Source organism: Cervus elaphus, chromosome 4 (assembly GCF_910594005.1).
Source record: "Cervus elaphus chromosome 4, mCerEla1.1, whole genome shotgun sequence".
Classification (NCBI taxonomy): Eukaryota; Metazoa; Chordata; class Mammalia; order Artiodactyla; family Cervidae; genus Cervus; species Cervus elaphus.
Window position 1 is genome coordinate 52071837 of NC_057818.1, and position 66697 is coordinate 52138533.

Sequence of the window (66697 nt, forward strand, 5' to 3'; positions counted from 1 at the left end):
ACCTCTCTGGGCCTAGTTTCCTCATCTTATAAAAAGCAGATGATTACCACTTAATTCATTAATATTTAATTCAAACAGCAGAGACATCAGTTTGCCAACGAAGGTCCACATAGTCAAAGCTATGATTTTTCCAGCAGTCATGTACAGATGTGAGAGTTGAACCATAAAGAAGGTTGAGCACCAATGAAACCAATGCTTTCAAATTGTGCTGCTGGAGAAGACCCTTGAGAGCCCCTTGGACTGCAAGGAGATCAAACCAGTCAATCCTAAAGGAAATCAACCCTGAATATTCATTGGAAGGACTGATGTTGAAGCTGAAGCTCCAATACTTTGTCCACCTGATGTGAAGAGCCGACTCATTGGAAAAGGCCATGATGCTAGGGAAGACTGAAGGTAGGAGGAGAAGGGGATGACAGAGGATGAGATGGTTAGATGGTGTCACTGGCTCAATGGACATGAGTTTGAGCAAGCACCGGGAGACGGTGAGGGACAGGGAAGCCTGGTATGCTGCAATCCATGGGTTCACAAAGAGTTGGACATGACTTATCAACTGAACGACAATACTTAATTCACAGGATGGTTGGTTAGATTAAATATGTTAATCCAAGTACAGCCCTTAAACCACTACCTGGGACATAATAAATATATGACTTGCTGTGGTTTAAATTACTTTGCCGTTCCTAGCCTGCATTTCCCGAAATCATGCCATCTAAGAAGTATATGGAAAATTAAATGAGAAGATGGATGCCCACAACCTTAGCCCAAGACTGGCATCTGGTAAGACTCTTTTAAAGGACCAATATTCCCGTAACTATAGTTACCATTACTGATACTTGTATTATTTGTTGCTCAGGCTCTTATTCCCTATTTTGTTACAATAATCACTATTTACTATTTTTATTAACTCACATACTCCCTATTGTGAATGGTAATATCAGCAATATTACTTTTTCTTTTTCTTTTAGCCGCCCCAAACTGCTTTTGGGATCTTAGTTCCCCCACCAGGGATTGAACTCCGGCCCTCTGCAGTGAAAGCACAGAATCCTTAGGTCTTCCCTGGTGGTCCAGTGATTAAGACTCTGCACTCTCAATGAGAGGGCACAGGTTCAATCCCCGGTTGGGGAACTAAGAATCACATGCCATGCGGTGCAGTCAAAAAAAGAAAGAAAGCACGGAGTCCTAACCACAGGACTGCCAGCGAATTCCCAGTATTACTATCTCACTATTCCGTACATCCGGTCCCCCTCCGTCAGGCAGTCCGGAAGCCTGCCAGGGTTTCTCCTTCCCAAGCCAGGCTTTTCCTCGCTGGCCCCCCAACCCTTCATCTGATTGGCGAAGGCAGTGGTGAGACTCAGGCCCCAAGCTCCCAACAGGAAGCAAAGGCTGACAGCAGCACTTGCCAGCCCATCGGACAGGTGGGATGCCTGACCAAGCACTGAATGATTCCTTTTTTCTTTTCATCATGAAGCGAGACTATTTTTTCCTATATAATTTTTAAAGGTTACTTTCCATTTACAGTTATTTAAAAAATTGCCTATATTCCCCATGTTATACAATGATTCTTAAGAAACCAGATAGCAAGGTAAGTAAACCCATGGTAAAAAGGTAGTTTTACCCAGGTAAAACTCCTCTCTGCTCCCAAGCATTGCTCACAGTCCCATTCACTCCTCTACACTGCTCAGTGGTCTTACCCGGTCTCCTTCTCACCGGGTGGGCCAGCCTATGTGCACTGCTCAACTCAGGAGGTGAAAGGTGTTCAAACGCGACTTCCCCCAGGAGCTATAACTCTGGATCTCAGTTTCTCTATCTTGGTCTTGGCATTCCCACCCTAGCTCAACTTCCCACGAGTCTGGTGTCAGCAGTGAACTAGGAATAACTCCTATAAGACACTACACAGGACTTCCCTGGTGGTCCAGGGGCTAAAACTCCGCACGCTTAGACTCCTTCAAGGCAGAGGGCCCAGGTTTGACCCTTGGTCAGGAAACTAGACCACATGTGCTGAAACTCAAAGATCCCTCACAACTAAGACCAGGCACAGTCAAATAAAGAAATAAATATTTTTTTTAAATTTTAAAACAAATAAAACACTATACAAAGTAATCAAACTTTTATTGAAGCCTTTATGTGCCAGACATCAACTAGACCAAGACATAAGGCACGGGCCCTGCTCTTGAGGAGCTCACAGTCTAGAAAAGAGAAGATGCCAAAAAAATGATTCCCACAAAGATGGATGGGCATGGGGGGCATGCAGAGTCATGACCCCCCCACCTCTCCTATTCCAGGTTGGCTGGAACAGAGAGCAGAGAGCTTATCACCGTCTCTCCCTCCTTCCCTGGGACGGCTCTGACTTCCCACCGTCCTAAGCATCAGGACACCAGGGAGAGACAAAGATGCGGGGGATACAACTGCTGCCCTCAAAAAGCTAGAACATCCCGGCAGGATATATATATATATACAACGGTAACTTTGTGTCCCAAAGCCGCAAACCAGTGCAGCAAAAGCTGGGGAGAACAGGGGCTGGGCCAGCCCAGTCCAGGGAGTGGGAAAAGAAGTAACGGAAAGGGAGGTATCCAGGGCCCAGGAAGTAGGGCAAGAGGTGGAGAAGCTCATAGTAGGGCACCAGCAGCCGCAGCCAACAGAAGAGTCACCCATCCCGCCCAAGGAGCCGCAGAGCCTTTACTATGGGGCACGTCTTTTATGGGGTGCTGCCCCATATTTCTGCGGTCCTGGTGGCCACTAGCACCTCCAGCCAAGCTATCTTCCTGTTCCCGGAAGGTCTCATGTCCCACCTCTTGTGGAGAAGTCTGGTTGGTCCGAGCTGGGGCAATGGGTTCAGTGGTGGAACGGGTGGTGGTAGAGACTGGGGTAGCTTTGGTGGTGACGGTGGAGGATGGGGCAGAGGTGGAAGTACTGACAGACTTGGTCGGGGCCAGGGTGGTGGACCGAGGTGGGGGCAGCAAGACAAGAGGTGGGAATTGAGGGGAGAAGTAGGTCTTGTTGCGGAGGTCCGAGTTACAGCGGGACCCCTGGCAGCAGGAGCCGCTGAGCATGAACCCTGGGCCTGTTGCCGAATCCCGGGTGCAGAACTCGTCCTGGACGCAGCCCCGGACAGGCAAGGACACGGTCACATTAGCTGCAGGAGAGAGACACGGGTAGGTCCATGGTGGGGGGGAGGGGGTAGGCACAGCCAGAACGAAACTTAGGGGCAACACGAGATCAAGAACATCCAAAACAGGTGATGGAAGGGCTCTGCATCCATTAATCCCCGTGTCTCCATTTGGGCCCCACTTTGAGAAACACTGTTCCACTGTCTTTTGTATTCGGTAGACCACATTTCCCATAGGACTTAAGAGGAAAAATGTGTAGAATGAACTACAAGTCCCACAGTGCTTTGGAAGAAAGGTTTGAACTGGGATACAACACCTCTCAACAGGAGGAAAGAGAAGAGCATTGCCTCCCTCTTCCTCCCCTGACTCCACCCTTGCCAAAATTCAGTCTTAGAGTCAGAACTCAGTTCAGTTCAGTAGCTCAGTAGTGTCTGACTCTGCAACCCCATGGACTGCAGCATGCCAGGCCTCCCTGTCCATCACCAACTCCCTGAGTCCAACCAAACCCATGTCCATTGAGTTGGTGATGCCATCTAACCATCTCATCCTCTGTCATCCCCTTCTCCTCCCACCTTCAATCTTTCCCAGCATCAGGGTCTTCATCTCCCATAATACACCTCGCAGAGGATGGGATTTGAAGAATTCACATGGTTCCCTGAGGCAGAGACTTGGAGGCTGAACCACATCTCTCCTAATACTTCGGGGTGGGACAAAGTATTAGGAGACACTAACCTTTGAGTTTTAAGGACTAGATTCCCCATGAAGCCTGGGCAGAAGCTTGGAGACTTAAATACATTTCCCATTGCACATCCTCCCATTCTGCACCTGGCAAGCCTCTGTGAAAACATATTTCCTCCAAAACTCTGGGATAAAAGCATTCCTATTCCCGTGATATCCTGGGAATAGGACTGCATTTCTCATGATGCTCTAGGACAAGCCACCAACTTAGGCCTACGGTTCCCAGAAGGCGCTTGAAGGTGGGGGAACCCTTTGGGTAAAGGGGTGCTATTACCTACCACCCATGAGGCCTCAGAAAAGGCTACCACGACCCGTGCAGGCCAGGTGCTTTGGAGCTCCGCTCACCTGCTGTCAAGGTGACATTGCCGTCGAAACAGCCCTTGTAGAAATGGTCGCTGGCGTTGTAGCAGCTCACGACGGGCGGCGCCCTGCCCTGGCACTCCTTGCGGCTCAGCCCCACGCAGCTGTAACACTCGACGCCGTTGGGCTGGTAGGCACTCTCATTGCCTGCGAGGGGGGCGAGGAGGAAGGAAGCGGTCCAGGGGGTTCAGGAAGCACTGACCTGCTCGGGGTCACTCAAGTCCACGTCTCCGCCCCTCGACGGACACGCAGCTCGGCCTCTAACCCCGCCCCCAGGGCGTGACCCCGCCCCCAGTCCTTGCGGAGTTTTCCCTCCTCCTGCTTGCGGCCGCCCCCAGCTGCTCGGCCCAGGTGTGGCTCCGCCCCCGGGCCTGCGGCTCCGCCCCCACCGACCTGCGGGGTTGAGCGCTCTCGAGGTGAGGTTGAGTTTCGCGTTGCAGCGGTCCTGGGGACACTGCTGCAGCTGGATGAAGGCCAGAATCCCGTAAAGGTCCAGTCCGCGGTCATTCTTGCCGGGGAGTCCCGAACCGCAGCCCCGCACTGCCACCGAGAATTGCCCGTGGACTGCGAAGAGGGGAGGGGGCGGGGGTCAGAGGGGCGGGGCCTGTGGGCGGGGCCTGAAATAGATCCGCCCCAGAAGATAGGTAGGCCAGGGCGGGAGCACAGGGGAGTGGGGGTTCAGAAAGAGCAGATCCGAGGGGAAAGAACAACGGACTTGAGAGCTCTGAGTATGAGGGGACAGAAAAGCTGACAGATGCTGTACACAAAAGCTGGGATGGGGTAAGAGTGGAGATAAGAAGGGGCACGACCACAGGGAGTCTCACCCGGAAAGCAACATCAGAAGGAACCTGAAACTGACAAAAAAGGCACAGGATCAGAGACAGATGGAGCCTCCTAGGAGCTGCGACCTCAGACAAGGGAGGGTCAGAGGGACCCGGAACCTCAGCCTTGGGACCCTGGGAGAGTATCTCCAGGGTGGGTCTCCATCACAAGGGCCCCATTGGATGGGGGAGGCTTGGTCGGGGTGGAGAGGATTTTGGAAGGGCCAGAAGGCGATAGCGAGATCTCAGTGAGCCAGACTGTGCCCTTGAAGGAGATGAGGTCCCATATCTGGATTCTCCCAGGTCACCTCACCCCTGCGCAACGCTCAGTCCTCACCTCTCTAAGCCCTAAAGGCGTGGGTGTGTTGAAAGGCCCAGGCCCTTGCAGACTGAAAGGGAAGAATGGGCATGCGTTCGAGTGGGTGTGGCCAAAGTTAGAAGGCGGGGCCCGGATGGAGGCCCTGGTAGCGGGTACGCAAGGACGAGGAGGTCCCACTCACTAGTCTCCACAGCCCCCACAGCCTCTGTGCAGACTTCCACGCCTGGTGCACACTTCACCGTCTTCATCTTCTGCGGCGAGCACCCGTCATCTGCGTTCTGCACGCAGCTGTAACACTCCAGGGCCTTCGCTCCTGGGGGTGCAGAGGCAAATAGAACTGAGCCTCCCCAACTGAAGTCGCCTCCCCAGAGAAGAAATAGTCCTTCCCACTCCGCCCCTGTGCAACTGTACAGCACATCATTTTCCAGGGCAGGGATAAGGAAATGCGTGCGTGCTAAGTCGCTTCAGTCGTGTCCAACTCTTTGCTACCCTTTGGACTGTAGCCCACCAGGCTCCTCTGTCCAAGGGATTCTCCAAGCAAGAATACTGGAGTGGATTTCATGCCCTCCTCGGGGATAAGGAAAACCTAGCCGGAAATCTGAGACCAGGAGATACATTGTGTCCTTTTCATGCCTACAGGGGGAGTATCTTTTTCTCAGCCCCTTATGCCCAAGGTGGGGGATCCCTGACTTAAATGGGGGGACTCCTTCCTTCAGTTCTCCACTTAGGACGGGAGAATTTTACCCACAGTCAAGTCATTCGGTGAGACATCCCTCCCCATCCAACCCCCGACGTCTACTCAGGATGGAAGAAAGTTTCCACAGTCCCTTCTATCCCCGGTAGCAAATCCTTCCTAGAGCACCCCCTCCCCCACCGAGGCAGGTGATCTTTCCCACAATCCCCCTGTTTCAGGTGGAAGAATTTCCCCCACAGCTCCCTCTGCTCAGGACAGGAGATTTTTCCCGCAGCCCTCTCCATTGAGGGGTGAGGTGGAGGGGAGACTCTTCCTTAGAGCTCCCACTGTGCCCCCTCCGCCCCCTTCTGGCAACAGACTCACCTTCTGGAAGCAGCAGCGACAGCAGGAGCAGCCAGCCAGTAGTCCAGATCACTGCCCAGGAACCTGCTCTCCTGGCGGGGTCCATGGTTCCGTCTTGCTCTCTCGGCTTCCCCCCTAGGTGTGCCGCCTCCCAACCCAGGTCCTCTTACCTGAGCCCGGGATGAGTAACCTCCCCCCAGGCAACCCTAGCCTTGCCCAACCGGGCCAAATCAGCGTCCGCTGTGGGGCGTGACCCCCGCCCCTGGGCGCGTCGTCACCCACAGCTGCCAAGGAGGGAACGGGCGGGAGTCATGGTTCCCTGGCAGTTCCCAGGAGAAAGTCTGTGTGTTTGGGGTCTGAGGCGGGGGAGAGAGGGGAGGACTGAGGCTCACAGAAGGGGTCTACTCAACACTCAGCATCCAGTAAATATTGAATGAGTGCAGGTTTGGGGTTGGGTGATGCTGGAGACTAAACAGAACCAGTGCTGGTCCTCCCAGAGGTCACTTTCTGATGGGGGAGAAAGATATGAATTAAATAATCATCCAAATTGTTATTTCCAGCCAAGGCAATGAAGTGGAGGCAATGAAGCCAAGGCCAAGGCAATGAAGTGGAGGGAGCTAAAAGGAGGTGTGGCGTCTACAATTAGGGGGCTGATCAGTGAAGCATCCCTGGAGATGTAAATCACTGAGTTGCCTGATAATCTTAAAGACTTGGAGGTTCAAACAGTGAAGCAGGCCGGGATGGGGGCAGAGCACGTGGCAAAGCAAAGACAGCAGCAAGTGCAAAGCCCTCGGTGGGAAGCAACATGGACCATTCAAACACAGAGAGGAGAGCAGTGCCCCTGGAGTTCAGGAGGTGAGGGGAGGGAGAGGGAAACTGAGGCACAAGAGCCAGGCAGGGGTCAGACTGTTCCAGGCATGCCAAGCCCCGCAGAGAGATCTGAATTAACTTTGAGAAAGCTGGAGAATATTTCTAGGGGTCTATATATGTAGGACACCATCAGATTTGCTTTTTGATCTGTCAGTCTGGCACATGATGCAAAAACTTCTCAAGAAATGAATTCACTAAACCCAAGGAATTACCCAGCAATGAAAATAGGTCAACTACTGGCCTGGGCAGCAACGTGAATCTCGAAAACTTTATGTTGAGCTCAAGAAGTCTTGAACAAATAAAAGATACCATGTGACTCCATTTCTATGGAAGTCCTAGAACAGGCAAGGCTAATCAGTGGTGATAGAAATCGGGGTTATTTTAGGAAGGTATTGCCCAAAAGATTATAGTAAGAAGCCCCTACTGTCTTCATCTGGATGGCAGTTACACATGTAACAACATTTATGTAAAGAATCAACAAACCATATGTTGTATATTTATGCACTTTACTGTGTGTACACTATTCTTACAAAAAGAAAGGGGAGGGTCTTCCTTGACAGTCCAGTGATTAAGACTCTGCCTTCCTATGCAAGGAGTGTGGGTTCGATCCCTGATTGAGGAGCTAAGATCTCACACCTCTCATGGCCAAAACACCAAAACAGAAAACAGAAACAATATTGTAACAAATTTAGTAAAGACTTTAAAATGGTCCACATCCAAAAAAATCTTAAGAAAAAAAAATAACTGTGTTAAAAAAAAGAAAGGGATGAAGGCGGAGTGGAATGCCACTATGGCCTCTGTAAAAAAGACTATAATAGGGGTGAGAAAAGGAGGGCTGGAGACAGGGGAGGGAGCAGGGCAGTCTCCCGGGTGAGAAAGACAGCAACAACCCTGACGACTGGGAGCTGGAGGCCTGTGTGCACCATTCCACCCCTGCCCCAACACAGATGAGGCCCGCACTGCGAGTGTGATGGAGTGAGACACAGTCAGGACCACTGCCTCCCACGTCTGAACACAGAAACAAATAAGAACTCTGGGCAAACCGCAATGTGACTAAACATCCCCATATATAAACTAACGTAAGTGACTATGTATATTATGTCATTTATATTCTATTATTATTTAAAAGCTGCAGCTTTAATCTTACTTTGTTTCTCCTAATAGATGATGAGATTTACCTGTGGCAGGAAAATAGCGGCTGTGTTCATAAAAATTTTATCCGTTCCCTGGACCCCATGGGGTACTTCCCCCCCCACACACACCACCAGCAATGACTAGCACCTCAGTCACCTAGGCTGGGTCACTTGGCATCATGCCGCAGCTCAGAGAGAGAAAGTGAGTGCCTGTGAAGTCATTCAGCGCTACCCCTACCTCCCTGTCTCCCAGCCTTGGAATCTCAGCCCCACTTATGGTTCGCTGTGTGATCCTACCTAAGTGTCTTCACCTCTCTGAGCCTCTGAGGTGTCTTAAAATAAAGAGAGGAGAGTCTTTCGTGGTGGATCGAGGCTGTGGCCAAAATTTCAAGTCTGGAGTCGGACAGACTAAAATTTTACCCCTGCCTCTGCCATCCTCTCGCTCTGTGACCTCCCCCCACACCATCTCCCTCTCCGAATTTCAGCTGCCTCCTTTGCCAAATAGGTCTGAAACCCCCTATCTCCTGAGGGATGGAGTGAGGCAGGGTGACAATACAATTATTATTGTGTGCTCCAGACAGGAGGCCCTGCAGGGCCCAGCTGCGTGGGAGAGTTTCAGGGAGGAACCCCAACTGGCCAGACCAGAAGAGCTGGCGTCTTGGGAGGGAGTGGGACCCAGGGTGGGGAGTCTCCTCTTGCTCAGGCCTGCCCGCATCCTGGGTGCTGACAGCCTGCCCCCTCCCACCCCCTGCAACGTGGCCTGTGACCAGAGAACAGGGGGAGGTTTAAATGCAGGGTCTATACTATGACTCTCCCCAGCTCTCCTCCACAGGGGTCAATGCAAACAGGTTTAGAATCTGTTCCCGAGAGATGAACAGAGGGGTCAGTATGGAGGCACCAGGTTCCCAGCTCCGGAGGTCATGCCAGGGCGTCAGACAAGCCTGGGGCCATCTGCACTCTGGGTTTCCTGTCCCCTGGGGAAGGGTGGGCTCTGGGCCCGGTGATGTTCCCAGCCTCCCTCAGACCCACTCCATCTGGGATGTATCAGAGTAGGGGTGGGGTCAGAGCCAGGGTGGGGTCAGAGCCAGGGCTGGCTACATAATTTGCGGGGCTCAGTGCAAAATGAAAATATGGGGACCTGGTTCAAAGGGCAGGAAAGAGTGTAATGAAAGGTATTAAAGTAGAAATGTTGGGGATTTCCCTGGCAGTCCAGTCCAGACCCTGAGCTTCTACTGCAGGAGGTGTCATGGGTTCCATCCTTGATCTGGGAACTAAGATCCCACATGTCGCATCGCATGGCCAAAGAAAAAAAATTTAAATAAATGCTACTTTCCTTTCTTTCTCCGTCTCTCCCAACCCCATATGTCATGTTCCCTTGGTCTAATGTCTAATGTCATGTTCCCTTGTGCACGGAATACTCATGGGACAAGCACAGACCCTCACAGGTGTCTAGAGACCCTGCCCCACAACTAAAGCATTCTGGTTGCTGGGTTCCCCTTCCACCAGTTGCCCGCTGCTGTGCCCCACCTGAGATGCCAGGAGGCACAAGTGTCTGACTCTCCCGTGGGCTCCCAGGCCCCTGCCGGGGCTGGTGGATGGCAGAGGTCACAGTGCAGGAGTGAGGAGGGGAAGGCAGACAGAACCTGTCCCAGGGAGGCGGGAGATGACAGGTGTGGGGCTTTGTTTGAGCCGAGGCCCCAACCCCCCCCGCCCCGCCCCGGATCAAGCTTCACGTCCCTTCAGACTTCACTTCCAAAATGCAAATTCAAATGCAAAATTAAGAATTTCCAGATGGCAATCGCAGATGATTAAATCCAAGAGAGCTCTTCTGAACGCAGGGAACTGTCAACCCCATGAGTCACACGCCTGGGAAGCCAGCCCCGGTAAGAAGACCCAGTTTGCAGACAGGCTGAGGGATGAAATAATCCAAAGATCCAGATATCTCATACCTGGAGGTAGAGGCCAAGGAACAGCTGGGGTCCCCAAAGGCCTGGGGTTTGGGTTGTTTGTATTCTGGGGCTTCAGGAGGACAACTGGATCCTTAAGGAATCCTGGGACAGGACACCCAGGACTGGAGGCGATGGGAACCAGAGGAATTGAATGCCTAGTTCCAGAGACGTTTAAGGGAGGAAAAGGCCTATTCCACACAGGGACAGCTAAAGGGATCAGGGTTATACCTGGGGAGCCCAAGGGACTGTGGACACCCATCAGGGATCAAGGAGAGCTTCCTGAAGGAGGGGACACCTTGTTGCTGTTGTTGTAGTTGTTTAGTCACTCAGTCGTGTCCGACTCTTTGCGTACCATGGACTGCAGCACACCAGGCTTCCCTGTCCTTCACTACCTCCTGGAGTTTGCTCAGACTCATGTCTATTAACTCTGTGATGCCATCCTGTCACTCCCTCCTCCTCCCGCCCTCAATCTTTCCCAGCATCAGGGTCTTTTCCAAGGGGACACCTTGGGTGAGACCTAAAGGGTGAAAAGTTCTATCTGTCCTGTTGACCACCGCCCCATCCTCAGCATCTCTCTCATCAATTTATTCAACCATCAGACATTCCCTCAACACCTACTTTGCATATGGGCCCTTTGTGTGTCAAGGACTCAGTAGTGATGCAAACAGTCCAACCCCTGCCTCCTGGAGTCCCCGCCCAGCATATGAAACACACTCATCAGCATGGATGACCCAGAGTAGTCAAGGCTCCAGGGGGAAGGTGCAGGCAGAATGATCAGGGCTGGGACAGGAAGCCCTGAGGAAACATCTGACTCAGTCAGAAGAATCAGGGAAGGCTTCCTGGAGAAGGAACCATCTGAGTTATGACCTAAATGATGAGTAGAGTGGAGTGGGGAAAGGTGACTTAGCAAAGGGAGTATTGGGTATATTATTTACCAAGATTGAGAGATGAAAGGATAACTTTTTTTTTCCCCTTTCATGGAATGAAATGTGCCCTATGGTGCTGGGAATACAGCTATGACCAGGACAGCCCTGGCTCTGCCTTCTTGGAGCTCCCAGTCTGTTGGGACATAGAGCCATCACCAGTGATGACCCAGGATGTTCAGGAATGGACCGTGCGTGCGTGCCTGCTAAGTTGCTTCAGTCGTGTCCGACTCTGTGACCCAATGGACTGTAGTCCAGGGGAGCTCAAAGAAGAGGGTGTGTTTGATTCAGGTGGGGAAGTCAGGAAGGGTTTCCTGTAGGAGGTGACAATCCAACCAAGACACTAAGAACAAGGAGACAGCTGGTTAAGGGAAGGGCAGAGGGAATAACATGTGCCAAGGCCTGGAAGGCAGGAGCCTAGGAGTTCCTAGAAACTGCCAATAGCCCAGTCAGGGCCAAAAGGGTGGAAGCAGGCGGACCCACAAACTGAAAAAACAAAATTGCCACGCGCCTCTCTACACCCACCCCCTGTTACCATCCAAGACCATGGGGTTGAAGAAGACCTCCATTCCTTAAGTGTAGAACCAGCTGAGGGATGGTTGGTTGTCTTGGGTACCCGTAACTCAGATGCCTTGCCTAGCGGTCGAGGGGTTCCGTATGTCTGTGCTGGGAACCTCAGAAAAACTGTTTTCTTCCATGTTTAATTCGGTATCACAGAAGCAACAATAAATAGTTCCTTCCCACCCCCGCAATCTTCCTCGAGCCCGGGGCAGAGCCCGAGGGGCTGGCTTCCCGTCCGGAGAAGGCACCTGCAGCCCGGGGAAAGTCGCGGCTCAGACCAGCCAAGCCATCAAACCCACAAAACTCCCCGGAGAGTCACGAATGGGCGGGCCCAGGCTTCCCGGCAGTGGGCGTGGCCTCGAAGCAGTGCGGGGGGCGGGGCTTCACTGAGACTCCCCCCAGAGGGTGTGGTCAATCAGGGGGCGTGGTTCTCATCAGCCGCTGTAACAATGACGTCCATCCAAATGCGCACGGCCTCTGGGCTGGGAGCCACCATGTAGAAAAGGCGTTCGTAGGTTTTGACACAGAACGTTAGGCGAGGGTTCGGGCTCTGGAATAAGTAGCGGAGAGGAGGTGGTTTAACAGAACAGATATGACTCCACCCTAGTTCAAATTCCAGCCTTGCTATTTACAGGCTGTGTAGGGTTGGGTAAGTAATTTAAATTCCCTGAATGTATGCGGATCTGTCCTCCTAAATGATGCTACCTACTTCGTTGAGTTTTGAGGGTTAAATGGATTAACACAGGAAGGCGCTGAGAATTATGGGAACAAGAGGAATTTAAAGAACCCATGTCCCAACCCCCCAGCTCCACTTTCTCCTGTATTAGAAATTGTTGTTCAGTCGCTAAGTCGTGTCCGACTCTTTTGTGATCCCAAGGACTGTAGCCTGTCAGGCTCGGCTCCTCTGTCCAGGGATTTCCCAGGCAAGAATATTGGAGTGGGTTGCCATTTCCTCCTCCAGGGGGTCTTCCCGATCCAGGAATCTGCAGGAGACCCTGGGTCTCCAGCACTGCAGGCAGATCCTTTACCACTGAGGCCCCTGTGCTGCGCTTAGTCTCTGAGTCATGTCCAACTCTTTGTGACCCGTGGACTGTGGCCTGCCAGGCTCCTCTGTCCGTGGGGATTCTCCAGGCAAGAATGCTGGAGCGGGTGGCCATGCCCTCTTCCAGGGGATATTCCCAACCCACAGATCAAACTCAGGTCTCCTGCATTGCAGGCAGATTCTTTACCATCTGAGCCACCAGGGAAGCCCTACTGAGACCCCTAGGAAGTCCATATATTAGAAATACAAGCATTCAAATTTCCTCTCTTCCAAATCTAGGTCTCCCTGGTTTGTAACTGGGAAAAATTTAGTCTACAACCTATTTACTGAGTACCTACTTGCCAACCCCGAATTAAGTAAACCCTTTATGTCCATTATCTGTCTTCAACCTCAACTCTGGAGACATAGGTTGAAGAGTGCCCATTCTGCAGGTGAAAACATTGAGGCTGGAGAATGGAAGTCACATTTCTGATGTCCCACAGCTGGGATTCCAACCTAAGCTCTAAAAAGCCACAGTTACTCTCCAGAGCTCTCTAAACATTGTATCAGTTTCTGGCACTGTGCTTTTATAAACGTTCCAATTCCAGAATTCTCTGGGGAAAAATAAATCTGATATGACACCGTGGGACCCATTCCCATTTGGCAATTGTGAGAAGATGCTAAGAAATGACCCTCTCCTTTCAATGCTGCCAGGCAGCCTCAGTCCTCACCTTGCCCAGTTCAGTCATTCATTCTTGACTTGGCTTCTGAGTTTGCCAAATTTCTGCTCTAACTTTTGTTCCAAGAAAAATAACTGTGGCTGAGAGCCAGAGACTGAGCTCTTAATTTTGGGGCCCTGCAGTGAAATGACCTGCTTGGTTTCCTGTGCTGGATGGAGGACCCTGACAACAGGGGCTGTGGGTGGCCCTTCCCCAGGGGATAAGCTAAGATTTGACTGGTGGGGCTCCAACCATGAGGGCAGGGCAGCACCAAAGAGGGGCTTCACCTTGAAGGCACAGCGTAAGTGGTCGTAGTAGACTTCCTCGATGGCCTGAAAGTAGATGACACCTTTGAGCTTGGTCTCTTCCTTGTCTGATGGAGCGGGGTGAGAGAGAAACAGAGCCAGTGAGAGATGGGTTGTGGGGTGGGGAGGAGGGTACTAAGGGGGAGAGGAGTCTCTGAGCCCAAGTCCAGAGACTGGGGTTGGGGTGAGGAGCATGGTGATAAGAGTCTGAAGGTCCCTAAAGCGCTGTGGTTAGGAGGTGAGTGAATGTCAATGGGAAACTGGTGTGGTGACTGGATAAGGCTGGGAGGTGGGGTCTGGGGAGCTGGAATCCTAGGTCCCCAAGTCCCTTGGCCCCTGAGAAGGGTGGAGACTCAAGGAGAGGTTCAGAAGCATTGATTACCCAAGAGAAGAAGGAGAGGCTTGGAATAGATCTGGGGGCTGGGCACTGATAATGCTTCTCCTGGGTATGGGGAAACCGGGGGCTGGAGAGCTAGAATGGTGCACAGGTGATACCCAGTGAGGACTGGGTGGCGAAAGGAGGAAGTGACTGGGGGGTCCAGACACATAATGGACCTAAGAGAGAAGAGACCTGGGGGTGGGGCGGCTAGGTGTCTGGGGCGAAGGTCTGGAGTGGTCTCTCACAGGAGTGGGGGCCCAGGCACCTAAGGCAGCGGGGCTGGGCTTACCCGCGTAGTAGGCCAGGCGGCGGGCCTGGCGGTCAAAGCAGAACCATCGCTTCCTCCAGGTCTTGATTCGGCCACCCATCTTCACCAGGGGTCCGCGGCAGCAGCCCCCGGAAACCCGTAAGTGCGGGCAGTTTTCCGGATTGTGGCCCCAGCGCTCCAGGTGCTGCCGGAGATCCAAAACCGGAGGGCTAGCAGGGATGGATGGGGGTGTGGGCGGGGCCTGGGGAGGGAAGAGAAGGGGGCTGTGATGTCATAGGGTCAAGGGCTGGGAGGGGGAAGTCTGCACACTGGACCCGGGAGGGGAGCTCGTCAGATTAGCTCAAGTGTAAGGACCAGCTCAAGTGTAAGGACCAGCACAGCCTTTAACTTTGGCAACGACGATTAAGATGGTATTTCTGACAGCTACTCCGGTTGACTGACGCACTGCCCAGGGCTTTACCAGCATCCATTCCTCAACTCCCCATGGCCACTCTTGGGTCAAGGCTACTATGAGTCCCATTCTGCAGATTAGCACACTGAAGTACAGAGAGAAATAATCCACCTGAGGTCACATAGAGCTTCTAAGTGGCAGAGCAGGGATGCGAAGCCAGGTCTTCCTGACCTTAGCGCTCACCTTGAAACACCAGAGATGTGTTAGGGAAGTGATAAACCCCAGTAAGCCCTCATCTATTGTATCTGTAAAACAGTGAGTGATTAATAATGAAAGTGCTGATTCCATTATTATTGTTGTATGTTAGAGAGCATTCTTGCTGTGATGAAATTGGTGATTATTATCTGTGCTAAAAAAAAAAAAACAAAAACTTTATAATCTCTTTGCCCCCCTTCTCCTCAGGAGGTAGGTACATCATTGTCCCCATTTTATAGATGTGGAAACCAAGATTCAGAGAGGTTAAGTCACTAGGCCCAAGTCACACAGCCAGAGCTGACAAGCCAGGACTCCCCAGGCAGAGCGCTCATCTCAGGTGGCCATAATGTGGAGCAGAATGAAGGAAATCAAAGTGTCTACTGTTACAAGGTCTAGCCTGATTAAACCTATCCTTCTCAAATACTTCCTGCCAAGAATGGTATATGATCCCCATGGTCACACTGAGGCCTCAGACTCCAGCATGCAAGCAGACCCCTAAGGGATTTTGTTAAAATGCAGACTGGGATTCAGTTCAGGGATGCTGATGCTGCTCGTCCATGGACCACTCTCTGAGTATTGAGGGTTGAAAACACTGAAGTCAGGCTAAAGCAAGAAAGGATGAGAAATAGAGGGGAGATGAATTGCATGGAGACAAGGGAGAGAAGGGGGGAGGCGGGAGCTGGGGAACACACAGGAGGGGAAGGAGTGGTTAAAAGGGAACCCCTGGGTCATCCTGCCAACTCCACACAGTAACACTAAGTGATCACCATGTACTGAAGGTCTGCTCTGTGGCCAGCACTGTGTCAAATGATCACCTCACTGCTTCTCCAAAACAACCCATTATTGTCCCCATTTCACAGAGGAGGAAACTGAGGCTCTTAAAGAGGAAGTGACTCACCGAGGTCACCCAGGTAGGACATGGGTGGAGCCGGGCCCCAGGCGAGGAGAGCAGGGATGGGCTTGGGACTGGCAACTCCACCTTTGTCCACCCATGTCACCTCCAGGGAACGCCTGCCCAAGTCTTGGCTTTCCTAATCCCAGCACCCTCCTCATGTTTCTTGGATGAACTGGCTGTTGTCACCTGGTGATTCCACCCCTAGGCGCAAACCCCAGGGACAGCCGAGGAAGGCAGCTCGAGGTGTGAGGGGGTGGGGATGGGGGACAATGCAGTCAGCAGGGGACTGATTAATAAATGATGGTGCTACACAGCAAGAGTGTTTCATTTTTAATGAGGCAGAGCTTATATGCCTGACAACCCGGAAGGCTCCACCAGCCTTCCTGCTTTATTTTATTCCCGGCTCTTATCAGCACCTGACATGCTACTTATTTTACTTAATTTTACTTATTGATGCTGCTTTCTGTCTCTCTCCCCTGCTAAATGCCAGCTTCCAAAAGGCAGGGATTGTCACTCTGCTGTCACCAGGGTCTACCACACAGTGCGTGCTCGGTCACTCAGTCACGTCCGACTCTGAGACCCCATGGACTGTAGCCCACCAGGCTCCTCTGTCCCTGGATTCTTCCAGGCAAGAATGCTGCAGTGGGTCGCCGTGCCCTCCTCCAGGGAATCCTCCCCACCCAGTGATGGAACCTGAATCTCCTGCATCTTCTGCATTGACAGGCGGATTCTTTACCACTGAGCCACTTGGGAAGGCCACCATAAATAGGCACTCCATAAATATTGGATTGAAATGAATAAGGAAAGGCCTAATGTTTGAGAGAACCAGAAACGGGTTGGGAATAATGTACTTGTTTGTGAGGAACATAAATCAACCAAATGCAGTTTGATCAGCGTATGTGGGAAAGTATAAACACAGATTCGAAGTCTCCTCCATGACAGAAAACACTTGCGCCTCCAGGTGAGGAGAATTTCACTTCCCCAAATTCTGAAGTGTTTGCTGGAGGGGCTTCCCTGGTGGTCCAGTGGCTGGCATTATGCACTCCCTCTGCAGGGGGCACGGGTTCAGTCCCTGGATGGGGAACTAAAATCCCACATGCCACCCGGGGAGGCCAAAAAAATAAATAAAGTGTATGTTGTAACAAAAAAGTATTCATATTCTTAGTATAGGTAGAAATAAAAGCTTAATGAGGAGCTGTCAGCTAAATTCAGAGTGTGAGAAATTCCACAAGATAAATGACTCTTCCCCCCCAATAAATGGCACTTTTTTTTCTTTAAAGCAGGGAGGGAGGACTCAATCTCAGAGATTTAAGACATTTTTACTAAAGGCACTGTGTGTGTTTTGTTTGGACCCAGATTTGAATAACCAACTATCAAAATATATTTTGGAGACAATTTGGAGACAGTTAGGGATTTTGTTAAAGTGCAGACTGGGATTCAGTTATTCCAGGGTGGGGGTCTGGAGAGGAATGAAGTTCAGGGATGCCGATGCTGCTGGTCCATGGACCACTCTATGAGTATTGAGGGCTGAAAACATTGAAGTAAGGCCAAAGCAAAAAAAGATGAGAAATAGAGGTGAGACAAATTGCATGGAAACAAAGGAGAGTGAGGAGGGGGTGGGGGAAGGGGTTGGGGAACACACAGGAGGGGAAGGGGTGGTTAAAAGGGCACCCACTGGGTCATCCTGCCAACTCCACACAGTAACACTAAGTGATCACCATGTACTGAAGTTCTGCTCTGTGGCCAGCACTGTGCCAAGTGATCATGATCACCTCACTGCCTCTCCAAAACAACCCATTATTGTCCCCATTTCACAGAGGAGGAAACTGAGGCTTCTAGAGAGGAAGTGCTCACCAAATGTTAATATGGACCATGTATTAGAATGTTACAGAATTAGTAATAATTTCATAAGCTATGACAGTGGAACTTACATTAAATATATATATACACACACACACACATATATATATTGTAGGTACATAATGATGTATGGAGGGAATGATAAAATATGTGGAATTGGCTTTAAAATATTCTACTGCAGCATGGGAAGTAGGTGTGGGTCCAGTACAGCAAAGTCAGTAAGTAAAATAAGATTCAATATTGATAATCACTGGAGCGACATGGAGGGCTTCCCTGGTGGCTCAGTGGTAAAGAATCTGCCTGCGAATGCAGGAGTCGCAGGTTCAATCCCTGTGTCGGGAAGATCCCCTGGAGTAGGAAATGGCAACCCACTCCAGTATTCATGCCTGGAGAATCCCATGGACAGAGGAGCCTGGCAAGCTATAGTCCATGGGGTCACGAAAGAGCAGGATGCGACTGACTGACTAAACAATGGTCATGAGCTGCATGGTGGGCACATTGGAGGTTATCAATCTAGTCAACCTTTGAACAATATGCTTGAATATTTCTTAAGTAAAAAGGTTTTTTTAAAGAATCAAACAAATAAAACAAAATTTTAAATACTATTTAAAAGTCCCAGTTTGTGGTTGCCCTCATACCACCACCCACTTACAGAAGAGGAAACCGAGGCACAGAAAATTGAGCATGCCACATACCATGGATTCAGATGACCCTGATGGGAAGAGAAACTAGGTCTTTAGAGTTCCCCTTCCCTTGCCAAGCCCAGGACACTTTTTGGAGGACAGGAGAGGGTGAGATGTCAAAGGGCAGAGGCCAGGGGAAGTGGGGGCAGGGGCGAGACTCACCATGATGGCAGGTACAGGGGGGCCCGAGGAACCTTCCTTGCTTCTTGTCCCTTCCTGTGGGTGCAGAAAGAGTCACCGAGACTGCAAACCAGTAAGAAGTGGGGGAAATATACTGCGTTCCTGGTCCGAGGGAGGAGGGGCTGGGTCTCACCCTGGCCTGGAGCAGCCGCTCCCTCTCCGCCACGGCCTGCTGCAGGAGCTGCTCCATTCGGGCGATGTCTGGGTAGAGGGCCCTGCAGCTGGGAGCAGGGAACAGAGACGGGGCCGGTGAGAGGAGCCCAGTCTCCTCCCCCCATCTCCCCACCTTCTCCCTGACGTCTCACCTGTTCCTGGGGCCGCAGTTCAGCAGCTGATAGAGAGGGTGTCTCCCGGAGTCTCCGGCTTCAGGCGCAAGGGCCGAGGCCTCCAGGGGTCCTGGGGGGAGAAAGGCCAGGGCTAGGGGCTGGGATACTTCCTGGTCTAAGTCTCTCCCTCTCTCCCCCAACAGGGGCATCCAGGTTTCTCCATCCTGTGCGCAGGGAGGGTGGTGATGGGAGAAGAGGGTACGTGGGGTGAAGTTGGTACTCACCAGTACAATGGAGGGACAGAGGCCGGGGGCAGCCTCTCTGACTGGCTCTCTCTCCCCTCTTCCGGGACAGGCTTCCAGTCCTCTGGAGGCCAATGGAGCCCTGAAGACACACAAAGCCCAGGCACACAGGAAAAGATGCTCAGTCTCCACCATTAGATCGGAGAACCACCAAGGAAAACCACCATCTTGAGACATCCCAGGTGGTCCAAGGGTGAAGACTTCGTGCTCCCCATGCAAGGGGCCCAGGTTCAATCCCTGGTCAGGGAACTAGATTCCACATGCCGCAACTAAAAGTTTGCAGGTGGCAACTAAAGATCCTGCATGCCCCAGTGAAGATCGAAGATCCCCGAGCGACCCGGCGCTGCCAAATAAATAAATATTTTTTGTAAAAAAATAAACCACCATCTCATTGGCACGGATCAGAAAGCCAATGTAAACACAATTCTGAGTGAATGCAGTAGTCACAAAGGACCACACAGTGCACTGATCAGAATGGGCAAACCCACAGAGACAGTGGTTGCCGGGGGCTGGGAGGAGAGGGGAATTGAGGGGTGATGGCTAAAGGGTACAGGGCTTCTTTGTGCGTGCGTGCTAACTCACTTCAGTCGTGTCCGACTCTGTGTGACCCCATGGACTGTAGCCTACCAGGCTCCTCTGTCCATGGGGATTCTCCAGGCGAGAACACTGGAGTGGATGGTCATTCCCTCCTGAATATTCTCTAAAATTGCTGATGGTAATGTTTGCACAACTCTTTGACTACACTGAAAACCACTGTTAATGGGTGAATTGTAGGGTAGGTGAATTATAGATCTACATAAAACTGTTTTTCTTTATTCTTTTTTAAAGCCCACTGTATTGGTGGAGATGTGGGAAACCCAGATGTTCTCCCACAAGGCTGAGGGCTGTTTTATTGGAAAAAACTTTATGGACGTCCGTTTGGCTCTTTTTAAAAAATAAAAATGGGAAAAAAGAAGAATAAAATGAATTTAAAAAAAGAAAGGAAATAAAATCAAAATGACTTCCCTGGTGGCTCAGTGGTAAAGAATCCGCCTGCTAATAATGCAGGAGACATGTGTTCCAGCCCTGATCCAGGAAGACCCCACATGCCAGGGAGCAACTAAGCCTGTGTGCCACAATTATTGAGATCTAGAGCCCGGGAGCTGCAACTACTGAGCCCTCCTGCCACAACTACTGAAGCCCATGCGCCCTGGAGCCCATGCTCTGCCACAATAGAAGACACTGCAATGAGAAGACCGCAACTCCAGAGCAACCCCCTCACCACAACTGGAGAAAACCTAGAGCAGCAATGAAGACCCAGCACAGCCAAAATTAAATAATAAAATATATATATATGAATAACATTTGTGGACTTGAATAGTACTGTCTCAATGTTAGCTTCCTGAATGTGATCGGTGTACTGTGGTTGCATATGGGAATGGCCTTGACCTCAGATGATAAAAAGTAGAAGCATTTAGGGATAAAGAATCATGCTTCAGAAAAGAATAAACTGTGTGTGTGGGTGTGTGTGTACAGACAGAGAATGATAAAGCAAATGCCAAATGTGGTAACCTGTTAGTCACAGAATCTGGGTGACAGGTACACAGGAATTCTTTCTACTCCTCCTGCAATTTTCCTGTAAGTCTTAAATCATTTCAAAATAAAATAATAAAAAAAAACTACCCCCCGAATGAAAATAAACTTATTTGAGAGTAACAAAGAAAGCAAACTGAAATCATTTCTTTAAAAAAACAGCAAAAACTCTGCTTGGATAACAAAAGATAATAAGAATAAATAAGTTGTATAATTTGAGCACCAACACACATCTTGCATGCCAAGTTGCTTCAGTTGAATAAGACTCTTTTGCAACCTCATGGTCTGTGGCTGCCAGCTCCTCTGCCCATGGGATTCTCCAGGCAAGAATACTAGAGTGAGTTGCCAGGCCCTCCTCCTGGCCCAGGGATCAAACCCAAGTCTCCTGCATCTCTAGCATTTCCAGCAGATTGTTTACCAAGGAGCAACCAGGGAAGCCCACCAATATGTATGCTCACTGCTAAAGATCTTAACTCATCAAATATATGTAATTCACGAGTTAATACTAAAAGAAAAATCGAATTGGTCACCAAAAGAACCAACTCTTTATTTTGAAGGTAAGTGAATGAAGTGAAATCGTCAAGCACTTTCTTTTCCTACAAAAATCATATCCCTGGGTAACCAAATAATCAATGAAGGCAAGTCCCTCTTTAGAAAAAAATTTTCAATTAATAAACGAAGAAGGAGGACTTCCCTGGCAATCCAGTGGTTAAGACTCTGCACTTCCAATGCAGGGGGTGCAGGTTCCATCTCTGGTCAGGGAACTAAGATCCCACATGCTGAGCGGGCAGCCAAAAAATAATAACTGTTTTTTTTTTTTTTAAAGATTTCTTTAACTAAATTTTTTTAAAAATAAAATAAAAATAAATGAAGAAGTAATGACAGAAGAGATTTTCCATGACCTCCAGGGAATCAATCAATGGATGCCACAAAAAAAGAGACACATGCTCCCAGGATGACTTGCCAAAATGCCAATCATGCAACTGCTCAGCCCCCCACATCCAACTTTACAGGAAATAAAGAGGCAGAGCAAGGTGGTGTTGGCCCCCACAGATGGAATCAGCAAACCCTGCCTGCGAAATTCTACTGAGCAAATGCCTGGTTTATTCACCAGACAAATTTCAAGAGGGACAATAAAAGAAATGGGAGTCTGTGGATTCTAGGAGATTTGAAAGAGATGCGCTGTGCTTAGTCGCTCAGTCTTTTCGACTCTTTGAGACCCCCATGGACTGTAGCCCGCCAGGCTCCTCTGTCCATGGGGAGTCTCCAGGCAAGAATACCGGAGTGGGTTGCCATGCTCTCCTCCAGGGGATTTTCCCAACCCAGGGATCGGACCCAGGTCTCCCGTATTGCAGGCAGATTCTTAACCGTCTGAACAACCAGGGAAGCCCACAGTCACACACACAAAAAGTTAAAACTGAAATATAGCGTTTAGCGATGGACACTGAACTGGTGGAACTTTGTAAGACTAGGATAAACGTCAGGCTAGTGGCTATTCTCCGGGAGACCGATAGGGGTCACCATTGAGCGGGGGCATGTCGTGACCTGATGACACTTGGGGCCGTCACCCCGAGTGTTCCCATTAATAATCATTAAGCTGTGCGTGTGCTCGATGTGATTCTCTATGTCTGTATTATTTTAAAACGTTTTTAAAAATAGTAACCATGGGACTACTGGGCTTCCCAGGTGGCTCAGTGGCTAAGAATCTGCTTGTCAATGCAGGAGACGTGGGTTTGATCCCTGAGTCCGGAAGACCTCCTGGAGTAAGAAATGGCAACCTACTCCAGTATTCTTACCTGGAAACGTCTATGAACAGAGGAGCGTGGCGGGCTGCAGCCCATGGGGTCACAAAGAGTCGGGCACAGCTGAGCACACAGACACACAGACACACACACACAAACAAACACAAAACCATGGGACTGCCCTGGCGGTCTAGTGGTTAAGACTCGGCACTTGCGCTACAGCGGGTGCAGGGTTAATCCCTGGTTTGAGAATAAGATTCTACATGCCATGCAGCTTCTTTCTAAAGATAAAAAATGAAAAATAAAAATAATAACCACTATTTATCAAGTGCTCAGTCTTTGCCTAAGAGTGTCTGTGGCACACCACAGACCCATTTAAGCTTCTAAAAGCCCTGGGAGTCAGGAAAGTTTCAAACCACTTCAAAAAGATGAAAGGGAGCCCCAAGTTCCTGTGGCTCTTCACTCTTCCCTTCCCTCAACTGATGTTCCCAGCACTTCCCAGCTGAGAGAACTCAGATTGTTGGCACTGAGGAAGCATGTAGGGAAGAGAGACTCGGTCTTCCCTGGTGGCTCAGACTATGAAGAATCTGCCTGCCAACGCAGGAGACCAGAGTTCCATCCCTGGGTTGGGAAGGTTCCCTGGGGAAGGGAATGGCAACCCACGCCAATATTCTTGCCTGGGAGAATTCCATGGACAGAGGAGCCTGGCAGGCTACTAACACACACTGGCAAAAGAGATCCAAGTCTTGTCTTCATGGAACTGAGTGACATGTATATATGTGTGTGTGTTCAGTCGTGTCAGACTCTTTGCAACTCCATGGACTGTAGCCTGTCAGGCTCCTCTGTCTGTGGAATTTTCCAGGCAAGAATACTGGAGTGGGTTGCCATTTCCTACTCCAGGGGATCTTCCCAACCCAGGGGTTGAACCCAAGTCTCTTGCATCTCCTGCACTGGCAGGCAGATTCTTCACCACTGCACCACCTTGGGAAGCCCCAAGGAACTGAATGAGTCATCATACAAGATGCGTATCATCTGACGTTGCTGTGAGTGAAGAGTGTTACAAAAGAGGGTTATAAAAGGGTAATATAAAAAAGGATCACCTGCAACTGGAAGGCCAGGAACAGCCTTCTGGACACTGACCCCGAGGCCCAAAGGATAAGAGTTGGCCAGGGTTGACTGAGGTGAAGGGTATTCCAGGTGGCGGGATCGGCAAATGCAAAGGCCCTGAGGCAGCAACAGGTTTGGCGTGCTGGGGGGTCAGTGCCCCTGCAGCCGGACAGTCAGTACAGGGAGGGGGTGGTGAGAGGTGGGCAGGGGGCAGACCACACAAGGACTCGCGGGCCACACCACGGAGCCTGGAGGAACCACGGAAGGCTTTTGTGGGGAAGGGCTGAAGTAGGAGGAATGAAGATCACTCTGGCTGTTGTTTGGGAGCCAAAAACTAAGATGGAGAAAATCAGTGAGGAGGATGGTAGAAGGTCACAAAAACCAGAAATGAGGGTGGCAGTGGGTGGAATAAGAATTATAATAATTATAACAATATCAACCGAGGACTGCCCTGGTGGTCCAGTGGTTAAGAATCCACCTTCCAATACAGGGGACATGGATTCTATCCCTGGTCAGAGAGCTAAGATCCCACATGCTGCGGGGCAACGAAGCCCTTAAGCTGCAACTAGAGAGAAGACCGAGTACTGCAACTAACTAGCCCGAAAATGAATTTTTTTTAAAAAGGCTGGTCTTCCCTCATTAAAAAATATAATAATATCAATCATTATATAACCAGAGTAACAGGTGCCCACAATTACTAAGCACCTGCTATGTGCCAGGCATCACACTAAGTACTTTAATGCATTAACCAATGAATGCTGTTATTATTCCCATTTCGCAGCTAAGTAAACTGAGGCACAGAGCCATATCTCAGGTCAACCAGCTAGGAAGTGGCACAATAGGTACTGGAATCCGAGCAGAGTCAGTACTCTTAGGCATCACATGATCCTGGAAAGAAGGGGTGGAATTTGAGGATTTAATAGGACTTGGAGGGAGAGAGGGGCAGGGGCAAGGAGGAGTGATTTGTTAATCCCTGAAGTTTATCTGCTTGCCTATTGTTTCTCTGGCTGCGTAAACAAACACTCCCTGTGCTCTTTGTGGGGCTTCCCCCTGTGGCTCAGGGGTTAAAGAATCTGCCTGCAATGCAGGAGACTCAGGAAATGCAGGTTCGATCCCCTGGAGGAGGCCATAGCAACCCACTCCGGTATTTCTGCCTGAAGAATCCCATGGACTGAGGAGCCTGGCGGGCTACAGTTCATAGGATTGAACAAAGTTGGACGCAACTGAAGCGACCTTAGCAAGCACGTACAAACAAGCTCTTCGTCATCCCTGGGGTCCCTCGTCACTGCCTATGAGCTCGTGTTAACCAGGTGCCCACCTGGGTTCTGAAGTTTCCTTGAGAAACCCTCGTCTCTGAAAGGCACAGGCTGAGCAATCAGGCAGCTTCGGTTCACACCGAGCTCTGCCGCTTAGTTGGGTGTGTGACTTTGGCAAGTCACGTCTCTTCTCAGGGCAACTCCCCCTCTGTAAAGTGAGCGAGGTCCCGCCGCCCTGCCGCAGCTGATGCAAAGATTCTTACACCGACCTCACGCAAAACACACAGAAGAGTGCCTGGCACGGCCACCAGTGTCCAAGGGCCAGACACTTGGTGACACCCACGTGCAAGGTGGGTGTGGGAGCCACGCCGGTGGATACAGGGTCCACCTGGCCTTAGAGGCTCCGTGTCCACGGAAGCCACTAACTCAGGTAAGGACTCCATAGGAAGGGACCGGGCTTCCCACCAAGTCTTTATAGATATGCAATTTAATTATAAGGGTCATATTTACCCTAAGGCACGTTGCCTGGCAACAGAACTGACAATCCTCCTTTATCAGGCTTCCAGCTAGAAAGTTACAAAAGCTCTGTTAACCCTTTACCTTAGTGGGACAATAATAGGACCCACTGCTACAGTTCCTTCTGACCAAAAACTAAAATTTTATATTAGGTGCATAAGCAATTTCATACATATATAACATATATTATTGAATTATATATTCATGAAACATATACTTTTAATATAAAATATATTAAGTTGAAGCATGTCAAACGGTCAGTATTTGACTGTTTCTCACCTTCAAATGGGCTTCCCTGGTAAAGAAGCCTGAAGTATGGGAGACTAGGGTTTGATCCCTGGATCAGGACGATCCCCTGAAGAGGGGAATGGTAACCCACTCCAGTATTCTTGCCTGGAGAATTCCATGGACAAAGGAGCCAGAAATTATATGTTTCATGAATACATAATTCAATAATATATGTTATATATGTATGAAATTGTATATGCACCTAATATAAAATTTTATTTTTTGGTCAGAAGGAACTGGCTTTTCATCCATGGGGTTGCAAAGAGTCAGACACAACTGAGCAACTTTCACCCTCTTAGTGAGTTGCACCCTCTTAGGTGCAATTAAGCCCGCACCCAGCAACTACTGAGCCTGTGGGCCACAGGGAAAATCCAGCCCAGCCAAAAGAAAAAAAAAATTTTTTTTAATTCATAAAATAAAATAAAACAGTGCCTGGCACACTATAAAGACTCTACAAAAAAAAAAAGGCTTCACAAATTTTGGCCATCTTTATGATTGTTACTGTTTATATCATTATTACAGGGCCATTGAAAAGGAAGAGGCACCTCTAAATATATCAAAAGAAAAAATGTCCACCACAATCTTGAGTTAGAAAAAAAAAAAGCCAACTAGTAGCTAATACACACGTTTTTGAAAAAAACATTTACATGATAGAGCAAGCGCTCACCCTTTCTAAGCGCTGACCCCACATCCATACAATCGAAACAAAACAGTTTTCATCAAATATTCAGCCCTACGTCCGGGCACAGCACTGCCACTGTCTACTCTATTTCATTTAAAGTTGGTAGCAACATATTCAATAAATGTTTTAACCCATTCATAAGTTGGAATCCCCATTTTTCAGAAAATCTGGAAGAAAGAAACAAATAGCTACCAGGACCTCCCTGGTAGCCCACTGGCTAAGACTCTGCACTCCCGATGCAGGGGGGCCCTGGGTTTGATCCCTGGTCAGGGAACTAGATCCCACATGCTGCAACTAAGACCAGGTTTAGCCAAATAAATAAATACAAATACTAAAAAAGAAAAAGAAACAAATAGATGCCCGGTTCTGAGGAGGAGGGCCAGGGCTCATTGGGCTGGGGAGAGGAGAACTGCTTATCAATATGCTCTGTCAGGTGGCTTTAAAAATTTACATCTGGGGGCCTCCCTGGTGATCTAGTGCTTAAGAATCCACCCGCCAGTGCAGGAGACACAGGTTCGTTTCCTGGTCCGGAAAGATCCCACATGCTGAGGAGCAGCTAAGCCCATGTGCCACAACTACCGAAGCCCATGCACCCTAGAGCCCGTGGTCCGCAACAAGAGAAGCCACCGCGATGAGCAGCCCAGGCACTACAATGAAGGGTAGCCCCTGCTCGCCGCAACTAGAGAAAAGCCTGAGCGCTGCCATGAAGGCTCAGCACAGCCAAAAATTAATAAACAAATAAATCTTTTAAAAACTAACTAAATAAAATTTACACCTGGGTGGGCCCAGTTCTGTTTCTCCAGGGGAGGAGAGGTAGGATGTTAGGCAGAAGAAAGAAAAAGAATAATAAAGCTGGAGCTTGGTGAAAGTTAAAAATACGGCTTGATCAGCCTCCCCTCTCCCTCCCTCTCTCCCCCATGCCCACAGCAGAGAAAGCCACAGTGACCAGCGAGACCCCTCGGGTGATGAGATATTTGTGGGGGTGGGGGGGCACCTGGAGGGAGCTGTGAACAGAGAAGAGGCAGGAAGAGGTGGCGGCGGCCGTGTTGGCAGTGGGATCCTGGAGAACCAGCAACTGGCGGTCTGTCTTCTGTGTGAAGAGGAGCTGCAGGAGAAGGGGTGGGGTGGAGGGCCACTGCAAGGATGCTCTGGCCTCCAGAGCATGGATGCCTGCTGCAAGGATGCTTTGGCCCAGGCCTCCAGAGCCAGCCCATTTCTTGGATGGAAAAGGAAAGGCTCAAGGTCCCAAGAGAGCGGGGAATGTGGTCTCAGGGAGGGAGGACTTGTGGGCAGAGACTGCTAGTTCTCTGAGGAGGAGGTCTGTACTCCTGAGGCCCAGGGGTAAAAGGGATTAGGGGTTGAGAATGGTGGATCCCAAGGGAGAATGGAGGTGGGGGGCCTAGATTCCTGGATCTGAGGGAGGAGAGGGCTGAAAGGCACATGAAATCTCCATACCTTGGTGAGGGCCTGGTTGGGTTCAGAGAAGTCCCCGCCAGGGGTTCCCTGAAGACAGTTAAGCTCGAGCAGTCGGCTCCGTTCCTGGGGAGGGCAAGACATGAGCAATTTCTACACCTCAGGGGACATATGGGGTGCAGGCGAGGCAAGGGTGTGCCCCAGCAGGAAGTGAAGATGTAAGACAGGTATCTGCAGTGAACTGACCTGCGTCAGGGCCTGAAGGGCCTCCTCCTTCTTCCGGCTCAGCCCCCGGCTCTCAGCAGCCATCTGCTCCCCCAGCGACTTGAGCTGCTCCTCCAAGACCTGGATCCGGCGCTGCAGGGCACCCGCCAGGGCCCAGGTTACTCAGCTGCCCCTGGGTCCCGGGCTGGTACCCACAGAACCAGGCCCTCCTTGAGAGCCTGGGGTTTGCTCCACCCCATAACAGAGACCCTGGCATCTGGATGCCTGGGAGGGCATGGGGGACTCAGAGTTAACCTTCGCTAGTGCCCTTCTCCCCTTTGAGGGCCCAGAAGAGACCTGGGGTGAGCTGGAGGGGTGGAGGTTCCCATATCCAGAGGCTGAGGAAGACAGAGACCCGGAGAAAGTCGACATTGCCAAAAACAGAGAGAGAAAGGGACTTTCCTGGTGGTAGAATGGCTAAGACGCTTGGTTTGCAATGCAGGGGGCCCGGGTTTGATCCCTGGTCAGGGAACTAGATCCCACATGCCAGAGCTAAAAAGATCTTACATGTTGCAATGAAGACTGAAGATCCTGCATGCCCCCACTAAGACCCAGCACAGCCAACTAAAGTAAATACTAAAAAAGAGAGAGAGAAAGGGAAAGACAAACAAACTGGAAAAGATACAGAATAGAAGAGAGACAGAGACAGAAACAGACAGAGCCCGTGAGACAGGAATGGGGAAAGAGTGACAGGAAAAACGTCCAGAAATAGAGGTGGGGAAAGGAGACCCACATCGGAACTGTCTAATCCGAAACTCTGGGAACCTTTGTATTAAATACAGTCAACAGTTGAAAGTTAGTCTCACAGTCGTGACCGACTCTTTGCGATCCCATGGACTGTAGCCTGCCAGGCCCTCTGTCCATGGAATTCTCCAGGCTGGAGTACTGGAGTGGGTTGCCATTTCCTTCTCCAAAATACAGTCAAACTTGTGGCTTTTTCCAGCAGGACTTGTCAGACCCTTGGAAGTGAAGGTCCCAGAGAGGACTGGTGGGAGCATCATTTGAGATGAGGGCTGAGACACGGGGAGTGTAGTGGCGAAGACCTAGCAGGTTCAGATCCCAGTTTGATCCTTTGGGAACTAAGTGACCTTAGAAAAGACTGGAGCACCTTGACCCTGAGTTTCTTCATTTAGAAAATGGGGGGAAAGATATGAAGACCTGTCTCCCAGGACTGTTGTAAGGATTCGATGACTTAATATTCATGAAATGTTTAGGATCATGCCCGGCACATGGTCAATGCTCGATAAACATCAGCGACCACCATGGCTGTTTTGAAGAACATGACACAGTGGGGACACGAGGACAGAGTAGAGACGAGATGAGCGCATGGAGGAGCCAGAGGGCGATGGCGAGGGGAGCAGGGTGAGCCCAGCCCGACTCACTCTGTGCTGCGCCACGCTGGCCTGGAGCTCCTGGACCTTGGGGTCTAGCGCGCCGGCCCCGGGACTATCCCGATCTTCTTCCTCCCGCCGGCTCTCCCGCTCCAGCTGCTGGAACTCCAGGTCCTCGTAGGCACGCTGGGCCACGTCCAGCTGTTCCCTCATCTGTGGAGCGAACACAAAAGGACTGGAGGCCTGGACCCTTAGTCCTGGCCTGGAGCCATGACTCCTGGGCAAGAAGGGAGGAGGGACTGAGGATTCAGACTCCGGAGTCCTGCGGGTAAGGGGGATGGGGCCTGAGCTCCGAGGTGGGTGGAAGAGGAGGGGACTGAGGGCCTGGATGGCTGGGTCTTGAGTGGCCTGGATACCGGGTCCCTGAGTAGGCCCAGGGAACCCTTACCTCCTGCATTCCCTGCAGAAGCCGCTCATGCTGGTCTTCGGGCTGCGAGTCGAGCTGCTCCTGGGCCTCCTGGAGTCTTTGGCGAAGACCCTCCACACGATCCCGCTCCTGGCTCAGCCGCCTCTGTTCCTGCATCAACAGCAACCAGGCTCTTAGCCTCGGCCTGAACACAGGGAGGGAAACAGAGGCCATCTGGGGCCAGACCAGCCAGATCTCAAGCTCCTCCTGGCCTGGGGTGTCCCCCGCTCCAAGTCTGGGGTGTTGGCTCCATGAGGGCAGGGACCCTGTCTCTCTGGTTCATGCTGTACAGGCCCGCCCAGAACAGACCAAGTAAACAGGTTTTTAAGGAATGAAGGAGGGGACAGATGAATGGATAAAGATGTGGTACACATATACAATGGAATATTACTGAATGGATAAAGATGTGGTACACATATACAATGGAATATTACTGAATGGATAAAGATGTGGTACACATATACAATGGAATATTACTCGGCCATGAAAAAGAAGGAAATAATGCCATTTGCAGCAACATGGATGGAATTAGAGATGAGCATACCAAGTGAAGTAAGTCAGAAGGAGAAAGATAAATACCATAGAATAATAATCATATGTAGCATCTAAAATTTGACACAAATTAACTAATCTACATAACAAACAAACTCACAGTCATAGAGAACAGGCTTGTGGTTGCCTGGGGTAGGCTGGGGGAGGGATAGATTTGGAGTTTGAGATTAGCAGATGCAAACTATTATTCAGAGAACAAATAAACAAACAAGGTCCTACTGTATAGCACAGGGAACTGTATTCAATATCCTGTGATAAAATGTAATGGAAAAGGATATGAGGGGTCTTCCCCTCGGTCCAGTAGTTAAGACAGTATACTTCCACTGCAGGGGGCATGGGTTAGATCCCTGGTCAGGGAACTAAGATCCCACATGCTGAGCAACATGGCAAAAAAAAAAGTATATATATATATATATATATATATATATATCTGAATCACTTTGCTGTACAGTGGAAGTTAACACAACATTGTAAATCAACTATTCTTCAATAAATTTTTAAAAAAGAAACAAATGAGGGAATGAATGCTAAACATATCCAGATTTGGTGATTGATACTGGGGACCCAGAAGGGGGTCGGACCTGGGCCCTATACTCCAGCAGAGGACACAGCCAGCTATAGTCTGGGACAATCAGAGCAGGGAAATACAGATTCTGTGGGAACCCAGGATGGGGAGAACAGTTTCTACTAGGGTAAACCTAGTCTTCCTGGATGTGAAGATTTTAAGATGAGCCACTGCCGGGAGCCGTTATGGGAGGTCCCGCCCGTGACGAGGTCATGAAGAAAATACCGGGCAGGCAAGGCCGACCGGGACCCCATCCATGACAAGGTCATGAGGAAAAAACCTGACAAGCAAGGCTGTCTAGGATAAGGGACCCTCCAGGTTGGCCTCGGCCTCTACCCCACCCTGTATCCTCCCCCCTTTTCTGCTGTTGTTCTTGTTCGCCCTGCTGCGGATTCTTGCGTTGCCTGCCGAGAGCTCTCCTGCTCCTCTTTCACTGAATGAAGACCAACTTAAAAGCTAATTAATAAATCTCCTGGACGCTGGTACCCTAGGAAGGGGCCAGGGGTGAAGGAAATGCTTCAATTTAAACCCTTTTGCTGGCATTCTGGCTTGTTTGATAAATGTGTGCTCTCATTGCAAAAAATGCTCATGATTGTTCTAAACATCCTAAGCACAGTACGCTAACAAAAGAAACTATTAAGCATAGGTCCCTCTGCGGGGTGAGAAAAGCCCCACAAATATTACAGCCACATATGTGCCTAATAGAAAATAGTTTAGATAGAGATTAGCTGGTGACTTCTTGCAGGTAATTAACTTTTGGACTAAGAGCCTGTTTTGTGCCATATCTGCTGCTTTTGCAATCCTTTGCATTTCTGTTCTGTAAAAACTGTAATCCTATCTAGCTCCCTTGGAGATGACACCTAATAGAAAGAAAATAGATTAACCACAAAAAAGACAGGGTCGGCTACTGAAGTTGCTTAAAGTTGCACCAGGTGCAAGCCATAAATTGTCAACAGGCCTGAAAGCCAAAAGATATTATACATAGAGATTAACCATAAAAAGGGCCCTAATAGGCACAGAGCCCTTTGGGGGGGTGAGGAAGCCCTATTAGAGAATACAAAAAATATTGTTTTAAAAGTGGTTATTAGATCAACGTTTGATTGATGTTAATGTGCTGAGGTTGTGCAGTGGAAACTATTGTTAATATAGTTAAAGATATAGTAAAATGAGAGTTTAGCCCTAGTGTAAAAACAATAAGATAATTGTTAATTTTAACCAAGAGCGCTAAACAGGGGCTGCCTCACCAGAGCCGCAGTGTCTTTGTGTGTTAAACTTTTTAGATAAATTTAGCTGAGAATTTCTGCAAAAAGACTGACTTTTATGTTAACAGGATTGTATTTCTATTATGTTACAACTTGCCAATTTGCCAACTTGCCAATGAGACTGCCAATTTTCTGTTTTCTGCTAACCTCAAGGCCAGAAGATAATGTACAAAAAATCTGTGGGAAAAGACTCTCATAAACAAAAAATATACAGGCACACCTAGTTTCGTGAAAGACAAGCTGATGTGATGTTAAACTAAGTCTGTGTGCTTATCTGCCCCTTAGAAATGTACCAACTTAGGGTATAAAGGCGATGGTAAAAAATAAAGCAACTGCCAGACTCTGCCACATATCCTGGTCTGGTCTCTCTCTCTCTCTCTCTCATTCGCCGACGCCGTTCATCCTGAGGGTTCCCCTGGATCCTGCTGGGGCTGGACCCCGGCAAGCCACAAAAACCAGGGAGCATTGAGACCTGGGGAGCTAGAGGGGGCTGGTAGGGTTTTCTGTGCTGAGGGAACAGCATGGTGCAAATGAATGGAAGTTGAACAGTACAGGAAGGACTTCCCAGGTGGTCCACTGGCTAAAACTCTGAGCTCCCAATGTAGGGGACCTGGGTTCAATCCCTGCTCAGGGAACTAGATCCCACATGCCACAAGGAAGAATTTGCAGGCGTGCTGCGTGCTAAACTGCTTTAGTTGGGTCCGACTCTTTGCAGCCCCATGGACTGTAGCCCACCAGGCTCCTCTGTCCATGGAATTTCCCAGGCAAGAATACTGGAGTAGGTTGCCATTTCCTCCTCCAGGAGATCTTCCTGACCCAGGGATCAAACCAGTGTCTCCTGGGGCTCCTGCATTGCAGGCGGATTCTCTACCACTTGAGCCACCAGGGAAACCCAAGAGTTTGCATATCACAACTAAAAGGTTCTGCATGCCACAGTGAAGATCGAAAATCCCACGTGCCCCAACTAAAACTCAGCAGAGCCAAATAAATAAATATAAATAAATACTTAATAAAAGAGAGAAGAAAAGTAAAGGAAGTGTAGGGGGCAGACTGTGGTCGAGAAGAAAGAAGGTGGGATGGAGGGAAGAGATGGGGAATACAGGTGAGAGATGACAGTGGAAAAGCAGACAAGATGGAGCTCAGGTGTGGTTTGGACCGCCAGGCTGAGGAACCCTTATCCGGGGTCAGCGAGGAGTCATGGAAAGATTGAAAGGCTGGAGTAGGATCTGGGTATGGAATCATCCCTCTGGGAGATAGGTTTGAGAGGTTGAGACCAGCTCCTTCCTGGGCAATAGGTTTGAGAGGTTGAGACCAGCTCCTGAGTCCTCTGGACAATAAAAATGAGATCTTAGACTTCCCTGGTGGTCCAGTGGTTAAGAATCTGCCTGCCAATGCAGGGGACACGGGTTCAATCCCTGGTCTGGGAAGATCCCACATGCTGCAGGCCAACTACTGAAGCCTGAACTCTAGAGCCCAAGTGCCGCAACAAGAGAAGCCACAGCAACAAGAAGCCCCAGCATTACAACCAGAGAGTAGCCTCTGCTCATCGCAATTAGAGAAAGTCTGCATGCAGCGACGAAGACCGAGTCCAGCCAAAAATTAATAAATAATAAAAATTAAAAAAAAAAAAGAATGTGACCTCGCCCGAGGTCTAAGCAGGGCAGATATAAAGGAGACAGACTAGCAAGAGAGATTCAGGGAGCACAAAGAACAGGATGTGGTGACTGACAGGCTTGGGGTGAGAGATAAGCAGGCGTGTAGAGCGAGGCCCAGGACTCTGGCCTGGGGACCAAAGGGACGGTGAGATGGGACGGTGTGCAAAAGGGAGGTGCTGAGGTCAGCACTGGATATGGTGAATGAGAAGGGGCCAGACTCCTGGATCTAAGGCAGGAGGGGTGGGGACCTGGAGCCCTGGGTCTGAGGGAGGAGGGGCTGGGGTTTGGAAACCCAGGTCCTAGGGGAAGAAGGAGCATCTAGGAACCAATATCCTAGAAATCAGGACACATAGGTCTAGATTTTGAGAGAGAAATCGGGGCTGGGAGAAATACAGGCTCTTTGAGGTAACTGAAGACTCAGGATCCAACCCCAGGAAATTCCAACATGTAAGATAAGGGCAAAGAGAGAGACTGATAGAATTACAAAGTTACCATTTTCCAACCTACAACACTCTCTGGTCAAGCAATGATCACCAGTGGATGTTAAAGCCTTTAGGTAAATAACTATTAGGAAGGAATCAGAGTGACCTCACTGGGATCTGGAGACTCAGAGACAACATCCCCCTGGCCCAGTGCCCAAGAAGCACCACAGCATATCTGAATCTGATCCATCTTCTACATTTAATCAACCACCTGCTTCCAGGAAGCGAAACAAGATAAAGGACACCCCCGGCGTGCAACTAGTCACATACTGACCATGGGACAGAGGACTCGGTTTCTTCAACAAAGAGTATGGAGGAAAAAAACAGTAGGCAAGGACCATTAGAGGAGAAACAGCATACACAATGCGTTTCAACCAATTACAATATACTGGCCTTTGGGGAACCTGATTCAAACAGCCAACTGTTAACCATTGTTTTTGAGACAGTCTGGGACCCATGGAAACTGACTGGAGATGAGATGGTAATTCTTCAGATGTGATAATGACATAGGGGTAATGTTTTCTTAAAGGAGTTCTTAAAGAACTAAAGTATTTACTGTCAACATGATGTCTGGTACTGGATTTCAAATCTAGGGACAGGGAAGCCAACAGGAGGACATGAAACAGGAAAAGAGGATTAATCCCTGCTGAACTGGGAAGCGCACCACATGGCAACCGGCTATTTTTTGTTGGTTTGACATTTTTCACAAAATGACATTTAAAGAGCAAAGAGAGATGGGGCAAAGAACACGCCCCAGTGAGTCAGGCCCCAAAGTCATAGAGGAGGGAGGGAGGAGGGAAACAGAGAGAGGCATAGGTCCCTGCCACTGCCCACCCCCAACCCCAGTATCATGGCTTGGAGAACACGGGTGTAACCCCGGCCCCAGGTCCCAGGAGCACCACAGGAGTGTCTGTCCAACAAGGAAGAGAACCGACGATGAAGATCCAGCCGGGCAAACACACCTGTTCCCGCTGCTCCTGGCCGCCCTTCTCTGAGTCCACCTGCTGCCCTAGCAGCTCGCGAAGCTGCTCCTCCTCCCTCCGAGCGGCCACTCGCTCCCCAGCCAGCTCACCCCGCAGCAGGGCCACCTCCACCTCCATCTGCAGAGAGAAGGCAAGAGCTGGGACCCAGGGGCCTGGGTCTGAGAGTAAGGAAGGGGCGGTGGCGCGCGGACGCCTGGGTCTGAGCGAAGGACCTGGGAATCCGAACTCCTGGATTCGGAGAGAGTATGGAGCTGGAGGCCTGAGACTCGGTTCCCTTGGTTGTAAAGGACTGGAAGCCTGGCCTGACGGGGTTGGGGCCTGCAGCCTCACCTCGATCCTCAGTTCCTTCCTCTGACGCTGTAACTCCTTCACTCGCTGCTCCATCAAAGCCACGCGAGTCAGTGCCTCCAGCTGCTGCGCGCGAAGCCGCCGCGCCGCCCCTCGCACCGCTTCTCCAGACCGAGAGGGTGCGGGGGGCGTGGCCGGGGTCTGAACTGGAGACGGAGCCTCCGCCTGAGGTTGGAGAGAGCTAGTCAGCTGGGGAGGACTCGCCCCCTGCATCACTAAATAGGTCCCTGGAGTGGGGGCGGTGGGGGATCTGAGTTAGCGACCCTCAGCCACCAAGCTCTTTTATCCGAGGCGGGTAGGGTGCAGGTCCGATGACCGCTCGGCCCCAGGAGGTGGCCCAGGGGCCCGCAGTCTGGGGAGGGGGGCACAGAGCCGACTCAAGGACGCTGTTTCCCATTCTCTAGGCCTCACGTCTTCGAAGGTCCTGCATCTCTTTCTCTCTCCCGGGATCTCTGAGTCTTTTCCCGTTTTCCCTGGGCTTCATCTTCCTGATTCAGTATGTCTTCTGTCTGCGAATCGCTATTTTTCTTTCTCCCTCGGAATATCCCCCGTTTCAAGGTTTCTCTGTCTCTGTTTCTCTGAGCATCTTTGTTTCTGGGTTTCTGTCTGTGTCTATCCTCAGCTCTCTGAGTCTCTTGTCTCTGGTCTCGAGGGTCCCTTGACTCCTTTGGATCTTTGTCTCCCCGTTTCCCTGTCTCTGGGTCTCTATCTGGTCTCCCTATACCTGGCTCTCTGTGTCTCTGTCACCCGCTCGGGTCTGCTCCTCGGGGTTCCCCCCGCCCCGTGACTCTCGCCCCCCAGGTCCCTCACCGCATCGTGGCTGCTCTCGGTGCTGCTGCCTTCTCCCACTTCTTCCTCTTCTTTCGCCTGGGGCTCAGCTCCTTGGCCGCTTGGAAGCTCTGCCGGGGCCTCGGGCGCCTCCCGCTCGCGGGAGTCTTTGGGGTGCCCCCGGGGTTTGGGAACCCCCTGAGATCGGACCTCTGTGTCGCACTCCGGGGCCGCCGCCGGCGGGGCCCCCAGGTCCGGGCTGCTCCGCGTCCCCATGGCCGCTGAGAACTCGCGTCGGGTGGGCGGGGCCTGGGGTTCCGGAGGCGTTGGGGGCGTGGCCCAGGGCCGGCGCGTCCCGCCCGAAAGCTCCGGAAAGCGCTCCAGAGGCGGGGCCTGAGAGTTCAAAGGATGGGACTGAACATTCCAGAGGCGGGGCCTGGAGCTTCTAGGGGCGGGGTTCGTGGCTCCGAGGGCGTCACGCCCCACGAGGCGGGACCGGAATTTGAGTCCGGGTCCTAGTACGCCCCCTACCGGCCTCTCCCTGCTATCCAGGTGTCGAGCCTTGTACTTTCCCACCCGCCCCGGACTATCCCCTTGGACCACTTTAGAGCGACCCCATCACCATCTGCTTCGCGGACTCAGGAGTTGGGTTCCGCCCTGTCCTCTCTGGAGCCCCGTAGTCTCAGTTCTGACCCAGCTGTGTAAGGGAGCCGTGCCCCTGCCGCCTCACCCAAGGATCGGAGAGTCGGGTCTCCTGGTCTCCCTCTCTCTGGACAAACCAGGAACCTTGAGTTCTCGGCTCCTCGGGACCGAGATTCCAGAGCTCCAGCCCCCGCGACCCCCACAGCCCCGGCCCCCTCACCAGCTCAGGCTTCGGCGCGCTCCGTTCTGCGCTCCGGCGCAGCAGTTTCTGCCCACTGGACAGGTGGCTGGGGAAGAGGGAGGAGAGACAGGCTGCTCGGTCCCCCTCCCCAGCAGCCCGGAAGTGGAGGACGGGGGGACAACAGGTCCAACAGCTCTCGAGGGAGGAGGTAGCGACCAGCTTGCCCCGCCCGCAGCCGCGGGATCGGGCCATCCGGGCCCCACCGGCCCCACCCTAGGAAAACCCAGCATGACGACCCCCCAGCTCTGCCTCCGGCGCCCCCAGTCCTGCCCCCGGGGGGCCAGGCGCCTTGGTCACCTGTGTAAAAGCGCCTCCCTAATGCCCAGACCCTGAGAATCCTGAGAGGAAGAGGGGAATGGAGGTAGGGGCCTCTCCCCTCTAATGAGCACTTTAGAAGGGCCCCAACCGGTTTGGGGAGCTGGACAAGAGGAGGGGGTGCCCTGAGCTGAGTCAGAGGCCCGCCCAGAGACAGCGGGAAGTGTGGTCCCCCCACCTTGCTTTGGGTGGAGGGCAGAGGTTAAAGGTCTCAGCCAGACCCTTTCCTCTCTGGGCAAAAACAGGAAAATAACTGCTATGTGAGAAAGGATTTTTGGATGTCAGGAGCTGCCTATATAAAGTATAAACATTTTATACACATCAATTTATTTCATCTTTACAGCAGCTTACAGAGAAATTACTATCTGCATTTTATAGTCAGGAAACTGAGGCTGAGGGGGGCAAGTGTACCCAGAGTCTACATGTTGTTAATGTGAGCACCGTATCGGTTCTCTGGAAAAATCCATAGTCTTGACCATTAGGCTTACTGTCACTCAGGCCAGGAAGTCCCTGAGAGATCATTCCGAAAGATAGTAACAATAATAGTTAACACTGATAGGAAATCTGCTGTGTAGGCAGTGTGCCAAGCACTTCATGTATATGAACTCATTGGATCATCACAACACCCTATTATTATTTCTATTATTCCCATTTTACAGACAGGAAACTGAGGCTGGGAGAATTGAAGTACTTTACTCTGGGTCTCACGGGGCAAGTGGTTTAAACTGAAAACTGTTCGAATGCATGGAGCTGAGAAACCCTACCCCACATATCTGTTTGCTTCTCTCTTACAAGTTACAAAAATCTCCTCCTTCCAGGCTCCCGGGACTTTTATCCTGTCTTGCTCCCTGACCTCTCCAGGGATCAGAACTAACTACAGATACCTCAGCCCAGAAACCCACTGGTTCCCCCAGAAAACAGAAGTCAGATTCAGAGGAGAAAAAAAAGATTTTTATTTAAGAAGCTTGAGGGGGCTAGTAAGGGAGGGGAAGAGGAGAGAGGCCCCAGTGATGGCAAGGCTCCCCTCACCCCACCTAGTGCATTTTTAATAGATGTGAGCTGTGAGCTCCTGAGAGTCAGGGTCGGTCAGGAAGGGGGCGTCTGGATCCCACAGCGCATGTTAGCTGGAACAGCAAAGTCTGAAACGAAGAAGCCAAGAGTGAAACATAGGGGCCCGAGCAGACCATCTGCTTCCCCTCTGCCCCACTGGGGACCCAGGCATCCTAATAGCTCTTCTTCTTTGAGAAACTAAGAGTCCAGACCCTCAGCACCTCCTCCCTCAGACCCAGATGTCCAGACCCCCAGCTCCCTCCTCCCTCAGATCCAGGAGTCCAGATCCCCAGCCACTCACCTATCTGCTGAGGTTTAGGCAGGTTCAGTTTGTTCATGACCTTGACAAACTCCTCACAGCTGAGGGTGAGCCGAGGGTTCAGAGTCCGCTCCTCCTCCACAGTGGACACTGTGAGCCCTAATGGCCAAGGGAGTGGGGAGGAATGTCAAACTGTCCAGTGCCTCTGGCCTCCCAGAACTACATTTCCCAGGAGGCCTCAGGGTACCTTTCTGGCCCAGGACTAACAGATTGCTTTCCCCCTAACCAATGGGCACTATGGGAAATGTAGTTTCCCAGTTCCTTAAGTTCTATAAGGAAGTCCCAGGAAAGCTTACGCCTTTGGAATTCTAAGCGTTATATTTTCCACGTCTACCCTCAGTACACCTCAGCACTTGATCTTTTTGGCCAGAGAAATTCCTGGGAATTGTAGTCTGCAAGCCACAAGAGGATTACAGCATTTCAATGCTCCCTCTCAAATGCTAAGATATGTAAATCCCACACCTCCTCCAGGAAGCCCTCACCGTGGTAATCATGAGCAGGGTAGATCAGACAGTTTCCTGGAAGAGTGAAGATCTTTTCATGAACTGAGTGGTACAAGGTCTTAGCGCAGCCTGGAGAAGGAAAAGTCAGAGGTCAGTGGAGCAACAGATGGAGAGAAGCTTCCAAACCCTTTCCCTTCAGGAAAAAGGCAGGAGGATAAAAATCACTGTAGCTAAACCTTCTCCCTCATTTTCTGCCAGTAGCCATTTGGGTAGAGGAGGAGAGGGAAGGGAATTCTAGGCAAGTAGAACAGCACATGCAAAGACTTGGGGAATGGTAAGAATTCAGCATCATGGTAAGGAAGGTTGGGATACGACCCTGAAGCACCAAGTCCCCTCACTCTGAGGATGCTAAGAAGGGATTCTGGGCAGGGAAAGTGGACGAGAAGGTAAGAACTTGAAGACATGAGGTCAAGGAGGAGGATAGAGCCATGGTTTTGACAAGAAGCTCTGAGTCCTAAGATGGGACAGGAGCAAACCTCTCATAATGTTCTGCCATCTTTTCTTTCAGCCTTTGATCTCATGACTGTGTTGGGGATGAATAAATGGAAGATTAGGAGCTTCAAAGAGAAAGAGACAGAGACAGAGATGGAAAGATAAGGAAAGAGGAAGCAAGAAGCAGCCTGGGGACGTGGCTACCCACAGCCAGCTCACTAATGCTGTCTCTTTTCTCTCTTCCAGCCTCTCCCTGCAAGGTGGCTGAATCCTCCCAATCTAGTGTCCATCCCATTCACACACATACTCAAAGGGCAGCTGAACCCTGACACTATGAAACTAAACACCCTTCCCACAGGGAAACTCCTTAATGTAATTGCCCCCAGCAGCTAAACCCCAAGTGTAACATCATGCATGCGACACTCAATGGTGTCCAACTCTTTGCAACCCCATGGACTGTAACCTGTCAAGTTCCTCCGCCTGTGGGATTTTTCAGGCAAGAATACTGGAGTGTATTGCAGTTTCCTCCTCCAGGGGATCTTCCCGACCCAGGGATCAAACCTGCACCTCCTGAGTCTCCTGAATTGACAGGAAGATTCTTTACTGCTGAGCTACCAGGGAAGCCCAATGTAACATCACCCCCTAGCAATTAAACCACTGAATCTAACCACCTCCTAGCAGCTAAACTCCTTGAGTCTAATCCTGATCCCCTGAAAGTCTAACATTCATTCATTCCTTCTTACAATGGACACTTAAAATCCTGGCATTCATAAAACCATACTAAAATCTTGGGTCAGGGAAAAGGGCCTGTGACCTTGCTGGAAGTCTGTCCGCCCACAACCTCGGATAAGCAGGGCGTCTCCAGTGAAGGCCATACTGTGGTCATTCAAGACAAAGGTGACACAGCCAGGGGTGTGGCCAGGGCTGGCCCGGGTCTCCAAGGCCTGGCAGAGAAGGAAAGTACAAAGAGTTACCAATAAGCCAATGGTTTTACTCTCATGGTAAAACTGGCCTCAGATGCTCCCATCTCATCCCAGGGTCACATTTAGATAACCTTTTTTTGATTTAAAAAAAAAATGTAAGTTAGGTCCTAGACTCAAACGTCACTCCAGAGTAAACCCGCAATGAATTACAAACTTAAAACAAGGAAATAAAATCATAAAACTAGGACAACAACAAACATACAAAGAAATAGTAGGTTGGCCAAGAAGTTCATTCATGAAGTTTTTAGCCAACCCGATATATGATCTCTGGTTAGAGAATATTCATCTTAAAAAGCATAAATCATTAAGGGAAAGATCAGTGGTTTGAATTTTAATAAACTTGAGGTTTCAGAATGACAACAACACCATAAACAAAATTTAAAGGAAATCAACACGCTGGCAAAATATTTTTGTAGCACATACATACCAGAGAGTAGTCAGGATACTTTATGTACAAACAGATCTTGCATATCAGTAAGAAAAAGATAAGCACACTAGTAAATATGAAATACTAAACAGTGATTTAAAATTATGTCACTGAAATAAAATTTAATGATGCTATATACAAATATTTAATGACATGAAAAGATGTTTACTAGGCAGTAAGTGCAAAAAAACAGGTTACAAAGCAACTTATACAATGTCTATTTTTAAAAATTTATTAATTAACTCAAAATATTTTTTTCTTTAGACTCTGCCTATCTTTCTGTTTTACAGTGAACATGTCATTTTGTAATCAAAAATAAAACAGAAAATTCAGGATAAACTAAATAAACACTAAAAAAAACAAAAATTCTAAAAGGAAATATAAAAGAATAGATCTATAGTTATAGATACATATTATATTAATGTTTATATAACATTATGCATTTTATATATATATTATATATGTATATATATAAAATCTTGAGGTAGAAAAGGTTTTCTAAGCACAGTAGGAAATCCTGAGGCCGCAAGGAAAAACAGGGACCACATAGTTTAACTTCATTATAGAAAAGGACAAAATCAGAGTGACAAAACAAAAAAACTCAAAGACAATATTAGTAGCATGTATAAGAAAGTGTTATAAAACCAGAATATCTGAACAGCTCCTAAACATCAATAACAACCCCCAAAGAAAAATGGCTAAATAAAAGAACAGGCAGTTCAGGGAAGAGGAAATAAACAGTCAAAAAACATCTGAAAAGATGTTTGATCTCCCTTTAAAAAAGGACAGGGAGAGAGAAGTCTAAATTGTAAAACCTTTATTTTTCATTTATCAGATTCGCAACTGTCAGAGCTGCTCAGGGTGTTTGAGACAAACCCTTTTATCCTCTGGGATGTGAGAACAACTCGGAATAGCCATTTTAGAAGGCAGCTAAGCAGCGTCTAGCAACATCTCAAAAGCACATATTTTCTGACCTCTCAAGGCCACTACTAAGGCTCTACTGTTAAGAACAACCGACACATGAGCACAAAAACATCAGCCAGGGAACCCTGATTATCTAAATTCCCACACTCAGTTCAGTGAAGCAACTGTCAGAAAAAAAATCATTACCCCAGTGATCTAACAATCACTTATAAGATTAGTTTCCACTCACATATCACTCCTCCTTTCTTAATAGAGGCTCCTGCCACCAGTGAGCATCCTTGTCCAGGACACTCATCTGCTAATTATCAAAGGACACTATGTGCAGACTCTATATCCACACCCGATATCTGTTTTAACCTTCCCCACTCACAGATCTCCAGTTTGGTTTGGGGCATCAGTGTGCCCGGCAGAAGCACTTTCCCAGTCTCCCTGACAGCTTGGGTGGCCTCTGGCACAGTTCTCTGGCCAATAAGATCTCAGCAAGTATCCTGAGCAATTCTGGGAAAGCTTTTCCCTTCCTGATAAAAAGGGACCGGCACTTGCCCATTCCACGTCATCTGGCTCTGAATACAAGATGTGATGGCTGGAGGTGCAGCAGCTATCTTGCAACCACAAAGGAAAAAAGCCAAGCTAATCAATCCCACAAATGATGGTGCTGCCAAATCAGAGAATAACTACCTTCTTCCAAATTTCCTGTTATAGGAAAAAGTAAAACTGTTCAAGCCACTGTATGGTTTTTTCAGTTTCTATCTGCCAAACACCTTCTTAGCTCATCTGCAATAGGGTTATGGGCAATGCAAAACAAGTGCAAAGGGAAATTACAAATCTTGCAAAATCTTATGGGAAAAATCACATCCTCTGGCCCCTCAAATTAATATTGCCTTTTGTTAGTGGAGGGATAATCTTTCACTTTTTATTTTGTATGTTTCCATACTCTCTGAATTTTTTAAACAAAAAGCATAGAAATCTTTTGAACTAAAAAAGGGGATGGATATTCAGGAGAAATGTTCAAAATATTTAACTTTGGTTATAACAAAGCTATGACAAACCTAGACAGTGTGTTAAAAAGCAAAGACATTGCTTTGCTGAAAAAGGTCCATATGGTCAAGGCTATGGTGTTTCCATTAGTCATGTACAGATGTGAGAGCTGAACAATAAAGAAGAAGAGCACGGAAGAATTGATGCTTTTGAACTGTGATGTTGGAGAAGGCTCTTGAGAAAGCAAGGAGATCAAACCAGTCAATCTTAAAGGAAATGAACCCTGAATACTCCTTGGAAGGTCTGATGCTGAAGCTGAAGCTTCAATACTTTGTCCACCTGATGCAAACAGCTGACTCATTAGAAAAGACCCTGATGCTGGGAAAGATTGAAGACTGAAGGAGATGAGGGTGACAGAGGATGAGATAGCTGGATGGTATCACCAATTCAATGGACATGGACTTGGGTAAACTCTGGGAGATGGTGAGGGACAGGGAAGCCTGGCGTGCTGCAATCCTTGGGGCCACAAAGAGTTGGACATGACTTGGCAACTGAACAACAACACCAACAAATAACATGGGTATTGGCCAATCAGAAGGGCGTGAGTTGTAAACAACCAGTAATTAGAGTATATAGGGGCTTCCCTATATGCTGGTGGCTCAGCCGTAAAGAATCTGCCTGCAATGCAGGAGGCCTGGGTTCAGTCCCTGGGTTGGGAAGATTCCCTGGAGAAGGAAATGGCAACCCACTCCAGTATTCTTGCCTGGGAAACCCCATGGACAGAGGAGCCTGGCTGGGTCCATAGGGTTGCAAAAGAATTGGAGCAACTAAGCAACAGTTAGAGCATATATGGTTGACCCTTGAATAACTCAAATTTGAACTGTGCAAGTCCATATATAGGAGGATTTTTTTTTCCGTAGTAAATACTACAGTACTACCCAATCTGGCTTAGTGAATCCATGCATGTGGAGAAAACACAGATAGAAGGACCGACTGTATTAAGATATATCCTGATTTTTGAATGTGGGGAGGGTCAATGCCCCTAACTCCCTGAGTTGTTCAAGAGTCAACAGTATATGGCATATTAATTATGTGATGTGTATAAATTAAACAAAATTTTAATATAAATTGAACACAATCTTGCTTGCCACAAGGATCAAAATCTCCTAGGCCCTTAATGACCAAGTCTGTGTCACGGGTGGCTTTGCTAATGGTCAGCCTCCCTATTTATCTTTTCCTTCTCTGGAATATCTAGAACTTACCATCTCTATCAACCCCCATAATCCTGTCCATCCCAGGCCTCGCCTGCTTGGGCCAACCACCAGCCTCCTCCCTGGCCTACCAGCCTCCAATCTACCTCCTACATGACCTGAGGGAGCTTTTCTACCACCCAGATCCAATTTTGTCCCTCTCTGCTCAAAACCCTTCCTGGGGGCGGGGGGGGGGGTTCAAGAGGGAGGGGACATATATTCCTATGGCTGATTCATGTTGATATATGGCAGAAACAAATACCATATTTTAAAGCAACTATCCTCCAATTAAAAAAAAATAATTGTTTTTCAATCCAACAATTAAAAAAGCCTTCCCAGGCTCCCAGTGGCCCCAGGACAGAGTTCCAGCTCTTCAGCCCCTGCTCTGGTGCCTGCTCACGTTTCCAGCCCCATGTCCTATGACATCCTCCTTTCCCCAGCTGCTTTGAATCCCAGAGTCATTTCCAGAAAACACCAGGCTTCTCCACACTCTTTTGCCCCTGCCATTCCCTCTTCTCCCATCAGTCTGGTCTGCCTACTCTTTACCAGCCTGACTGACTCCTTTTCCTTCTTAGGCTCTCTTCTAAGGACTTGACGTGACTGAATTCTCTCAGACCTCACACATCCTTACGAGGTAAGTATCATTCCTGTCCCCACTCTACAGATGAGGAAACTGAGGCACGGGATGAGAATAAGCTAACTACACATGATGATATGAATGAATCTCACAGACAGAACCATGAGCAAAAACAAAAAAGCAGGGCAGACGTAAAGAGTGAAGTGGAGAGGGGTAGGATAAAGGGGGGAATCTCGGAGTGCCTGGTACACGGGAAGGTAAGTGGTATTTCATGAAGCTGAGGTTTCAGTGATGACCCCAGGTGAAAAATATTTCTCTCAGTGAAAGCGCATGGATTAGTGGTTAAGAGCAGTCCCTGGAGCCAGATGACATGGGCTCTAAATTTGGCTCTGCTACTACTAGCTGTGTGACCTTGGGCAAGCTATTTCACCTCTCTGGGCTTCTCTGCTCATTTATAAAATAGGGGTAATAATTGTCCCCACTTCATAGGGCTATTATACAGATTAAATTATTTCATGTACGTAAAGCATTTTTTAAAATGCTCAGGAAATTCCCCGACAGTCCCGTGGTTAGGACTCCACACCCGCACTGCCGAGGGCCGGGGTTTGATCCCTGGTCAGGGAACTAAGATCCTATAAGCCAAGTGGCACAATCAAAAACTAAAAATGCCTGACATATGATAATTTCTATTTTATAAATAATAATAATAATGTTTTAAAATTCTAAAATACTGATCTAGTGGAACCACCAAGCCTCCTGGGTTCAAATCCTGGCTCAGCCAACTTTCTCAGTATAACTTTTGGGCAAGTCACTTTTCCTCTCTGCACTCCCTTCTCTGTAAAGTGGGAAAATACTTCTGATCTCACTACATGGATGTTGTTGTTTAGTCACAAAGTCGTGTCCATCTCTTTGTTACCCCCATGGACTGTAGCCCACCAGGCTCCTCTGTCCATGGGATTTCCCAGGCAAGAATACTGAAATGGGTGGCCATTTCCTTCTCCAAGGGGATCTTCCCGACCCAGGGATCTAACTTGCTTCTCTTGCGTTGCAGGCAGCTTCTTTACCCCTGACCTATCAGGGAATCCCCACTACGTGGTTAGGAAGTTTTAATGAGATTTATCTGTCAGAAAAGACACAGTGGAGGGTCAAGAACCAGGTTCAGCCATAGTAATGCTTTGCCTGGACTGCTCAGTAGTTATTAAAAGTCTGAATTTGCTGTTGACCCTTAACGTTTGGAAGATTTCTCAAAAATGTATATTTGTAGCTTCTAATTTTAAAAAAAGACTCAGAGAAGGGCTTCCCTGGTGGCTCAGTGGTGAAGAATCCTCCTGCTAGCACAGGAGACATGAGTTTGATTCCTCATCCAGGAAGATCCCACATGCCATGGAGCCCATGTGCCACAACTACTGAGCCTGTGAGTCGCTCAGAGCCTGGGAGTCGAGACTATGGAGCCCATCCATGTGCAGGGACTACTGACACCCTTGCGTCTAGAGCCTGTGCTCTGCAAACGAGAGAAGCCACTGCTATGGGAAGCCAGAGCACTGAAACTAGAGGGCGGCCCATGCAGCGACGAAGACCCAGCACAGCCAAAACTAAATCAACTTTCTAAAAAAGAAGGCTTGACAGCAGACAGACTACAGCCTGAAGCATGATTATGCTTCAGCATGATTATGCTACACATTGATTATGTAGTAGGTATTTCCATAAACAGAGCACACACCTCAACAATGGCCATGGGCCCCACCTCTCTGCTTCCAGGAAGTAATATACGATTCTCAAAGTCTTGTGAGCTACACGCTGAGAAAATGTACTTCCAGAGCTTAGCACAATGCTAAGTGAGAAACAAACACTCAATCTTTATTAACTATTATTAAGTTATTCATTATTATTATCATCCAATAGGACTTCCCTGGTGACTCAGCTGGTAAAGAATCCGCCTGCAATGTGGGAAACCTGGGTTCGATCCCTGGGTTGGGAAGACCCCCTGGAGAAGGGAAAGGCTACCCACTCCAGTGTTCTGGCCTGGAGAATTCCATGGGTTGTAGAGTCCATGGGGTCACAAAGAGTCCAACACGACTGAGCGACTTTCACTTCACTTCACGTCATCCAATACAGAAATAATCTGCATTTTACTTCAGTTAATAGCAAAGGGAAGTTGTTGAAGAACAAGTTAAATGACACCAGGAAGAAACAGCCAGACACACCCAGAAAGTGGGACATTCTGCAAGACAACAGGCTGGGAGCTTCAAAAGTCAATGTCGGGGCTTCCCTGGTGGTCCAGTGGTTAAGAATTCACCTGTCAATGCAGGGAATGCAGGTTCGATCCCTGCTCTGGGGAGATTCCACATACCGAGGGCCAATTAAGCCTGTGAACCACAATTACTGAGCCCACAGTCTAGAGCCCAAGTTTCACAACTAGACAGTAGCCCCTGCTCACTGCAACTAGAGAAAGTCCACGCCCATCAAGGAAGACCCATTGCAGCGAAAACTAATTAATTGATTTTTTTAAAAAGTCAATGTCATGAGGCAGAAAGGCTATTAAACTGTTCTAGACTTTTCAGTTGCTTAGTCGTGTCCGACTCTCTGAGACCCCATGGGCTGCAGCACACCAGGCTTCCCTGTCCTTCACTATCTCGTAGAGTTTGCTCAAACTCATGTACATTGAGTTCTAGACTAAAAGAGACTAAATACACATACCAGCCAAATGCCATGTATGAACTTTGATTGGGTCCTATTTAATGAAAGAATAGCTATAAAAATGATTCCTGAGAAACTGGGGAAATTTGAACATGGGCTAGATTTCAGAACTATCTAAGAAACATTGTCTATGTTGTTAGACATGACAGATTTTTTTAAAAGAATGGTTCTCAAGGTGGTGTCATAGAGAGAATCCTCAAGGTTTGCAAGATCAAAACTATTAAACTATTTTCACAATGGTGTGAAGAGGTCTTCTGTCCTTTTTCACTCCCATGAGAGTTCAGTGGAGTTTTCCAGAAGCTACGTGACTTGTGATGATGTCATCACTCTGACAGCTGGGTGATTGTGTATTCTTGTGTTTTTTAAAAAAGTCTCAGTTTCAACTTCTGAAAAACTAAATGTTTTTTGCACATCGGAATACTTATGTTTTCTTTTTAAAACTGAGATATGATTGACATATAACCAATACAGTAAATATTAACAGACAGAATCCAGGTAAACAAGAGCTTTTAGGGCCCTCCATAAACCCAAGGACTGTAGCCACAGGTCTTCTCTGTCCATGGAATTTCCCAGGCAAGAATACTGGAGTGGGTAGCCACTGTGTATTAATATATACACAAGAGACAGAAATAAAACAAACTTAGTAAAAATGTAAGCAACCAGTAAACATCAGGGAAAAGGTATGAGACTATTAACTGTACTATTCTTTTGATTTACTACAGTTTTGAAAATACTAAAACTAAAAAGTTGTGGGTGGGGGCAGCTAGCATGGTGACCTAGCCCAGCCTTACCTGTTCCTGAAACCTGAGTAATCCTCTGCAGGGATTCTGTGGGACCTGCCTAACCCCACATTCTTTTCAAAAATTTATTCTTCCCGTTCATGATGCATCAAGGGCGTAATACAGCTCCACAGCTGCCCTTTCGCCTATTTCCTGCAGACGTGTGCATGCTAAGTCGGCTTCCGTCATGTCTGACTCCTTGCGACCCTATGAACTGCAGCTGCCAGGCTCCTCTATCCATGGGATTCTCCAGGCAAGAAAACTGGAGTGGGTTGCCATGCCCTTCTCCAGGGGTTCTTCTCCACCCAGGGATTGAACCCACATCTCTTATGCCTCCTGCACTGGCAGGCAGGTTCTTTACCATTGCGCCACCAACTGCCTGTTATGACCTAGTCTCTGAAGTCAGGCAGGATTACACCTGGGAAGCCCTTCCTCCAGATGTGGTGCCTTACAAAACCTGCTCCCGTCAGCGAAACTCAACACAAGAGATGCAGGCAAGCATGAGGCTCCTTCGCCTGCAGTTCCCATGCCCCCGCACTGCCCCCTGGTGGCAAGTAAGCGCTAGCCTTTTCTCATTTGGTTCCCAAGTTCATTTCTCTGTTCCGTTATTTAAAAAGCACTTGGTGTGCTCGCTTCGGCAGCACATATACTAGAATTGGAACGATACAGAGAAGATTAGCATGGCCCCTGCGCAAGGATGACACGCAAATTCGTGAAGCGTTCCATATTTTTAAGCTGGGACTGTGAACTTGGAAAAAAAATAAAATAAAATAAAAAGCACTTGGTCATGGTATAACCAACTGCTGTTTCTATACCCGCTCAACTTAAAGATCTAAAGTGTCATTTTCCATTGTAGCTAAATACTCTGAAGTTTCATCAGATAAACTTTCTTCCTTTCTTTTGTGAAAAAAATTAGATTTATTTGTTCTGCTTAGGGGACCAGGTACTTAAAAATGCATCAAAAAATAAGATGGACGCTGTGTTGTACACATGAAACTAACAAGACACTGTAAACCAACTGTACTTCAATTTAAAAAAATAAGATGAAGTGATGGATAGATAGAGGTGTAGGCTGTCAATGTTTTTCCAACTTTTATGTATGCTCCAAGTTTTTCATAAAAATGTTGGGGGGGGGGGGTGGTTAGACTTGTTCTGGGGCTTCCCGGTAGCTCATCTGGTAAAGAATCCACCTGTAATGCAGGGGACCCCAGTTCGATTCCTGGGTTGGGAAGATACCCTGGAGAATACCCACTCCAGTATTCTTGGGCTTCCCGGATGGCTCAGACAGTAAAGAATCTGCTTGCAATGTGGGAGACCTGGGTTTGATCCCTGGGTTGGGAAGCTCCCCCGGAGGAGGGCATGGTAACCCACTGAAGTATTCTTACCTGGAGAATCCCATGGACAGAGGAGCCTGGTGGGCTACAGTCCATGAGATCGCAAAGAGTCGGACATGACTGAGCGACTTTAGCACAGCACACAGACTTATTCTACAATATTTCATTCCAAATAGGAAGAACCACTGAAATCCTCAGGTGGGCCAAATGAGAATCACCTGTGAGGTTTTAAAATATACTCATTTCTGGTGTCTGCCTCAAACAATTAAATCAGAATCTCTTAAGTGGGACCTGGGGATTAGTATCTTGAGCAGCACCCTCTCTGCATCAATATGTGAAAGTCGCTTAGTCATGTCTGACTCTTTGCGACCCCATGGACTTCTCCAGGCCAGAATACTGGAGTGGGTAGCCTTTCCCTTCTCCAGGGAATCTTCCCAACTCAAGGATTGAACCCAGGTCTCCCACATTGCAGGCGGATTCTTTACCAGCTGAACCACCAGGGAAGCCCAAGAATACTGGAATGGGTAGCCTACCCCTTCTCCAGCAGATCTTCCTAACCCAGGAATCGGAGCAGGGTCTCCTGCATTGCAGGTGGATTCTTTACCAACTGAGCTATCAGGGAAGCTACATCAATATATGTAACAGGAAAGACTAACTTTCAGAATCTGCCACCCTTCATGGGAGCTGCTGGGAGGTTTAAGTCTCAATCATTACTTAATAAAACAGAAAGTCCATTCTACAATGAAACCATCCAAATGTGGCCCACTGTGAATATAAAATCTACAGCCAGTTAAAAAAAAACTGGTGGTTTCTACTAAAATTAAATATGTGCCAGTTCTAAGACCCAGAAAGACCACTCCCTGGAATTGAGGGTAATGCCCACCATTACCATTGAGGGTGATGTTCAAGAATCTTCAAAGCAGTGTGATACATAATAGGCCAAAACTGAAATCAACCATCAAAAGGATAATAGGTATAAACTGCCATCAATTCACATGGTAAAATGCTCTACAGCAGGGGCTGGCAAACTATGCACCACATTTGGACTGCCACCTCCTTTTATAAGCCCTGGGAACTAAGAATGGTTTTTCTTTTTCATGGTTGAAAAAAAAAAGAAATCAAAATAAGAATGGCATTTCATGACACTTGGAAATTATTGAAATCAAATTTTCAGGGGCCATAAATAAGGTTTCAGTGGAGCCCGGCTGTGCTTATTCATGCCTGCACTGTCTGTGACTGCTTTCACAGCAGCAGGAGAATTAAATAGTTACAACAGGGATCATGTGGCCTGCAAAACCAAAAAGATTTACTATCTGGTCTTGGGCAGAAAAAGTGTGCCAGCTACTGCTATACAACACAAAAGGAAAGAACTACAATTATATAGAACCATATGTAGAGTGAAGGAAGCAGATACAAAGAGTACACATGTATCCCTATCTATCAATTCCAGAACAGACAGAACTAGTCTATGATTAAATAAATCAGAATGGTCCCTTCATGTGACTGTCAATGGCCAGGAAGGGGGACATGGAAGACTTTTGGGTCGGTGGGCATGATTTGGATCTGGGCAGTGGATACTCCAGTTTAGACATATGTAAAAAATTACTAGGCTTCACATGTATAATATGAGCCCTTGTTACTATAATATACATGTTACAATTAAAATTTTTTAAAGTGAAGGGGCGGGAAGTGAGAGGGGAAGAAAAGTGTCCATCTCCAAAGGTTTATAAAGAACTCAGATGAAAACCAAACAAAAATGCTGAATAATCATAAAGACAGATAATAAAAAGTGTTGGCGAGGATGTGGAGGAACTGCAACCTTCACACAGGTGATGGGAGCATAAGATGGTGCAGTCAGGACTTCCCCGGTGGTCCAGTGGTTAAGAATCTGCCTGCCAATGCAGAGCATGTGAGCTTGATCCCTGGTTGGGGAACGAAGCTCCCATGTGCCTCAGGGGAGCTACGCTCATGGGCCACCACTACTGAGCCTGTGAGCTCCAGTACACATGCCACACCTAGAGAGAAGCCTGTGGGCCACAAATATTTTAAAAAATATTTATTTAAGGGCTTCCCTGGTGGCCCAGACGGCAAAGAATCTGCCTGCAATGCAGGAGCCCCAGATTCAGTCCCTAGGTTGGGAAGAGCCCCTGGAGAAGGGAACGGCAACCCACTCCACTATTCTTGCCTGAAGAATTCCATGGACAGAGGAGCCCTCTGTCCATGGGGTTGCAAAGAGTTGGGCATGACTGAGCGACTAACACACACACACACTTTTTTAAAAGATCAATTTGAAAAAAATAAAATTGTGTAGACACTTTGGGTAACAGTTTTTTTTTTTTTTTTTAATTTATTTATTTGGCTGCACTGGATCTTGGTTGAGGCATGTGAACTCTTAGTTACAGCATGTGGGATTTAGGTCCCTGACTAGGGATTGAGACTGTGCCCTCTGCATTGGGAATGGAGAGTCTTAGCCAGTGGACCACCAGGGAAGCCCTGAGTAATAGTTTCTGATAACAGTTTCTCAAACTGTTAAACAGAGTTAGCATATGATCCAGCAATTCCATTCTATGTATACACCCAAGAGAGACGAAAGCATACACCCACACAAACCTTGTACATGAATATTCACAGCAGCATCATTCACAATACCCTCAACGTGGAAACAGTTAAACTCTCCATCAACTGCTGAGTAAATAAAATGTGATATATCCATACAATGGAATATTATTCAGTAACAAAAAGAAATGAAACACTGGATACATGTTACAACATGGATGAACCTTGAAAAATTATGGTGTTACAGTCACAAAGACCATATATTATATGACACCATTTCTATGAAATATCCAGAATAAGCAAGTCTACAGAGACTGAAAGCAGATTAGTGAAAGAAGAACATACTGGGGTGACAGTTAAGGGGTGCAGAAAATTCTTTCTGGAGTGATGAAAATATTCTAAAATGAATTCTGATGAAGGATGTGCAACTCCAAATATACTAAGTCACTGAACACGTATCTTAAATGGGTGAACTGGATGGTATGTGAACTATATCAATAAAGCTGCTTAAAAAAACCAAGCACTGGGAGATCCCTGGTGGCCCAGTGGTTTGGACTCCATGCTTCCACTGTTGTGAAAAGTGAAACTGAAAGTGACTCAGTCCTGTCTGATTCTTTGTGACCCCATGGGACAATACAGTCCATGGAATTCTCCAGGTCAGAATACTGGAGTGGGTAGCCTTTCCCTTCTCCAGGGGATCTTCCCAACCCAGGGATGGAACCCAGGTCTCCCATATTGCAGGTGGATTCTTTACCAGCTGAGCCACAAAGAAAGCCCACTGCTGTGGCCCCGGTTTAATCTCCGATCAGGGAACTCAGATCCTGCAAGCTGCTCCATGCAACCAAAAAAAGAAAAGCACTAAAACTATCTTCCATAGCTAAACCCTTCCACACTGATTAACTGAAAATTAATCACTCATCCAATATAACAAAGGACTCACCTTGACACATAACTCCAACTGTTTCTAACCCCTCTAATGCTTGTTAGCACCTGCCTATTAAATACAGTGTACATAAATGTCTGATACTTTTACTTCCTTCCAGGAAAAGACTTGAAATAAAGAGGCTGTAACCAGTGGAGCCTCTGATCCCAAATTAGGAGTCTGGGATTAACATATACACACTACTACATAGAAAATAGATAACCAACAAAGACCTACTGTATAGCACAGGGAGCCCTACTCAATATTTTGTCATAACTCGATACGGGAAAAGAATCTGAAAAAGAATGGGTAACTGAATCACTTGGCGTACACCTGAAAATCAGGTACACAACACTGTAAATCAACTAAACGCCGATATAAAATAAAAATTAAATTTAAAAAGGAACAATAAAGCTTCCGATCCCACACACAGACCGCGTTTCCACAAAATCCTCTGACTCAGATAAACTGACCTTGTTCAGCAAAACCTGGAGGCAAAGTCCTCACCCTGTCACCTAACATTCTGTCTACAAAGCCAGCCACACTCTCCTCAGTCTTTAGCAACTCTGATCAGAAAACAGTTCTGCCAGCTGTTTCCCCTTCCCCCTGGGGGCAACTCCCCCTAACACCCTCCTCACCCACCATATTGCCCAGGGTTGAAATTCTGGCTGGAACCCTGCTGATTTTGCTCAGAGCAAAGAAAGGAGGTAGGAACCTCCAGACCATTGTTGTGTGAGGCAATACCGGTCTGGGGTTAGGGTGAGGCAAGCAGGCTCCTAAAGGGGCGCAACATTTAAGGAGGCGCCCACTCGAAGGTGCCAGCCCTGCCATTGCACAACCATGAGAATGAGCGCCTCCTTAAATGTTGCACCCTAGGCACCTCTCTTGCCTCACCCTGGTTAGTCCTTGCTCTGGGCTACTGGATGCACCTTCTTCCATCAGTGATTCTAGGAAGACAGGGCTGGGTCTCTCCCTCAACGGTAACCTTGGAATTCCAGCTCCCAGTCAAATATTATGAGACTCCAAGGCCAAACTCCGGGAGCTGGCGATGGATAGGCAGGCCTGGCATGCTGCAGTCCATGGAGTCGCAGTCCAAGAGTTGGACACGACTGAGCGACTGAACTGAACTGAAGGCCAAAGGAGTTGCTCCAAGGTTACAGAAAACTCATTAAGTGTTGTTGACTTAAGGGGCTCAGTCAGAGACACACCTGCCAGAGACTCTTGGCCCACTTTTCCACCTGGGTTTATGGCGCCCTCCTCCCAGAGACAGAAACTCAGGGATCAGGAACTCAGGCCTGGCGGCCCCTCCTACCCCAGGTCTCAGAAGCCCAGGCCTCCACCCCCACCCCCTTCCCTTTAGCCCAAGATGTCCAGGCCACCACCCTCTTAGACCCAGCATCCAACTCACGAAGCGCCCGAACTGGATGGAGTCTCCATCCTCAATGTGCCAGTCAGCCTGGGCCCCGCTAAGGCGGGAGATGACAGACTGGCAGCCGGGAAGTAGGGACCGGAGGAGCCCGGAGCCGGTAATGTGGTCCGCGTGGCAGTGGGTATTCACTGGGGGAGAGAGGAGGGCCAGGTCCGGGAGGGCACAGAGAGGACCCGGGATTCCCGGCCCCCAGCCCCCCAGCCCGCCCCCGCCCGCCCTGAGACCCAGGAGTCCGGGTCTCCGGCTTCCAGCTCCAAGCTACGGCCCCGCGCCCTCAGGCCTCTGGAGCTCCACACTGACCCGCATACAGCAGCCGCAGCCCCAGCTCCTTGACCAACTGGGCATCTCGTTGCGCTGTCTCCAGAACCGGGTCGATCAGAACCGCCTCCCGGGACTCTCGGTCCCCCAGAAGATAAGTATAGGTGCAGCTCTTGGGCTCAAACATCTGGGAAGGGAGGCGGGTACAGCTGAGAGCGCAGAATCGGACTTCCACTCATTGCGGACCCAGGAGTCCAGGCCTCAACTCTATTGTCTTCCTAAGATCCCGGCCCAGAAACTCCAGACCCGTTTTACTCCAGGAGTCAGGAGTCTGGGACCCCTGCACCTTACTCTGTCTAAACCAATGAATCCCAACATCCATCCGTTCCCAAATCTGGGTCCCCGTCACCCATTCTGAAATAGAAGCAGGATTCCGGCCCCAAGCCCGGGGGATTCCAGAACCGCCCCCCGCCCCCGGCCCTTTAAAGGACGCTAGAGTCTAGCCCCACACCCTCTCCTCAAAGATCCAGGATTGGGGCCAGGGTATCTCTCCGAATTTAAAGGACCCAGGAGTTCCGCCCTTGCACCCGCTCAGGACCCAGTAATCTCGCTCCCGGGTCCAGCCACAGCGAACCTGCCGTAGGAGAACGGGGGCTCCAGACCCTGTGTGTTGACTGAGCCGCCGGCCGGCGACCCTCAGTGCAGACCCCGCCATCGTGCCCAAGGCAGAGTGGGGACGGAGCGGAGGACGAATGCCCGCGGAAGCCGGGTGCTCCGCTGGCTGACCTCCGGAGGGGCGGGGCGGGGCGGGGCGGGGCGGGGCGGGGCCCGCCTTAAAGGAGCCGCGACTGCACGGACCGAGGCCGGGGCTGAGCAGAGGGAGGCTGGGGAGTTTGGAAAGACTCAAGAGAGGAGACAGTCACCTCACACTGGCCTGAATGGCCATCATCAAAAAGTCTGTGAACAATAAATGATAGAGAAGGTGGGGAGAAAAGGGAATCCTCCACTGTTGGAAGAGTTACAACCACTATGTGGAGAACAGTATAAAGGGTCCTCAAAAAAAAAAAAAAAAAAGCATCTGCCTACAATGAGGGAGACCTGGATTCGATCCGTGGGTCGGGAAGATCCCCTAGAGAAGGAAATGGCAACCCACTCCAGTACTCTTGCATGCAAAATCCCGCGGACGGAGGAGCCTGGTAGGGTACAGTCCATGGGGTCACAAAGAGTGGGACACGACTGAACGACTTCACTTCACTTCACTTCTTCACTTCAAAAAAATAAATAAATAAAAATGAACTACCATATGATCCAGCATTCCCCCTCCGGGGGCATATATTCAGAGAAAACCACAATTTGAAAAGATACATGCGCTCCAATATACACTGGAGCACCATTACAGCAGCCAAAACAGGAAGTAATCTAAATGTCCATCAGCTGGGGGAATGGATAAAGAAAATGTGGTACATAAATAAAAGGGAATATTACTCAACCATAAAAAATGAAATGATGCAATTTGCAGCAACATGAATAGACCTAGAGATTATCGTACTACGTGAAGTAAGTCAGAGAGAAAGACAAATATCATGTGCTATCACTTATATGTGGAATCTTAGAAAATGATACAAATGAACTTATTTACAAAACAGAAACAGAGTCACAGACTTTGAAAACAAATGTTTGCTTACCAAAGGGGAGAGGCTGAGGGGAGGGATAACTTAGGGATTAACATACACACACTACTACATATAAAATAGATAAACAAGGTCCTACTGTATAGCACAGGGAACTCTACTCAATATTCTGTGATAACCTATGTAAGACAAGAATCTGGAAAGAATGGGTGTGTGTATCCGTGTGAATGAATCACTTTTCTGTGCACCTGAAACTTACACAACATTGTAAATCAACTATACTCCAATATAAAGTAAAAATTAAATTTTTTAAAAATCAGAAAAAAACACCGGGAGATACTCAAAGGTCAAGGGACGTACACTGGGAGAAGCACAGACTTCCTTCTCTGGAGAAGTAGAAATCCAATAAGAGACCCCAATAGACTCATAGCTCTGGGGCCATTTTATAGGAAAACCAGGCGGTTGGACACTCATTTTTAGAAACAAAAAAGTTTGGTTCAAGGTCGTTAGTGTCCTGAGGGGCTGTTGGGTGGGTGCCCGGTTCCAGAACAACATATTATCCAATTAAAGTTTATTTAAAATTCAATTATTTTATCAGGAATGTTTACCTCTTCCCAGGAAAAAATCATTTTAAAAATAATTTTCCAGAATTCCCTGGTCATTCAGTGGTTAAGACTTGGCACTTTCATTACTGACAGATCTAAGATCCCACAAGCCATTGCTGTTGCTAAGTCGCTTCAGTCGTGTCCGACTCTGTGCGACCCCACAGACGGCAGCCCACCAGGGTCCCCCGTCCCTGGGATTCTCCAGGAAAGAATATTGGAGTGGGTTGCCATTTCCTTCTCCAATGCATGAAAGTGAAACATGAAAGTGAAGTCGCTCAGTCGTGTCCGGCTCTTAGCGACCCCATGGACTGCAGCCTACCAGGCTCCTCTGTCCATGGGATTTTCCAGGCAAGAGTACTGGAGTGGGGTGCCATTGCCTTCTCCCACAAGCCATTAGGTGCAGCTAAATAAATAAATAAATGCTTGCTAAGTTTCTTCAGTCATGTCTGACTCTTTGCAACCCTATGGACTGGCTCCTATGTCCATGGGATTCTCCAGGCAAGAATACTGGAGTGGGTTGCCATTTCCTTCTCCAAGGGATCTTCCCTACCCAGGGATCAAATCCTCATCTCTTAATCTCCTGCATTGGCAGGCAGGTTCTTTACCACTAGTGCCACCTAGAAAGCCCCAAATAAATAAATAAATTTCCAAGATGCTTTGCAAAATTGGGTTGGAAATCATTTGGCTTCTTTTGGAATGTGAACCTCTAAAAATGGCTTTTGTTCATTTACACCAAGGACCTAGAGTTGAAACACGTCTAGTCATGGGCAGTCTGAAAGTTTGCTCTTTGGGCAGTCTAAAAGCTTATCATATCAATAGCGAGAATAGGGCACCGCACCCTCACCTAGAGGGTCTAAATCACTTGGTCACAGATTCAGAGGTCAACTGCATCACATCATTTTATATGAGGTACATTAGCATTCCCCATTCTGGTAGCCAAGAGGGCTCCTGGAACTAACCACTCCCACCCCATCCCGTGGATACTGAATTCATGTTCATGCTCAGTCATTTCAATCCCGTCCAACTCTTCATGACCCCATGGACTGTAGCCCACCAGGTTCCTCTATCAATGGGATTCTCCAGGCAAGAATACTGGAGTGGTGGCCAAGCCCTCCTCCAGGGGAACTTTCCAACCCAGGGATCGAACCAGCATCTTCTGTGTCTCCAGGATTGCAGGTGGGTTCTTTACTGCTGAGCCACTGGGGAATCCTGCGGATGCTGAGGGATGACTGTAATTCTCCCTGTGATTGGGGAGACAGCCAGTGCTCCCTCTTTGGTCCTCTCCCCTTAGCCAACTTTGCCAGACTCCTAGTGTGTTTCTGATGGACTTTATGAGGGGAGAGACTCAGAAACAAGGAAGATGCCGAGACTCAGTGATATTGAGAGAGAGAGAGAGATCTGGAGAGTTTCAGAGATACATGGAGAGGCATAGAGTTGAAATGGGCTGTGGGTCAAAAGGAATATGGTCACAAAGATCTACCTGGAGGGACTTTACTGGCTGTCCAGGGGATAAGACTCTCTGCTTCTACTGCAGGGGACACAGGTTTGATCCCTGGTCAGGCTCAGTTCGTAAAGAATCCGCCTGCAATGCGGGAAACCTGGGTTTGATTCCTGAGTTGGGAAGATTCCCTGGAGAAGGAAAAGGCAACCCACTCCAGTATTCTGGCCTGGAGAATTCCATGGACTGTATAGTCCCTGAGGTTGCAAAGAGTCAGACGCGACTGAGCGACTTTCACTTTCTTTTTCTCTCAGGGAATAAGATCATGCATGGCACAGCCAAAACAAAACAAAAAAAGACATACTTGGAGATTCTAGAAGATTGTGGAGATGGGAAGAGATGTGGGGAGCAGGGAACATTAGAGCCGGGAGAAATGTACAGGAAGGAGAGCCTGTCAGAACAGGGAAACACCCAGAGAAGGGAGAAACAGGCAGAAAGACAGGCTCAGACTCAAAGAGAGAACTTGGTTCAGTTATCCTCACATTGAGGTGTCCTGAAGGTTTGGCTCAAGCTGGGTGAAGTTGGAGATGCAGAGGTGAGTCCTCAGTCTGGTTGGTGGGGAAAGAGGAGCAGACATCAGGCTTAAAACAACAAGAGGTACAGGGATGGCCAGGTGCTCAGGGGAGAGAGAGGTCAGGAAAGCAGGGACCCTCAGGCACTTTACTGTGAGGATCCCCCAAATAAAACCTCCTCAGCCCTGGGGCCCATTCCTAACTGTTCTTGCAGGATCTCTAGACTGTTACTTGTCCCTTGAAGGAATGCACGCTCTCTGGGGGTTTTATAAAGTTAGCTGTGAGGTGTCCTAAGAGTTAGAAACTAGCATCACTCTCCCCAGCTGCTGACCTCAGGCTCAAAACTTAACCTCTTCTGCGCTTCTGTTTTCTCATCTGTAAATTGTGGCTGAAAATAGTTCCTCCCTCACTGTAAAGGTCTAAGAAAAGATAACAAGCATCCCAATGTTCACAGCAGCATTATTTACAATTGCCAGCATATGGAAGCCGCCTAAGTGTACAGCCACAGAGGAATGGGTAAGGAAGATGTGGTGTATATATACAATGGAATACTACTCAGCCATAAAAAAGAACGAAATTTTGCTGTTTGCAGCAACATGGATGGACTTGAAGGGCATTCTGCTAAGTGAAATAAATCAGACAGAAAAAGGCAAATACTGCATGATATCACTTATATGTGGAATCTAAAAAATACAAGCTACTGAATGTAACAACAACAATAAAAAGAAGCAGCAGCAGACTCACAGATAAGTACAAACTAGCGGTTACCAGTGGGGAGCAAGAAGTGGGGAGGGGCATTACATGGGTAGAGGATTAAGAGGTATAAACTATCAGGTGTAAAATAAGCTACAAGGATATATTGTGCAGATGGGGAATATAGCCAATATTTCATAATAACTATAAATGGAATACAACCTTTATATTCAATAAACTGAATCATCAGACTATACACTTGTAATTTATATACTGTTGTCAGCAACTATATTTCAATTTAGAAAAAAATCAAATGAGTGCACGCTTGCAAAAAGTTTGGCAGATCACACGGCATGGAACAATTTCTAGGTGTTGTGCTCCCAGGGAGGTGGCTCTCCTTATTTCATCATCATCCTTGACTCCTTCCTCCTTTTACTACTTCCTCTCCATTCATTACTAAGCCCTGTTGAATTAACCTCTCCAATCAGATCACTTTTCCATCATCATACCCTCTGCCCCAGTCACAGAGGCAGCAAAGCAAGAACATAAATTACATGGATTCCAGGGTTAGGCTGCAAGGGTTCAAATCTTGGCCCTGCTTCTTTCTGCTTGAATAAGTCTTAGTGCCTCTTTTTTTTTGTTTGTTTGTTTTTTAGTTGTTCTGGGTCTTAGTTGAAATATACAGGATCTTTAGTTTTGGCATGCAGACTCTTAGTTGCGGCACATGGGATCTAGTTCCCTGACCATGGTTTGAACCTGAGCCTTCTGCATTGGGAGCATGGTGTGTTGAAGCCACAGGATCACCAGGGAAGTCCCAGTGCCTCGTGTTTTTAAAGGAATTTATTTATTCTTATTTTTGGCTGTGCTGGATCTTCCTTGGGGCGCATGAGGTCCTCGTTCCTATGCACGGGCTTTGTGTAGTTGCAGCCAGTGGAGGCTACTCTCTAGTTGCCAGTGCACAGGCTCTAGAGGACCAGCTCACTAGTTGTGGCACATGGCCTTAGCTGTCTCACAGCAACTATGAAAGATGTGAGCTCTTCTTGGACCAGGGATGGAAACCATGTCCTCTGGATTAGCAGGCAGCTTTTTAACCACTAGATCACTAGACCAGAGAAGTCCCACTGTGCATCATTTTTATAATAGTAGCACCTCCTCTTGAGAAAACTGCTGTCAGGATTAAATGAATGAACATCCATAAAGCACTCAGGACAATTTCTGATATAAAAGATCAGATGCTGTAATGATAATTTTTACAAAATTATATTATTTTTAATAATATAATTAATATATAACAGCCGCCTCACTAACTTGTCTCCCACTCTGCCTCCCGATGATCCATTTCCATGCAGTAACCTTTTAAACCTTTTAAATGAACCTTTTAATGAACCTCAAAATGAACCTCTTCTTTAACCTGCTAAAGAAGAGACTGAAAACTCACAGCAAACAAATCCAACGTGTGGATCTTGTTTAACTACTGATTCAAACAAACCAAGCATAATAAAAAGATTTTTATGGAATAGGAGGCCTGGTGTATAGCTTCAAAAATCACCTGGGAGGAGTGGGTGGGGAAATGAGCCCAAATAATCCTTCCTTATAACTCCCATGACTACCAGGGTTTGCCAGATCTTGTGGATTATCAAACTGAAGACCCACCCATGCGGGCATAGTTTATGGGCACTTCACGATCATTCCTGTGCGGGGCGGGAAGGTGCACCGTCACGTAATGGTGCCAAGCAAGCCACCCTGGGCCTAGCATCAGGAGCTCCAGACAGGAACGCGGGGGCCCGAGAAACGTGGACACTGCCGCCCTCCCTGCCCCAGGGTCTTAGCACTGGGGGGCGAGGGGCTGAGAATCCTGAATCACCCAACGGCGAAAAGTGCCGGACGCTGTGACTTTCACTGGGCATCAGCTCCTTCTGAGCTCGGAGTATCGCTTCCGTCCTCTCTCGAGGAAATGGCTACCCTTTCCTTGCCAATGCCTTAAAGGAGAGAATAGGAAGCGGGTTCTTGAAACTGATTCGAGAGACGGAACTCAAGCTCCCAGCGGAATTCTCGAAAAGAAGGGGAACGTAAAAAGAGGAAGCTGTCTCAGTGATCTCCGAGTTAGGTTTCCCCGCGTTAACTCCTGCATGTGCTTGACTCCAGTCAGCCACCGTAGGCCCCGCAAGCCGCAGGACACTTTGCTCCGGTCCTTTGGCCTGTTAGCTCTGCGCCTGCTCGCCAACTCGCGGGCCTGGCGCACCCACCCACTCCATCTCCTCCGCAGCCGCCCCCGCGGGCCGCGACTGCGCATGCGAACTGACGCCCCCACCGGCCCGGCGTGGGAGGAGGGGATGGAAATGAGGCTGGGCCCAGCAGCTCGCGCGCGCTCCCTCCTTTTCCCTCCCGTCGCTGGGCGCGCGCCGGGTGGTGCAGCTCCCCAGCTTCCGAAGGCAGCGCTGCAGTGGCCACGGCCGCCAAGGGAGGGGCCCGGAGCCCCGCCCCCAGGGAGGGGCCGTCCGCAGGTGAGGGGGCAGGGGTTCGGACCCAGACACCTGGGTCTTCGGGAAATGGAGTGGGGCCTGGACGCCACAGTTCCCGGAGAAGGACCCATTGGGGTCCTGATGCATAGGTTCCGGAGGGGGCTGCATTGGCGCCTGAGCCTTGGGAGGGTGCGTTGATGCCCGAATGCCATGATCCCAAGGGGTGCGTGAAGGCTCGGACGCTTGCGACCTCGAAGGAGAAGTCCATTATGAGTCTCTGGATCGCAACACACGATTCACGCCCTTTCTGTGTCTTCCTCCAGGTCTCCCCTCTCCTCTCCACGTCTCCAGCTCCGGGGTTGAAAAGGCAGTGCACGCGGCGTCAATGAACTGAGACTGAGCCAAGAGCCGGGTAAAGCTACCTATTGGGTGTGAATTCCCGCACACTGAGCGCGTAGGCCCCTCCCCTGGGACAGAGTTGCTGAGCAACCGACTTCAAGTCTTAATTGTATAGCTCCACCCATCTGCGGCCGGTCCCGCCCACCCTGGGCTTAGACCCCGCCTGCTCCGCGCCCGGGGCGGCTGGGAGTTAAAATTGTGGAGGCCCCGCCCACTCCGCTGGAAAGCTCAATCGCAGGGACTAGGTTCCAAACTAGACTGCTTCTGGGTCGGGTTTGCGTAACCCCGCCCACTGTGCCCTTAGGCTCCACCCACCCTCGCCTTCTAGGACCCGACGTGATAGCCCCTGCTCCTGAACAAACTAACCCCTGAATATGGGCTCTCAGTCCTATCCCCAGCAGCCTGATAACCCCCGGCGTCGCCCCCTCTCCCGCCCTAGGCCCTCCCTCTAGGTTTCTGGGCCAGCAGGATGCTGGAGCGAGAGGCGGAGTCTGCGGCCGGGGGCGCCGAGCCTAGCCCCGCTGACAAGGAGCCTGTGACCAAAGGAGAAGGTGAGGGCGTCTCCACCTGGGGTGGGGGTCGTTCTCCAGGAATTGGAGCCAAGAGAGTCACATATTGTGGGAACCTTAGGGTGATAGTTTGAGGGCCCAGGGTGATAGCCATTTCGGATCCCCAAAACTCAACGTTCTGGGGGAATCATCCAGGTTGTCTTTGGGGGACCTCAGTGATCCTCTGTAAGGATTTCAGGGTTATCATTTGGGAGGATACTGGAAACGGACACTTTACTGGCTTTGGGAAAGCTTAGGTCTGAGGTTCCAGCGACGTAACTTTTTGGAGCCTGCCTTAGGAGGATGCATGGCAGTGGGTGAGGAGCAGGATCAAGCCATTTGGGGAACCTCAGTATGACCCTGGAGTTGTCCAGATACACTAGAATGTCAAGGACGAGGGGGAGTCTGGTCTAGATTCAGGGTGTTGGCTGCTTTCTGGAGCCCACCAATCCTCCTGTCCCCTAGCTCCCGACCAGGGCCCGCCGCAGAAGCCCAGCCAGTCTGTTCCAGGGCCCGCTGCCTCCACGGGGGCGCCTTCCCGACCCCGCCGGAGACCCCCGCCCCAGCGCCCGCACCGCTGCCCCGACTGTGACAAGGCCTTCTCGTACCCGTCCAAGCTGGCCACGCACCGGTTGGCACACGGCGGCGCCCGCCCCCACCCGTGCCCCGACTGCCCCAAAGCTTTCTCCTACCCCTCCAAGCTGGCCGCCCACCGCCTCACGCACAGTGGCGCCCGCCCGCACCCGTGCCCGCACTGCCCAAAGGCCTTTGGCCACCGCTCCAAGCTGGCAGCCCACCTCTGGACCCACGCTCCCGCCCGCCCCTACCCGTGCCCCGACTGCCCCAAGTCCTTCTGCTACCCCTCCAAGCTGGCGGCCCACCGCCACACGCACCATGCTACCGACGCCCGCCCCTATCCTTGCCCTCACTGCCCCAAGGCTTTTTCATTCCCCTCCAAACTGGCGGCCCATCGCCTGTGCCATGACCCCCCGACTGCGCCGGGCAGCCAGGCCACCGCGCGGCACCGCTGCTCCAGCTGTGGCCAGGCGTTTGGCCAGAGACGCCTCCTACTCGTTCACCAGCGCAGCCATCACCAGGCTGAGAGCCCCGGGGAGCGGGAGTGAGCGCTCCTCTTGGCTCACTGGCTCCCTCTGCTGCCAGCCCCAGTCAATAAAGAGGTGGCATCTCTAAGCCAGGCTGTATGGACTTGCCTCTTCCAGGTAGAAGGGAAGTTGCCCCCGCATTGGACTCGAACTTAGAGGCAGAGGAATCCCTTGTTTGGGGGAAAGGAAAGTGTCATCCATAAGAGTTTGCAGAGTCCCAAACCATGGACCTGGAGGTGTGGTTAGAAAGCTCTTGGCTCTGGTTTCCCCCCCACCGATTCATATGGCAAAGGTTAAAGTTCTGCTAGCATTATGTGCTGCTGAGGAGTGTGTGGAGACAAGCTCTCCTTATTGTTGTGAGTTTAAATTAGTGCCTCCACTTTGGCCATTGACTGTGTGTGTGTGTGTTAGTCGCTCAGTCGTGTCGACTCTTTTCGACCCCATGGATCCCTGTAGCCCACCAAGCTCCTCTGTCTATGTAATTCTCCAGGCAATACTGGAGTGGGTAACCATTCCTTTCTCTAGGGGATCTCCCTGACTCACGGATTGAACCCGGATCTCCTGCACTGTGGGCAGATTCTTTACCATCTGAGCCACCAGGGAACCCCCAAATATAGGTATAAAGAACTTTGAATGAGTCTATGTTCATGTCAGCTATTGCACTTCTAAGAATTTATCCTAGCACTTGGGGGGGAAAAAAGGATAAGATTAAGGATGTTCACTGCAGTACAATGGCAGTGCCAAAAATGAGAAATAACCTGAGTGCCCATTGATAGGGGACCAGCTAAGGAATTATAGTACAGCCACAGAATGGAAGAGGTAGCTGCAGGGGGGAAAGTCAGCTCTACATGTACTGACATGGAAGAATTCCCACAGTATACTAAATCATAAAAGCAAGCACAAAGGGTGTGCTACCAGTAGTGTAAACATTTTTAAAAAGCCCAAGCTTTGGAGCCATCTTTGACCCACTGCTTAAGAGCCTCAGGGCCTCAGACAAGTTTTGTGATTTCTCTGGACTCAGATGCCTTATCTATAAAATGGGAAGTTTTTTTTTTTTTTTTTTTTAAATTTTGGCCACACTGCACAACTTCACAATCTTAGTTACCCAACCAGGGACTGAACCCAGGCTGCTGGAGTAAAAGTGCTGAGTCCTCACCACTGGGCTGCCAGGGGATCCCCAAATGGGAGTATTATAAGGCCTTTACAAGCACCTTTTTGGGCAAAGATGGTTCCCCTGTTGGAGCCCGTTTCTCCTGCTGTAAAACAAGGAAGACTGGGCTAACAGTGGGCTGCTCTTCATTCTGCAGACATGTGTTAGGCAGGTACTGTGAGCTGAGCCCTGCACAGGGTGTTACGAACGGGGCAGTGAACGAGACAGACCTGGTCTAGTGAGGGGGGTGGACACCAGCCAAAGAGTTGCAAAAACAAGAGAAAGAAGCCAAGGAACTTCTCTGGTGGTCCAGTGGCTAAGAACTCCATGTGTCCAATGCAGAGTGCCCAGGTTCAATCCCTGGTCAGAGAACTAGATCCCACAAGCTGCAATGAAGATCAAAGATCCCATGTGCTAAGACCTGGTTGTCATTCAGTCGCTAAGTCGTATCCTACTCTTTGTGACCCCAAGGACTGCAGCACACTAGGCTTCCCTGTCCTTCACTATCTCCTTGTGTAGCCAAATAAATATTGTCTAGAAATAGTACTGTACAACATATAGGTTAAAAAAAAAAAAGGTAAAGAAGCCAAGTCCACATTGGAAGAATGATTACACAGCCGTCATAACGAGGCTGGTGATGCTGGCTTGGGAACAGGCTGGACGGAGGGCACTGAGCGCTCGGAAACAGACCTGTGCTTACAAGGCCCCGTCAGGAGATGCTCCCCACCTGTATACTCAGAGGTTGGCAAATTTCCTCTGTAAAGGGCCGGGCAGTATATCTTATTAGGTTTTGCAGGCCATACAGGGTCTGCCACCACTACCCAGCTCTACTGCTGTGCTGCCAAGGCGGACAAACACATTAGGATATAAGGATGAGCGTACCTGTG

The 66697-nt window shown here is 49.1% G+C and overlaps 4 protein-coding genes and 1 non-coding gene across 7 annotated transcripts; 2 read left to right on the top strand and 3 right to left on the bottom strand.

Annotated features, from left to right (window-relative positions):
* Positions 1-2092: 2092 nt before the first annotated feature.
* LYPD3 (LY6/PLAUR domain containing 3) lies at positions 2093-6567 on the bottom strand. Its single transcript, XM_043899341.1, has 5 exons — positions 6403-6567; positions 5527-5658; positions 4599-4769; positions 4191-4352; positions 2093-3133 (listed from the first exon to the last, which is right to left on the bottom strand). The coding sequence occupies exons 1-5, from the start codon at positions 6485-6487 to the stop codon at positions 2607-2609; spliced, it is 1077 nt and encodes a 358-aa protein (XP_043755276.1). The 5' UTR covers positions 6488-6567; the 3' UTR covers positions 2093-2606.
* A 5371-nt stretch (positions 6568-11938) lies between these two features.
* PHLDB3 (pleckstrin homology like domain family B member 3) lies at positions 11939-37584 on the bottom strand. Of its 2 annotated transcripts, XM_043899342.1 has the most exons (16): positions 37456-37571; positions 36636-36986; positions 35808-35990; positions 35457-35594; positions 29961-30089; positions 29564-29725; positions 28164-28274; positions 27960-28043; positions 27499-27609; positions 19324-19423; positions 19079-19169; positions 18907-18994; positions 18756-18809; positions 14531-14750; positions 13845-13930; positions 11939-12367 (listed from the first exon to the last, which is right to left on the bottom strand). In XM_043899342.1, exons 2-16 carry the CDS (start codon positions 36867-36869, stop codon positions 12233-12235), a joined length of 1926 nt encoding a protein of 641 aa, XP_043755277.1. In that variant the 5' UTR covers positions 36870-36986; positions 37456-37571; the 3' UTR covers positions 11939-12232. The 2 variants fall into 2 exon arrangements, with proteins under 2 accessions (XP_043755277.1, XP_043755278.1); XM_043899343.1 differs by lacking the exons at positions 11939-12367; positions 13845-13930; positions 14531-14750 and adding an exon at positions 18375-18596 and having other exon boundaries at positions 18655-18809; positions 37456-37584.
* A 1136-nt stretch (positions 37585-38720) lies between these two features.
* Positions 38721-56000, bottom strand: ETHE1 (ETHE1 persulfide dioxygenase). 2 transcript variants are annotated; one of them, XM_043899344.1, is made up of 7 exons: positions 55844-56000; positions 55252-55396; positions 54931-55079; positions 40910-41039; positions 39643-39732; positions 39143-39259; positions 38721-38930 (listed from the first exon to the last, which is right to left on the bottom strand). In XM_043899344.1, exons 1-7 carry the CDS (start codon positions 55922-55924, stop codon positions 38878-38880), a joined length of 765 nt encoding a protein of 254 aa, XP_043755279.1. In that variant the 5' UTR covers positions 55925-56000; the 3' UTR covers positions 38721-38877. The 2 variants fall into 2 exon arrangements, with proteins under 2 accessions (XP_043755279.1, XP_043755281.1); XM_043899346.1 differs by lacking the exons at positions 54931-55079; positions 55844-56000.
* Positions 49336-49442, top strand: LOC122693034. Its single transcript, XR_006340832.1, has one exon. It is a non-coding gene; the product is annotated as a U6 spliceosomal RNA (small nuclear RNA).
* Positions 56001-62602: 6602 nt separating the features above from the next.
* ZNF575 (zinc finger protein 575) lies at positions 62603-64748 on the top strand. The gene is made up of 4 exons (XM_043899353.1): positions 62603-62652; positions 62934-63022; positions 63449-63560; positions 64023-64748. Exons 3-4 carry the CDS (start codon positions 63479-63481, stop codon positions 64679-64681), a joined length of 741 nt encoding a protein of 246 aa, XP_043755288.1. The 5' UTR covers positions 62603-62652; positions 62934-63022; positions 63449-63478; the 3' UTR covers positions 64682-64748.
* Positions 64749-66697: the final 1949 nt, after the last annotated feature.

What these genes read in the sequence shown, in the direction of transcription:
- LYPD3 (XM_043899341.1), bottom strand. Translation starts at nt 6,487, where the DNA reads ATGGACCCCGCCAGGAGAGCAGGTTCCTGGGCAGTGATCTGGACTACT. An exon ending in TGTGGGGGCTGTGGAGACTA is followed by an intron (nt 4,770 to 5,526) that starts GTGAGTGGGACC and finishes CCCTCTTCGCAG; the next exon opens with TCCACGGGCAATTCTCGGTG. An exon ending in CAATGTCACCTTGACAGCAG is followed by an intron (nt 3,134 to 4,190) that starts GTGAGCGGAGCT and finishes TCTCTCCTGCAG; the next exon opens with CTAATGTGACCGTGTCCTTG.
- PHLDB3 (XM_043899342.1), bottom strand. Translation starts at nt 36,869, where the DNA reads ATGGGGACGCGGAGCAGCCCGGACCTGGGGGCCCCGCCGGCGGCGGCC. An exon ending in TCTGTCCCTCCATTGTACTG is followed by an intron (nt 19,170 to 19,323) that starts GTGAGTACCAAC and finishes TTCTCCCCCCAG; the next exon opens with GACCCCTGGAGGCCTCGGCC. An exon ending in AGCGGCTGCTCCAGGCCAGG is followed by an intron (nt 18,810 to 18,906) that starts GTGAGACCCAGC and finishes CTGCACCCACAG; the next exon opens with GAAGGGACAAGAAGCAAGGA.
- ETHE1 (XM_043899344.1), bottom strand. Translation starts at nt 55,924, where the DNA reads ATGGCGGGGTCTGCACTGAGGGTCGCCGGCCGGCGGCTCAGTCAACAC. An exon ending in CCCCCGTTCTCCTACGGCAG is followed by an intron (nt 55,397 to 55,843) that starts GTTCGCTGTGGC and finishes CTCCCTTCCCAG; the next exon opens with ATGTTTGAGCCCAAGAGCTG. An exon ending in CCATCCAGTTCGGGCGCTTC is followed by an intron (nt 41,040 to 54,930) that starts GTGAGTTGGATG and finishes CTTCTCTGCCAG; the next exon opens with GCCTTGGAGACCCGGGCCAG.
- ZNF575 (XM_043899353.1), top strand. Translation starts at nt 63,479, where the DNA reads ATGCTGGAGCGAGAGGCGGAGTCTGCGGCCGGGGGCGCCGAGCCTAGC. An exon ending in GCCTGTGACCAAAGGAGAAG is followed by an intron (nt 63,561 to 64,022) that starts GTGAGGGCGTCT and finishes CCTGTCCCCTAG; the next exon opens with CTCCCGACCAGGGCCCGCCG.